The sequence below is a fragment of the Eretmochelys imbricata genome, chromosome 17 (genome assembly GCF_965152235.1).
Source record: "Eretmochelys imbricata isolate rEreImb1 chromosome 17, rEreImb1.hap1, whole genome shotgun sequence".
Lineage (NCBI taxonomy): Eukaryota > Metazoa > Chordata > Testudines > Cheloniidae > Eretmochelys > Eretmochelys imbricata.
Window position 1 is genome coordinate 12,353,507 of NC_135588.1, and position 71,882 is coordinate 12,425,388.

At 41.7% G+C, this 71,882-nt stretch overlaps 1 protein-coding gene, 1 long non-coding RNA gene and 3 other non-coding genes across 9 annotated transcripts; all 5 read left to right on the forward strand.

Moving 5' to 3' along the window:
• The first annotated feature begins 15,575 nt into the window (after window positions 1-15,575).
• On the forward strand, window positions 15,576-39,789 carry NCBP3 (nuclear cap binding subunit 3). Its single transcript, XM_077836447.1, has 13 exons — window positions 15,576-15,818; window positions 16,903-16,968; window positions 19,717-19,822; window positions 21,171-21,296; window positions 22,852-22,977; window positions 26,526-26,599; window positions 27,699-27,807; window positions 28,640-28,739; window positions 29,095-29,201; window positions 31,242-31,527; window positions 33,460-33,617; window positions 35,395-35,559; window positions 37,940-39,789. The coding sequence occupies exons 1-13, from the start codon at window positions 15,639-15,641 to the stop codon at window positions 38,173-38,175; spliced, it is 1,839 nt and encodes a 612-aa protein (XP_077692573.1). The 5' UTR covers window positions 15,576-15,638; the 3' UTR covers window positions 38,176-39,789.
• Window positions 39,790-45,445: 5,656 nt separating this feature from the next.
• LOC144276540 (uncharacterized) lies at window positions 45,446-49,519 on the forward strand. 5 transcript variants are annotated; one of them, XR_013348266.1, is made up of 5 exons: window positions 45,446-45,464; window positions 46,820-46,845; window positions 47,558-47,783; window positions 48,459-48,515; window positions 49,329-49,519. It is a non-coding gene; the product is annotated as an uncharacterized LOC144276540 (long non-coding RNA). The 5 variants fall into 5 exon arrangements; XR_013348268.1 differs by lacking the exon at window positions 45,446-45,464 and adding an exon at window positions 45,588-45,605; XR_013348265.1 differs by lacking the exon at window positions 45,446-45,464 and adding an exon at window positions 45,765-45,860.
• LOC144276742 (small nucleolar RNA SNORD65) lies at window positions 46,679-46,749 on the forward strand. The gene has a single exon (XR_013348320.1). It is a non-coding gene; the product is annotated as a small nucleolar RNA SNORD65 (small nucleolar RNA).
• On the forward strand, window positions 47,254-47,329 carry LOC144276735 (small nucleolar RNA SNORD49). The gene has a single exon (XR_013348313.1). It is a non-coding gene; the product is annotated as a small nucleolar RNA SNORD49 (small nucleolar RNA).
• Window positions 49,180-49,252, forward strand: LOC144276740 (small nucleolar RNA SNORD65). The gene has a single exon (XR_013348318.1). It is a non-coding gene; the product is annotated as a small nucleolar RNA SNORD65 (small nucleolar RNA).
• Window positions 49,520-71,882: the final 22,363 nt, after the last annotated feature.

Below are 71,882 nucleotides of genomic sequence, written 5' to 3' on the forward strand. Positions count from 1 at the left end.
TTCCCCAAGTGATTCCGACACCAGGTCCATAACTTCTGTGTGAGCTACAGCAGATCTTTTAGAAAGAGATCCAGTCTGGATTTTAAAAGTTCAAGAAATGGAGAAACCAGCCTCTCACTAGAAAAGTGCTTCCAATGATTAACTACCCTCACTGTAAAAAATATGTGACTGCCTTCTTTCTCGTCCGAAGTCCAGCCTCAGTCTCCAGCCATTGGATCTCGTTATGCCTTTGCCAGCTGGACTAAAGAGTCATCTGTGACAGACCGACAATCTCCCGAATGAACTTTCTTGAATTGTTAAGTTAAACCTTATTGAGTTAGGTTTAGTACCTAGGGGTCCATTGTGTTAAAAATGCAGTGGTGTATGGGTGGTTGTGGCAGTGTACGTACCTTCTCTAGATGGAGCGGGGGTGCTAACGTACTTCCTCCGTCATCAGCTCTTGGAAACCTCCCCCCCAGGAGAGGTGCACCTTTCCTAGCTCAACCTGGATTCTCCAGGAAGCAACAGACAAAGGATTTTTGGATAAATAGCCTGTTTTTAAAAAGGCTCAGCACCTTCCTCCTGATCCGGCAAATGGACAGGACCCCTGGTCCGTGGAGGGCCCCAGTGCTTAGGGACTGGGCCTACAGAGGCCCCATAAAACTATGTGCCGTTCTGAGCTGAAGTTGCGATGAACTTAAAACCAGAAGGAAACCCCTAGGATGGGGGGGTTGAAGGACTGCTCCTGCCACAGCCTGTGTTAGGGCTGGGCTGGCCTCGAGTAAGCTTGTGAGGGTGCATGGAGGTTTTTATTGCTTTTAATGTTTCTTCTCTCCTGCTCTTACCTTAGGAATAAAGCATGGGACGTGCTGTGTGGGTAACTTGTCCCTGTAGCAATTACACCTGTTAACCGTCTCTAAAGAGAAAGCCAGCAGGTGTCCTTGCGCACAGCCTGTCTGTGCTGGGAATAACACAGTGAAAGCAGGGACCTGTGCAGTCTGGAAATACACCACTCAGGAGGATGTGAGACACCCAAGAAAGGCTGCAGCTGGAGGCCTGAGAGATGGACCACTGAGGGGAAATACAGGCGCAGTTGCCCTGACTTGACACCATCATCTGTCAGAATTCTCTTTCCCTCCCATCGGTGCTTGTAGATGGTGCTCAGTAGCACTAACTTGCAATTGTTTCAGTGTGCCCCAGAACCCTCAGCACACAGCAAATGCACTCTTTCTACCCAATCCCATCTCATGTTACTGCTCAGTAAAACGGCACGAGCCACACTCCGTTCTTATCCAGCACACAGTGGGAAAACCCAGCACTTGACCGAACAGCCCCAGCACATAAGGTTCTTGGAGTTTATCACTTGGACGTTGATTTTGGCAATTGCTCACCCTTGCTCGTGGGAGCTGCTTTGCGATCCCACGGTCGCCTGTTAATACCAGCAGTGACGTTGTAATGGACCTGCTGGACTATCTGCAGCCGCACTGTTCCCTCTTTGCCTAGGGTACCAAATAGAGGAAACCAAAGGACCCAATTGCCTGTCATTCTCTCTGTCCCACTCTATGCCGCAAAGGGGATAACTTGTGTCACATAGTCTCCGGTCATACTTGTACTGCTGTGTAATTAACCTTGCACTCCCTTCAGTGCTGCACAAGGGCTAGCAAGATCAAGGCCTTTCTGGCCCACAGGAGATCTCTGCCTGATGCCGGCAAGTTCCCAGAAAACAGCGCTGCTAAGAATGGCGTCCTGAAGATGTTGATTTCAGTAACAGGACACAAGTGGAACCAAGTAGCCCAAATGTGGCAGTGGGGCATAGCAAGTCAATACCCCTTGCTTCCCACACTCTCTCAACCCCCTCCCTCCCACAAATCTGTACCCATTGGTCCTTCATAAGGGAAAACACTGCCCCATAATAAAGAAACAGAGCCTTATTTGTGATTTAAAAGCTGGCCCATCATATGTTTCTCCCAGATACCAATCTGCACAGTCAGCCACAACTGATAAGTAATTGAAACCATACGTGTTCCAGAAGATTTTTTTTTCCTTTCCCATGCTCTATATTTATGGCTTTGCTAACATTTACCGTATATGCAGCTAGGGCAAAGAGAGGGCTGAAACAATGACGAAGAACTCCTAGCATCTCTGGAGGAAAAGCAGACATTTTCAGGTAGGGTTGTTATTTATTCCTTCCTTTCTTTTAACCCACGTGTAGTTTGCATGTATGTAGCTCATCTCAGTTGCAGGTTTCAAAGAGCTTTAGAAAATGTGACTTAATTCTCCTATGCAGTGTAGTTGAAGCTGTAAGATGTCTAGTGTAGCCGTAGCCTAAGGTATAGGAAGGGCGTTTAAGAGTATGTCCACAGTGCAGCTGAGATAGGATTTCCAGCTTGGGTAGACATGCGCACACACTGGCTTTGAACAAGCTAAAATGCTGAAAACATCAGGGTAGCCACTGCGGCATAGACTAGCTGCCCAAGTACAGTACAGCTGGTCCTTAGGTAAACACTCGGGCAGCTAGCGCCCCGTGCCACTATGGCTACATTGCTAGATTTAGCATGCTGCCGCAGTCAAAGCTACCGTGTGTGTGTCTACCCAAGCTGGAAACGACACCTGCAATGTGGATATACCATAAGTGATGTACCCAAATCTATCCAGGGAGCCAGTGACAGGAATGGGGAGTCGAGCCTATGAGTTAGGGAGTCCCATCCTTCGCTCTAACCATTAGACAGCACATAATGTTGATGGGTCACTTCCTTTAATACCCTGCTCAGCATGTACTTGGGCAAAACTTCACTGGGTCAGACCCCTAGGGGCTGAATCCCTATGACTCCCAGTGAAATCAATAAGCTGGGTCTTATGACCCCTGAGCTTTGGGGAAGTTTGGATCTGGCTCTGAACTCTGCAGCTCGAGTGCTGGCAGCTACCGCCTCTCGCTAAATGCAGAGAGGAACAGGGGAGGGCTCCAGGAAGTCATGACAGCTTCTGGATTTTTTTTTCTTTATCTCAGCGCCTTTGTGACTTAATAGTGTGAGAGGTTTCCAGATAGTGAGGCCTGAAAGGGAGACTTCAAAGATACCGTGGGAATGTAATGGTGTGAGAAACTAGGGCCAGGCACCCAGGCCAACAACCGAAATGTAGCGGGCTAGCTCGGCAGCAGCAGATCATCTGCACGCACCCCAGTGTACAGTTCTCATTAACAGCCACTCACGTGAGATGTTTCTGCACTTTCTGTGAACGTGCCAGATTTTGGAGAGGGAGGTTGGCAGGCATGGAAGGGGCTGCTCCATTTCTGAAAGTGTGAGCATTGCACGCACAACCTAACGTGTGCAAGGGGGAGGCTCTGCCCTACAGTTTTGAAACCGATCGCCGAGACCGGAGCTGGAAGGTGCTTGCACTGGCATGTCTCCTGAAGAGTGAATTTACGCCTTCCTCCTCTAGTGTAGACATGTCCTGAGCCACGAAGCCATGTGAGCTTGTGCCTGGTGCAGGGAGAAGACCGAGAGCTTCAGATTCCCATTCTTTCAACCTACAGTTAAGATCCATAGGGTCTGTAGAAAGCCAGTGCCAAACTGAGGCACCATTTAGGTCCACTTAAACCCTGTTTTGAGGGCTAGTCACTACTGCACACCTAGCAACTGAGAAACGTCTCAAACAAAACAAAATCAAGTTGTTTGCTTCGGCCCAGAATGTTAGCAAGAGGCATGGGAACACCCTTGGTCTCCCTGCTGCTGGAACAGGTATGCTGCAGAGCAGATTTGGAAATGATTCCGGATCCACCTTTACTCTGAAACTTCAAGTCTGCCAGACAAAACGCTGATGATTTGAAGAACACAGGCAAATAGTTCTGCCTTGATGTAACTTTTAAATACCATCCTGGGAGAACTTTGTTTCCCTGGTCTGTTTTACCCTGTTTCAGTCCTCTCATTTCTTAATTTTTTTTCTTTTTTGCAACATTAATAAATAATACAGAATCAAAACTATAATTAGGCCAGTTCCTCAGTTGGTGTAAATAGGCATCAGTGGAATTAATGCAAAAAAAATCATTATAACCAATATCAGGTCAAAGGAAAGTAAACAAGTGCTTGATGCTTTAATCTTTCTTTCTTTTTTCACAAGCAGGCTCAGAGCCAGATCATGAGATCAGCGTATTGGGTGAAATCCTCAGCTGGTGTAAATAAGTAATTGTACCAGCTGGGGATCTGGCTACAAATTGATGTTTTTGGAACTGAGGTGATGCATGTAAGACACAGGGCATTTATAGCTGCCTTAATGCATCTAAATGACGCCAAATTTTAGAGTTCCCTCTTATGTTGTCACAGATTCAAAGTAGAAAGAAAAGGAGTACTTGTGGCACCTTAGAGACTAACCAATTTATTTGAGGATAAGCTTTCGTGAGCTACAGCTCACTTCATCGGATGCAACAAAGTATCCGATGAACAAAGATTCAAAGTAGCTTTCTCCAAGAGAGCAGTTAACCTGTGGAACAGGCTTCCAAGGCAGGTTGTGGACTCCCCATCATTCGAGGGTTTTAAGAACAAGTTGAACAAACACCTGCCAGGGATGGTCTAGGTTTACTTGGTCCTGCCCCAGCACAGGGTGTTGGATTTGATGACTTCTCGAGATCCCTTCCAGCTCTACATTTCTGTGATTCTATGTGATTCAGCCATTCTGAATACCCTGTCGGTGTGTTAGACGTCTGTTACCTGGGTATTACAAGTTTTCTACTAATCACTGTATTCAGAACTGTGGGGAAATCTTTGTATATATCGCTCTGATATTTTTAAAAAGAAAAGGAGGACTTGTGGCACCTTAGAGACTAACAAATTTATTTGAGCATAAGCTTTCATGAGCTACAGCTCACTTCATCGGATGCAACATGATATTTTTGTAATTGGTGGCAAGAAAAAATAGTGGGGACAGGTTAGCTATCGGTTGTGGCATCTCCCAGCATTTGCAGTGGGTAGCTAAAGTTGTCAGGGGTCTAGTGTCCAGAAAAATCTCTTTACGATTTAGTTCTGGAAAAATTGTAGACATCATCTGCCCGATTCTCCTCTACTATCCCCATTCCCCATTGTAGTTGTGACTTCAATGGGCAATGGATCAGCCTACTGTCCCCAAGCTGGTTGGTGGTCAGACATTCTTAGTGGAGGGTCCTGAAGAGTGGAATTCACTCCCTGATGCTGGTTTATTAGAGCCAGGCTCTGACTTAAGACCAAATCCTGGTCCCATTGCCATTGACTTCAGTAGGACTAAGGTCTGTCCCTCCAGCCTTTCCCAGAAGGGTTGGGTGAGTACTGAATTACGTAGGGGAGGGAATTCATCCAGTCCATAGGAACAGGATATTTAAATTTTTGTACCTGTGCTCGGGGCAATTCCTGCCACCCTTTAATTCTTGTGCGGAGGGCCCCACACACAGAAGGGATGCAGTTCTGTAGGACTGGGCAAAGCCCCACAGTGGGTGACTCTCCCCCGCACAGCACTGGACCCAGATCCCTACTGCATCCCCTGCATGCTGCTGCCCAGAGGATGCTCAAGACTGGGCAGGGAGATGAACTGCCATACACCTGGAGAAGGCGCTAGAGCCGTTGGAGACCACTGCAGGCCTTAGGCTTGCTCTTACACCTCCTCCTCCTCCTCTTTCGTGCCCAGATGAATGAGCAGGCTGGGCCCGGGCTCTGGGGCGGGTGGGTCAGGCCTTTAGAAATCCATCGGTCCGTTCATTAAGAATCAGGTGAGGAAGCAGAAGGATCCAGAGAACAGAGTAGTCCAGCCATCTTGCAGAACTGTGAATTGCAGAGCCCTAGATCAGTCCTGAAATGTCCCATATAACTCCGAAGCCTTTCAACCAGCTGTATTTCCCTGGAATACAATGTCAGCTGGTGACTGACTAGCTCCCCTCCTCTCCAAAAGCCTTGGCTTCATGCTGCAATCTGTACTGTCTGTCCAAGCATATGCTACTTTTCTCTTCAGACATCCCCTCAGCTTGGAGAAGGCTCAGGATCCACAGAGCCCTTTGGGTTCCCTTATCACGCATAGCTGTGATCACACAGCTCTCCCCCCTGCTTCAATATCATGCCCAATCAATGCTCGCCCAGAAGATGCAGCCTGAGGCTTGCCAGGAGACAGAACCCCGCACCACAGCCACCCTAGCTTGTCTTGGAGTGAGACGGGGGCTTCTCTATGCTCTGACGTCTGCGCTTCAAATATTTCCCTGTCCGCCCAGCCATTTGGTTCCGCCAGCCCCATCCATAAGGCCTCCTTAAGGAATTGCATCTCTAAGACAATCTGAGATCTCAATTCTGTGGCGTACATAAGTCCTACAAGCCCGTCTCTAAGTTCCAGAAGAGTCGCATTGGCTACTCACGTGCTTATAGTACCTTCCTGAATTGAGACCTGAGAGGGAACACTGTGCAATGAAGGAGAATGACAGCCTTCAGTAATGCTGGTACGGTTTGATCCTGCACAATGCTGCAAGTACAGGCACAAGATTGAAACTGCAAGTCGGGTTGTGTTGCAGCACTGTCTTCTATGTTAAGGAGAGCGCTGCTGCCTAGTAGCCGGAGTGAGGCCAAAGCGAGGAGTACATGAGCAACTTCTTTGGCACGCTGAGGATTGCTCTTACCTGCGACATTCCCCTTCTCTGTTCACGCCCTGTCTTTTTCCTCGTTTGAATTGTTGCCCTTCTGCCAACCAGGAAGCAAATGTCTGTGGCCTTACAGGTCAGCTTCCCAATGCATGAGAAATCAGCATTGTGGCTCTATAAACATGGCAATAACAGGAGTTACTCCTGTCCTGGAGCAGAGGTAGTCACAAACAGCATGCAGACAATCTCTTCTTTCAGGAATGCCAATGCCCAGTTCCTGGGGAGGACCTTTGCTTCAAGAATTGAATCCAATCAGAGAGCAAACTCTTTGGCTGTTCACACAGGTCTTACCACCCAGAACCCTTGCATGACAAAACCAACTGGATACCCAGCTCTTAAAATCTTTCCAATGTTGCCCTTGCACTTAGATAACATTTCCCTGGTATTTCAGATCCTGCCTAACTTCCCCAATCTTAGTACACTGAGACAAAAATACTCTGTTTTCTCAGGCAAATGAAGTTTTTATGGGTAGTCTCTAGAACTAACCTCTCTGAACTCATGCCAAGCAGGATAGGTATCCGTAAACTAATGCAAATCTTAGTACTTTTCACATTCTGCAAACATAATCTAATGAATCCCAAAATTGTGTCTACGTGAGAAGTATTATTCCCGTTTTACAGTTGGGGAAACTGAGGCACAGGGAAGTGATGTGACTTGCACAGCAGGTCACCCAGCAGGTCAGTGGCAAAGCCATGGCTAGAACTCAACAGTTTCTACATTTGATTTCCACTAGTCCATATTACGTCCTAGGTCTAAGGACCAAATCCAGCCTTGGGATAAAGTTGGGGTGTTTGGCTCTGAGTTTTCATTTTGATCCATCTCTACATACAAGTACAGTCAATTCCAGTGGTAAAATTCCCCCTCTGTGCAGAGCGCCAGTACAAGGTCTGTGCACCATTAGAGTCCCACTTCAGCCCTTAAATTACGCTTGAGACAATGCCTACGCTGTGTGCTGTCCCTTTCCACCAGGGTGAGTTTCATCCTTTGTAAACAAAGGAGTGGATTAGAGCTGGCTGATCTCTCTTTATAGGCTAATGAGACGGTAGTTTTCAAAGACAAATATGTTGCTTTGAAAGTAAACAAGGAAGTGTTATTTACTCCTTCTCATAACACAAGAACTAGGGGTCATCAAATGAAATTAATAGGCAGCAGGTTTAAAACAAACACAAGGAAGTATTTTTTCACACAAGGCACAATCACTCTGTGGAACTCCTTGCCAGAGGATGATGTGAAGGCCAAGACTATAATAGGGTTCAAAAAAGAACTAGATTAAATTCATGGAGAATAGGTCCATCAATGGCTATTAGCCAGGATGGGCAGAGATGGTGTCCCTAGCCTCTGTTTGCCAGAAGCTGGGAATGGGTGACAGGGGATGAATCACTTGATTACCTGTTCTGTTCATTCCCCCTGGGGCACCTGGCATTGGCCACTGTCAGAAGACAGGACACTGGGCTAGATGGACCTTTGGTCTGACCTAGTCTGGCCGTTCTTATGTTTGCTGATTTGGTAGAAAAGTCATGTGGTAGAGGAGAAATAAAGTCACTTGAAAGTGCAAATTGCCTCAGGAAGATGCCTGTCGTTCTCATTATCCTTAGATGGTCCATAAATGGCTTTGTCTAGTCTTGGCATTTCTCTGAAGGGGTAAATCATTGGACACACTAGGAACCACAGGCCTGAGCATGTTTGTAAAGGTCTGCAGGGCTGCTGTGACCTATGCAGGATAATAGAAAGGCCTATGGGAATGACTTGCACCAGCCACGTGACAGACTAGATGAACTAATAGATCGTCTCCCTCCCTAATTTCTACAATTCTTATTTCCTGTGTTGATCCTTACCGTAGAAAGAAAAATAATTTCACTATACTAAGCAAGGTTCATTGATATTTGCCAGTCCTAGTCAATGGGAAAAAAAACAGGGCCCAATCCTACTCCCAATTAATGTGAAGGCAAAACTCCCACTGAATTCAATGGGGGGCAGGATTGGGCTCTTCTATAGGTTTTATGATCTAGTGGTAAAAGAGATGACCAACAGAATTCCAGTTACACAGAGATCTCAGGCGACACGTGGGGGAGAGGGTTTTACAGAAATGAGAAGTAACCTCTAGTAAATCAGCATTCAGAAGAGTGTTAACACTCCTTGTACTGAAAGTGCAAGCATCCATTAGTGTAATTAACATCCTGCTGCAGACAAAATCTACAAATTAGAATCTTGACATTAAGATCTGACCGTGCCAGATGATCCAGTGGAGACTCATTGTCAGGCAAGGGGACACAAAGGCATTTTGAAAAGGGTGCTGGAACAATCTTTATAATGGGGGTGCTGAGAGCCACTGAACCAAATGGTAAAGCCTGTATATAATGTAAACCAATTCAAGTCACGGGGTGCTGCATCACCCCCTGCACTCCTACTTCCAGCACCTATGTTTTAAAAAGAGGAGAGTTTTTAGTAAATTTAAGCTTCATCCAATGTATTCATTTATTCATTATATTAATTTTTAAATGAGCCCACACATAACACACACAATAACATGGGGCACCTAACTACCCTTGTGGGTGCCTCGGAAAAATAAACACAATGCATCCAAAAAAGAAACAGCAAGCCCTGTCATACCCAGTACAACTAAATAATCAGCAATGTGAAAATTTACCTAATACACCATTTTCTCTATACTTTACCCCCCATCAATATTTGCTTTGTCAGCCGCTCTCCTAAGAAAATGTTGGAAAAGTTAGCCAATTCAGGCTATTTCACACAAGGTTTGGGGGTGGGGGTGAGGGTTCCACTTATTTTGGAAGTGGCTTCCTTAGGACAACCAGAATTGGATTCAGCCACTTTGACTGGGAATATGAATCCTACGAGGGATTGAATTTAAACTATAGTAAAAAAAACCCTCAGTTAAAAGAAGCATATCTAGGGTTTGGGGGGCTATTTGTTGGTGATCTATTATTTTTTGTTTCTATTGCAGTAGCACCAGTCAAGATCAGGTCCCCATAAAGCTGTACAAACACATAGGTATTATTTATGTATTTGTATCACCATAGCAGCCCCAGTCCACCATTGTGCCAGGCGCTGTACAAACACAGAACACAAAGATGGTCCCTGCCTCAAAGAGGTCACAAGTCTCATTACTTTCTACTGTCTTTATCTGTACTGTTGTGTTTTATTTCTTTCCTTTTCCTTTCCTTTTTATAATGCAGAACTTTTGATTTTGCACCAACAAATTCAGCAGAAACGAGTGGGAGATAATGACAAGCAAGCTCTGCTCCGAGGCAGTGGGTGAAGATTATAATTTATTGGATTTAAAACAGGATAAGCAAACCCTTTCTCTCCGGACCCTCAAGTGACAGAGGAGATTTATATATTAGTGAATGGTTCTTTCATGATTTCCCCCTCACACACAGACAGCAAATTCCGACCAGAGGGTGGATTAAGATGAAAGCTGTATGTGTGAAACCCCAGATTAAATTACTCTGACCATTAGCTCCACATTGGTCTAACAGGACTGTAAAAATATAAAACATTGGGCCTGATCCTGCTCCCACTGACATCAATGGGCAAAACTCCCTTGACTTCATTTGGAGCAGGACTCAGACAAATTTGTTCCTGGTGTAAAGTTATTGGCTTGAGTGGATACACACCAGGGATGAATTTGGATATTCATATTCTGAAAAACAAAAAGGTTTGCTCCAGCTGTAGCTTTTCGAGCCACTGGCAAGGCACACTGCTAATACACTGCCAGGCGTGAGACTCTAACCCATGTGATTTACAACAAGATAGAGCTTCAGATTCATTTAAACAAGATTTAATAATCAGATCATTTCAAAGCAAAAGTCAACCTGCTAAGGCTGAGATTTTCCACCTGCAAACACTGATTCCACTGCAAGAAACCAGACACTGCAGCAGGATTGTTTTAAATTGAAATATTAAAGGGCTAGGGAGTCTGTATTAAAGAATGGGAATTTAATCTCCATCTGTTTATATTGCCTTGGTGATTAAAACTTTGATGCTAGATCTGAGAGGAAAAGAAGCTGTCTGCATGCAAATACACATAGCTATTTTAATAGTCACATGGAAATAGCACGGACACAACAAGGATTTCAAAGCACTTTTGAAACGTTAATTAATTACCCTTAGGAATGGCCCTGTGAGGTAGGTAAGTGGGGTTTCAGCCACGGTATGTGTGGAAATTGAGACACAGAGATGAAGCAATTAGCCCCCCCACTCCCACTGAGGGCTGACCCTTCCCTACTGCGGGTAGCACCTATAGGAGGGGTGAATATCACTGTGAAGTTTCCCTTATAGAGTTCTTCCCCAAGCATCCCATTGCAGAGGGTTTACTACTCCCAGAATAAGCCATGGGACAGTCGCAGCTCCCAGTCTATAAACTCCCCCTAGATCAATGGAAAGACAGGACCACCCATGCTGGGCCCCTGTTCCTGGGCCCCAGTTTTGTGCCCCTGGCACCACTCTGCATCATGGCTTCACTGGAGTCTATTACAGTGGGAAATTCCACAGTACAGCCCCAGGCTGTTTCTTTTCCTGGAGACTTTAATCAGGGCCAAAGGTGAGACAATGAAAGTCTCACCGGGCTCCACCTCCATCCAAGGCGAGGCTGCTCACTCCTTGCCTTCAGTCTGCCAAGTCTTCTTACTTCATCCTGTAAGTGGCTTTCAACCCCCAGGACAGCCCTCTGTGGGGTCCTGGGAAGGGGGGGAGGGATTCTGGGCAGCAGGGATAGGATACACACACCAATAGTTTCCTCTCCATGCAAACCTGGGGGCATAATCTGGCTCCAGATCAGGAGCTGAATCAGAACTAGAACCCAGGTGTCCTGATTTCCTAGACCCTGAACAAACCACTAGGCAGCATTCTTTCGCTGTTTGCCATAAACATCAGTCAGTCTATCCCCACTGTGGTGATTGGTCAATATTTTGAAAGGAGAATGTGAATGCAGCTTTGAAAGAAAGGAATAGTGGCTGAATTGTGTCGTTTACAAAAAGCGCCATGTTCCTCCATGGAGGATGGTACAGCTGTTCTTTAATAACACCTTCCTCCAGAACCCTAAGAACAGCAGCCAATCAGATCTGCCTGTCTACTTGCTGGCTCCGTCTGCTCACATATGGAACTTATAGCTGCAAACTTGGATCCACACGGCTGTTATGAAAACCTTTCCAAATATCTCTCTCCTGCTGGCATTTCTGCAGAAGTTGTTTAAATTGAAAACTCTAGCTTCCAGCCACGGATTTATCCTTGATCTGAATGATAGAACTCAGTCTGAGCAACAAGGTACACCATCGTTAACAACGTGTGGAAGCCCTGCCATAACTGCATGGGGGATATTAAGGCACACACTGTGTGTGTGCGTGTGTGTGTGGTAAGGATGATACCTATAAACATTACTTTAGAGTTCATAATCTCTTTTTGCTGTGAACAGAAAGGGATTCATTTCCTTTTTGATGCTGCTTAGTATGCTGTGTTTTCAAACCACTGTCCATGGCAGTAAAATGTATGAAGGTGCGCTGCTCTGCCAACAGCTTCTACAGACATTGTACCTGCGCTCACCACCATCCTCGCTACTGAGGATCTGAGCCAATGAGTTCAAGGACCTGATTCTGCATCTTTGAAGTCCAGGGGATTTACGTCATTGGCTTCAGTGGAAGCCAGATCAGAGCCCAAGAAGGCTGGAGGAATGCACACAACAGCAGAGCCCATTACACCAGCTGTTCTCAACCGTTTCTTTCTGAGCCCCTCCTCCCCCAACATGCTATAAAAACTCCACAGCTCACCTGTGCCACAATAACTGGTTTTCTGCATATAAAACCTAGGGCCAGCATTAGGGGATAGTAAGCAGGGAAACTGCCCATCACATAACACCACAAGGAGCTCCGCGATGCTAAGTTGCTAGGGCTTCAGCCCCACCACAGCAGGGCTTGGGCTTTCTGCCCTGGGCCCCAGCGAGTTCAATGCCAGCTCTGCTTTGTGGACCTCCTGAAACCTGGTCATGACCCGCCCCTCCCCGGAGGGCACACAGACCTGGTTGAGAACCGATGAACTACGCCCTTTCAACCAGGGCAGGAGGAAGGCCTGCCCAGGCCTTGTTAAGTTTCTGACATTGATGTCAGGGAATGGTGCCATGGTTTAAACACAACTGTAGTTCACATGAATCGGATCCCAGGACCAGTCCAGAAACACAGCTTTGAAAACAAGGTGCTGCATATGGGCTTCCCTATACGATGGTATTGTTTTGGTAACTAAATCTCAGAACTGTCTTTACTGAGTCCAAGATGAAAGGAAACACAGTCATTAACAGACTTTTCCATCTCGTGTTTATTTGGCCAACTGACATCTCTTTCAGTGACCTTTTTCTGGTCATAAATCTAAAGTGTTTGTTGCTCATGTGGACAAGACTACACTGTTCTGTAACACAGCTCTTTTATCCATTAGGGAAGGGCCTTACCAAAATAAATAGACCTTTGTATAGGTTTTCCAAAGCAGCCTATAAAATTTATTGGAGAATTCTATAGGTTCAAAAACCCTGAAAGGAACTGATTTTTGATATTCCATAGGTTTTTAGAGGAATGTCTATAGATCCCTATTTACATTTCTGTGAAATTCTGTTTCAGCCCTGTTGAATTCTGTAAGACTTTTCCATAAGGTAAACCACATTTCAAACTGTGCCTCTTCTTAGCAGCAATAAAAAAATCACATTAGAACAGAGATGCCCCATCTGTGAGATAACTGCGGTAGCACCCAATCTCTCTCAGCCTGGGTACTTGTATGGTCACCATCTCTGTTACGCTGGAGGTTAAACTTGTAGCACATACAGGCACTGATTGTCTCATTCTTGCCATGTAACAGATAAATCTATCCAGTTGAGGGACATATATGGGCCTCTGTTACTGTAGTATCTGAGCACCTCACGATCCCCTGTGAGATAGAGCAGTATGATTATCCCCATTTTATGGGTTGGGGGAGGTAGCTGAGGCTCATTTAGATTAAATAATTTGACTAGGGTTACCCAGGAAATCTGTAGTAAAGCAAAAAGAAAAGGAGGACTTGTGGCACCTTAGAGACTAACCAATTTATTTGAGCATGAGCTTTCGTGATGCATCCAATGAAGTGAGCTGTAGCTCACGAAAGCTCATGCTCAAATAAATTGGTTAGTCTCTAAGGTGCCACAAGTACTCCTTTCCTTTTTGCGAATACAGACTAACACGGCTGTTACTCTGAAACCTGTAGTAAAGCAGGTTCCCCTGAGTGCTAAGGTAACACCACTGACCATCCATCATTTCATGGGCTTGTTACCCTTCCAGATTTGATCAGGATGTTTTCCTTTGGGTAATTAGATAGCCATCTATCAGTATCAGCTCTGCACTCCTTTCCCATTTTATCCTGGTGATTCTATGGGTTCACCAGTTGCAGAAATACCTGTCCTTGATCAGCTCCCACACTCGCTCATTGTGTGATTCACTGCGTTTTAAAGGGCTGCAGCTCTCAGGTCCCGCTCTGAGTCATAGTGGCCAGACAAGATAACAAAAAAATGCATTGTGGTGAGTAAAATGTCTCTGGTCTGTTCGAGAGGTCACGGGAACTTCGTTTACTGTCCCACAATAGCCAAATTTTCCATCTTTGAAACACATTGCAGATTGTTCCAAAAAAGACCCCTTTGATCCGGTGCCCTCAGAGTGCTCTTGCTCTCTACATCCCCCTATTTTTAGCTTACTCACAAAACTGACAGTGCAAACTTTAATTATACTCTATCCTTCATCCTACAGCAGTTAGGGAATCTTGTTGCAAGACCTCCCTCTGGTGGACAGTTATAACCCAAGCACTTTCATACAAAAGCACAGGAAAAAGCAAATACAGGGTAAAGCGTCTAGGACAAGGTTGTTGTTTTTCAAAGGTTATTTTAGGATCTAGGCTCCATTTGATCCAAATTTTCAAAGTTCAGGAGTGTCGGGGGGTGGGAGTATTGTTTCCAATTTAGGCCTGACTCTAAAAGTTTGGAGTTGGGAAGCTACCTGACCTGATACCGTTCAATGGGGCTTCATTCTCCAACACGAAGATCTCTTTTGGAAGCTCAGCAAAGTACATCCCATTAGGTGGATATACAGATACATATATACACTAATATATAGATACACTAATATATATGTATACACTATATATAGATACACTAATAAGTATTTGGCAGTCACAAATCCCCACAGATCCCAATAATATTGCAGCTAAAGACAAGCTAAATCAAAACCCTAGACCCAAGATTAACTGCATTAGGAGATGACCATGTTGTGACTGAGTCCCTGGACACTGTAGTTTTTTAGACTCGACCACAGAGTCTTTTCATGGAATTTATTACTTCCTCAGGGATATAAACATGCATTTAAAACAATGCTTCAGATTGGGCAAACGATCCCCATGTTATCCTTCTGAGGCCTACACTTAAAACGTAGGTCAACAGAGCTATGGTGCTCAAAAATTCACACTCCTGAGCACCACAGCTCTGCCAACCTAAGCCCCCGGGGCCGAATGTTGGCACTACGGTATCAGGAGGACGTGACTCGAAGCTCGATCTGATACAAGCGGACAGTGCTGTTGTGATGTGATGTTGCCAGGCCCTCTTGTGCTGTGCCATATCACGCCAGGCCCCCTCGTGCTAGGCTGTGGGGTGCCAGCGGGGTGACAAGCCAGGGGAGGCCCCTGCTCTGGGCCCAGGCTGTAGGGTTTTGTGAGGCGGGCGGAGCCAGGCTCCAAACAGGCAACTGGCCACTCTAGCCTCCTCTCCGAACTCCATGGCCCTGGAGGACTGAGCTGGTCGCGCTCCCTCCCTGTCTCTATGGTATTAAGAGCGCTCTGGCCGGCCAGCTGCCGTCTCTATGGCCCTGCCGGCGGCGCTCTATCCGCCACTCCGTCTCTGTGCTCGTGGAGGCCGGCTCGGCGGCGGCGCGGCGCTCAGTCCATCCGGCGGGCCGCTCTCGCTGGTTGTGTCCTGCGGGCGGGCGAGCCTGGCGGAGCGATGGCGGCCGTGCGGGGCCTGCGGATCTCGGTGAAGGCGGCGGCGGAGGAGGAGGAGCAGCAGCAGCAGCAGCCGCCGCCGCCGCCGCCGCCCCGCGGCCCCGAGCCCGAGCCCATGGAGGTGGAGGAGGGCGAGCTGGAGACCGTCCCCGTGCGGCGCTCGCTGCGGGAGCTGCTCCCGGTGCGGGCGGGCGGGCGAGGAGACAATGGGGGGAGGGGGCAGACAGTGGAGGCGGGAAGCTGCCGGGAGGGGGAGGTTGGGCAGTGGGAGATGGGGCGCACAGAGGGCGAGGCGGTGAATGTGCGGCAGTCCCTCTCCGGGAGGGGGGGCCTGTGTGGGGCGGGGGCCGAGGTAGCGGGGGCGAATCTCTGAGGCCGTGCGCTAGGGAGTAACTCGAGCGAGCTAACACGAGGTAGAACCCTAGTGAGGACGGGCCGCCGTGTCAGCCCTAACAGATCGGGGCGTGGGGGGGGGAGATGCCAGGGGAATGCTGAGGCCTCAAAGCCAGGACGAGATGGTCAATGGCCATTCAGCTAGAGGGTGGAGGAGAAGAAACTGGATTATTGGTGTACAGTCTACATGGGCTAGTGCAATCTGGTGAATTCAGCAGAACTAACTGACGACAAAGAAAAACCCTGGGTTTTTCCCCTCCACGTCACACTTCATTTTTATGACATTAATAAGGTGATTTAACAAAACAAAGGCAGTCATTTTGACTGCGATATTTTGGGAAATGGGACTAGAACCAATGACGCCAAGAGGCTTAAAAGTTACTTTTTTAATATGAAAGTTGAGTTTAATGTTATCTTGTGCTGAAAGGTTGCTTGATAACTTAATATTGGTACGTTGTAACTTTTAGAGAGTCTAATGTCTTAATATGATTATGTTAAACACACACATTTTTCTGTTGGAAGACAGTTATAGCTGCAACCATGGAAGTTAGAGTTGGTAAAGCTGTTTGATTATCACCTCCACTTCCTTCTGTGGCAGAATATATTTCCCCCTGTGATTGTGGATGTATTAGATTTTTAACTACTGCTAAAGATTACTTACACCAAAGGAAGCTGCATGTGTTTTGATCCATTCTGTTGGTACGTAATTCCACTGAGTGTTGTACACATCTGGGTCAAGAACATACTGGAGCTAAGAGTTAGGAGAGAGTAGAAAGGAATGGATTTATTTTAGAGCTGATTACCAGGCGAGATTTTATCAGTCTAATTGGTTTGTTGCATTTGGCCTTCATCACAGTTCTGCTTTTTTTCAGGACACTAGTAGAAGGTATGAAAACAAAGCTGGAAGTTTCATCACAGGAATAGATGTCACCTCCAAGGTAATATTGTGCTGTGGGTCTTTTTCAAGTTTTGTATTACTGTTGTTGGATAGGAAGCATTGTTAGCTGGTCTTCAGGAAATTCAGATAAATGGTCATTTTCAGGTACACTTAGACCAGTGATTGGCTCTTTAATGTGTCTCCTGCGGCTGTTTTGATGTTAAAACACTGTGTGATTTAATTATTAATAGGGCTACAATTATGTCATGGAATCTGTGACTTCCAGAGACCTCTGTGACATTTTCTGTCCCAGGGCTGGACTGCTGTCAGCAGGCAGCCCCAAAGCTTGTAGCTGCTGGGCAGCAGGGAGACCCCGGAGCTCTCTGGAGGGTCCCCTAGAGCTCCCACCTCCCATGGGAGGCAGGAGGCCCCCTGCAGCTGCCCAGCCGCGGGGGTAGGGGGAACCCCCCCAGCAGCCCAGCCGCAGTTGGGGAGAGCAGGGGAATCGCCCCCGTGCGCGCACACCCCAGCAGCCCAGCCGCTGTGGGTGCTGGACCCTCCTCCCTCCCCATTTTGTCAAGGATATTTTTAGTAAAAATCACGGACCGGCTTCCGTGAATTTTTGTTTATTGCCCACAACCTGTCCATGATTTTTACTAAACGTATCTGTGACAAAATATGAGCCTTAATTATTAATCAATCAGGATGCTTTTACTATGTTATTAACCAATTGTAGTTGATAAAATAATAATACTTGATCAGTCATTTTGCTGTGAGAATTGTATATAGTACAATAGTAAATGAAACAATGAATTCACACTACTGGAGCTCTTTTGGGCAATGCTGATCACTAATTTGGCTCCTGGACCACTAATTACTGACTTTAGACACTCTTTTGTAACTGGAGAGCTCTTGTTTTGACATTAGGTTGGTGAAATTTTGATGTCTGTCTCATGTAAATTATTAGAGTCATCAATTCGTAAGTCACAAAATACACAAAAATAAACAATCTCTATGAAAATGCTGAGCCAAACATCTTTTTCTATGATTTTATACTGAAAGATTTATTTGTAGACAAAGTTCTCATACCCCGACAAGAATTTGTAATACTGTTTCTAAATGTTCAGTGCGTTTGCCAAAAAACAAGGAGACTCTCTTGGAATTGCAGTGATGCTACTCTGTAGCGCAAAGCAAAGCCCTTCAGAGTCAGGTCAGCTGAATTTTTCTTATTGTGTGTGTGACAGAGAAGGAAAAACAAGCGTTTGGCAGGAAAATCTAGTTCCATTGTCTTGAGTCTTCAAAGGGCATCATTGTGTGTTTCCACACACTGGGCCTTAAATACATACATTAGCGGCCACTTCAAAACAAGGTTTGATCATTTTGTGGTTCTTTGGAAGCTTAAACTTGGAGCTGGTCTCCCTGACACACTGCAATTTTTAAATAATTGGCATCACTGTATGACAGATCACTGTACGTTGTATCAGGAAATTGAAAATAAAATTTATTGTTCCATGTTCTGTGTTAAGTGTTCGGTGGTATTATTAGGACTTTACATTTTCAGAACATGATAAAATATGAATCTTCACAACAGCACTGTGAGAGATGGTGCATGAGTTTTATTTCCATTTTGCCTAGAGAAAGCTTAGCCAGAGAACTTGTTACTTGCCCAAGAGCACAAATGGAGCTGGTGTTAGAGACGGAAAATCAGCATTCTTGGCTACAAATCTATAACTTCTGTATGTCAGAGACTTGTAGTTCAGGAAGCAATTAAAGTTATAGTATCAGTGAGAAAATCTCCGTCCTTTCTTACATTCCTTAATACAGCTTCAAAATGGCATACATAATTATGGATAAAGATATACAGGGCTGAATAATGAAAATGAGTTGGCTGGGAAATCTAATAAAACTGTGATTAAAAGGTCAAATTTATCTTGTAGTGATATCAGAGAGCAGTTCTTGCTTAAGGATATTTTTATGAGACAAGTTTCATTTTAGTTGATTGAGAGATATTTAAAACACTCTTATTATTTTTTTTAGACTTAGGCATTCTTAATCAGTCACAAGAAAGAAAATTACCATTTCTGGGGGCTTGCATAACATCTTTTGTATTACTGGCGTTTAGAGAATCTGTTGATGGGCTCCCTGGAAATAGTTTGGATTACCAATCCCAGCAAGATTTCTCTATGCAGGATTCCAGTTAGTACTAGTGAAGGGCAAACACAAAGGGATATTCCCACAGGCCACAGTGCAGACACAAAGGGATATTCCCAAGGGCCACAGATCTCCACATTATTTTTTGTAACTGTCTGGAAACTCTGCATGATCTGTGTCTTCTCAATGTGTTTTTCTCTTTTCCTCCAAGTAAACAAGCCAGCCTTCTCAAAATAAAAGATTAGTCTGCCTGGTAGAGGAAACATTTGTTTCAAGTAAAGGTTTGCTGAATTTTGCCTTTGATGTATACTCATTTTAAGGATAAGTTAATATGGTTATCCATCAGAAAGGTTAAGCACGTGTCCAAGGTCACACAGAGTCAGTGACAGACAACACATCATGATTCCCGTTATGCTGTTTGGGCCACAAGACAATAATCCTTTGACTCTTAGTCAAGCTGTGAAAGAGTTTTTAATTTTGTCCTTTTTAACATAATTTTCTTTTTTTGTTGACTCAGCCATGCCTATTGACAACTAATAGAAACTTTGTAATGATTAATTTCTGGCCATTTGTGTTTTATTAAATGTCTGGTATTACTATGAAACTTGTTTGGACCAAAGCACCAATTTCCTCTTCCATTGGACCTTGTTTCTTTCAGGAAGCAATTGAGAAAAAGGAGCAAAGAGCGAAGCGCTTTCATTTTCGAGCTGAAGTGAACCTTTCCCAGAGGAATGTGGCATTAGAGCGAGACATGATGAAGAAAGGTAGGGAAAGTACCATGAGTTTATCAAACTGAACGAAAGGCAGAATCTCTAGATTGCTTCCTTCCCGTTTCCTGCCTTGATGGCCATACTACCTCACTCCCTTCCAGATGCTCCTGAAAAAGCAAGCCTCCGTACAAGTAATATCTTGTATTTTTCACTTTCCTTTTTTTCTGTTCACTTTCCCATTTTAAAAAAAACTTGAAGACAATAAAAAAAAATAAATACAATTAAAATTATTGTGGGAGGATGATGACACTTAAAAGAAACAGAACCATTTTGGGCAGACATCATTTTTTTCCTGACGTGGCAGCAGTATTCACAGCTGCGGGTAGATTGGCTGTCCCAGGCTTTTCTGTCAGTTGACACAGCAGAAGCTGTCGGCACACACACGGTTACAAGGCTCCAGTAGGATGTCCATTCAATATTTAATGAAAGCGATGTTATCAACTTCAAATTCTTTTTTTTTAAGGGTTAAAAGTCGTCTGAAAACCGTTCGGCATCTGCCTCTGAATCCCTTGCCAATTTTTGTGGTTTTACGACCACGTTTTCCCATATTATTTAAAATATTTCTCTTTGTTGCTATGTGAAGAACATACAAAAAAGAAACTAAAGCCCCAGTCATGCAACTGCATTAGTGCAGGTTGGATCCATGTGCATGTTATCCTATTGAAGTTAGTGGTGCTCAGTGTGGTCATAGAGGTCCACCCATGTGGATGCAGTTGCAGGACCTAGGCCCTAACGGTCCTTCTGTGCAGATACATTTGCAGGATCAAGACCTAGGCCATTGATTATACAGAGGAAACTTGAAACTGACTGTACAGATGGTTGTGAAATACATGAAGACACTGAAAACAGAGGAAAAATAATATAATTAATTTTCAGTTATGGATAACCTTATTACTGCTTGTAACAATACTAGGTAAAAAAACTTTCAGAATGGCATGATTTGTTTTTTTTATTTGATCATGTACCTTTAAATTAAGCTGAAGATTTTACATTCTTATTGAAAAGTTAATAACCACTTGCATGCTGTCTTTAAAATTAAATTATAATCAGTGATTGGCAGTAGAATTTCTATAGCAATACATTTTAATATTCCTAATGATTTTATGTTTATAGTATCCAATTTTTATTTTCAACTAGAAAGGTCAAAACATTCTGAAATTATAAGTTAAGTTCCAGACCATTAGACTTGAAGATCATGCCTTTAAATTGGTATAGGATGTACCTGTCTTTAATAAACTATTCTCCATTTTTTAAAAATGATTTTGATTTTTAATTGAACATGTTTCTAAGACATAAAACTCATTTTGTAAAAATGAGCAGTGGTTTTGTTTCTTGTTTACAGCAATCCCTAAAGTGAGGCTGGATACAGTCCACATTTGCGGGGTAGATGAGATGAGTACCCAGGACATCTTTGCCTATTTTAAAGAGTATCCTCCTGCTCATATTGAGTGGCTAGATGACACTTCATGTAAGTAAACTAAGTTTTTAGCCTATAGTTCTTAATATTTTTCATATTCCAGAGCTCTTGGATTCTATTACTAGTTCTGCCACTAGTAGTGGCTTTGTGGCTTTTGGGCAAGTCGCTGACCCTTCTGTGGGTTAGCTTCCCCATCTGTAAACTTACTACCTCAAAGGGGTGTTTGAAAGAACTAGTTAATAAAGAACTGTGAATATCAAAAGCAATATATAGCTAAGTTATTGGTTAGTGAGAAAAATTACCCCAGCTCTAGCAGGTTAGGTTGGCTACACCCTGCTGCAATATAGAATGTTGTGAAAGAGGCTAACGCTGGTGAAAATGACAAGCTGCAGCAGTGTGTCTTAAATTGGTGCAACAGTATTGTAGCATTTTTAAAGGTCCGAGACATACTGAGGTAATGTCCTTGTTCTTCAGAGTGAGAAACAAAGAAAAGGTGTAGTCTTCAAAAATCCAAATGTTGAAGGGCACTTTAGGTATTTGGTTTATATGTAGTTTTTCTTTCTTCAGCCTGCCTTTACATTTAGAATATGAGTGTTTTCCCTTACAGTGAATCTTATCTGTTCAGGCTTCTTAATATAAAACAAGATAAAATTTATTGCTCTGGTTTTTCCAGAATCATTAAACAGCAGAGCAGCATATAACGCTTGTGGCTGTATCTGGACTGAATGCATCTCAATAAAAGGACTTTTGCTCAATACTTATTTTTAAGAAGCACCTCTGAAATCTTCTTTTTCCTGTCTGTCATCATCACATTTCTAACAGCACTATCATCGACCTGACATATGATCAGTTTTACTGCATATAATTTTAATTCTGTCTCTTCTTACAGGCATTGTTCTTATATGTAACAAATCTGCATTGTATTTTCTTCAGTGCATGAGAACCTTGCTAATCCTTGCATCACTAATCTATAAATTTGATAATCCGTACAAAAAACCCTTAACAGTCTCTCCTTTCTTCTCAGCAAAGATTAACAGCAGAGTTCTGCAATGAGGTCTCTAGTTACTTAAACTTAATTATTTTTACAAAATATATTTCAGTCATACTTCTAGAATACTGTCAAGAGTTTTACACAGTGAAACTAAACAACACTCTTCAAAATAAATGAACAGATCATTTTATGAGCCAGTATCCTTGATTTGATCATAGTTGCTCACTAGCATATTCAGAAAGTGCAATACTCTTGAGTGGGTCTTCTAGTTATTGGTACAAATAAATGAGCCCCTATTATTTATGTAGACCATAATCATTTCAGCGTTCTTTTAGTTTTGACCAGAAAATAATGTGGTTTATGGTCTTTGTAGTGCTGTGTGAAAAGAGTTGTCTCTTGCTGATCAAACATGCTAAAGGATTTGTTTTCCCTTTATGAAACACATCTGATAATCTCTCTTCCTACTGGTGCATATAACTTATTATGTGACTGAAGTTTTATACTAGTAATTTGTCTTCTACATAAAGGACTGTAAGATAAAGGATATAATCTTAAGAGCCTGTGTGGAAAATTTCAGCTAACTAGAACTATTTTTGTGTGGGTTTTTTGTTTTAGGTAATGTGGTCTGGCTTGATGAAGTGACAGCAACACGAGCTCTTATAAATATGAGCTCTATGCCTGATCAGGATAAACTCAAAAACAGAGAAAACGAGGAGAAAGCAACTGAAAAAAACAAGAAAGGTAGATGCACAGAAGATACAGGTCATGCAGTGAAAAATCTGCATTCTTTAAAATATATTTTCTTGGCTTGGGTGCTGCATAATTTGAGTTACTGAAGGAGGTTCTGTCATGTAGTTTCAGGTAATGGTATTCTGCCACTTTAAAAAAGGCTTTCATCTTGGAAACCTTTTGAAGGAGCTGCTTCCTAAAAGGTGGGTTGGAGAGATACCAAAATCAGTAATGAGGTCTGTACTGAACAGTCTAAACATAAGGACAAATTCAGAGGCGTTGTGAGTAGTGGGGAAAGTTACACAGTACTTGTAACTCACAAGCTGAGTGGGTGGAAGGGTGGGGTGGTAACAATGAGAAACAAACAAGTGGGTGTAAGAAGGTGCTTTATCTTCTTAAACCCTCCCGTTGGTTGTTTTTTCTTGTTACTACACCGTCCTTTCTGCAAATGACATTGATTTACCAATGTGTAACTTCCATCACTATTTATATTATCTCTGAATTTGACCCTGTTAAAACCTGACCCAGTACCCCACTGGGTGTTCACAAATCTATTGCAAATGGACCCAATTGCTGGGTCCCATGTGCTTCCAAGCCAACTGCGTCTGGCTAGAGTCTAGCCACTGTTTCTAGCTTTGAGACCCTAGGGCACATTCCTAGGCTCTGACCTCTTGTCTAATGCCCTTCCTTGGGATGTGGGATGCTGCCATCCAGGACTTTGAAATCAGTGTCAGAGACCTCCTGAATCCCGCAGTCACATACACTCCCCAGAGTTCCACCTGGGCTGTGAGCACTCTGGGCTTGTAGCTTTACCCCGTTGGGGACAGCATGGCAGGAAAGCAAGTAACACAGGAATTGTTTAACCACAGTGACCTTATTCTTAAAACATTTGAGTTAGATCTTTGAAAACAAAAATCCTGAGACCTAGTATGAGCTCACCCCTTGTGTGAGTCTAAGGTTTTATCAAAAAGAAAAGGAGTACTTGTGGCATCTTAGAGACTAACCAATTTATTTGAGCATAGTGGTTAGTCTCTAAGGTGCCACAAGTACTCCTTTTCTTTTTGTGAATACAGACTAACACGGCTGTTACTCTGAAACCTAAGGTTTTATCAGTATTTTAAGCTGGACAGAGTCCGTCCTGTGCGTGTCTCTGCGTGTACTAGTCTCTCTCTCTTCTCTCCCCCCCTCTCCCCCCGCCAGACCTTCAATGTAGCCAGTGGTCACTCTCCCCACGCCCCCCCACCCCGCTCAGCAGAACCTTGCCCTTAAATAGGGTTTCTTCTCTGAGCCATGTGCTCAGATTGAAATGCTAGTGACCCCTCAGTCATGCTTGCCCCTTCCCCACTGCAGGAGCCTGTGTAGAAAACCCATTGTTCCATGGGGATGGGCCAGTAGTGGAAAGGCAATCAAAATTGTTAACCCCAGATTTCAGTCTTGATGGCTCTTAGTGTTAGTCCTTTAAGGAGTCTTTGTGCATGTCCAGGCTTGTGCAGTCACAGTGTCCAACATTTTCACACATAGAACAAGATAATGTTCATAATTTGACTCGGACATATTCCACTCTGTCACAGTGCCCATAGTCTCCTTTTCCAGTCAGAGCATACTGCCAGGGAAGTTGTATAAACTGAAGCGGCTAAGGTGTACCTTCAAATTGTGATAACCGTGGAATCTACTTGCTGACAACATCCCCTTCATCATAACCCCATTATACTTCCACAGACAGGAATTTGTGGCTTTATTACTTTGACTATATCCAACTGTTTCGCTGCTAGGTGATGTGTTAACTTCCTGTGATGTGGTTCAAACCAAGATATTGAATTCCACATTATCAACCAATAGTGACAATGCAGTTCATAAAAACATTTGGTTTAACTGAGACACTAAATTTTGCTGAGGTATGAGTTGCATGAACAAAATCCAGATTACCAATCTTCACTTTCTGTACGTTATGCACTAGTAGAAGCCATCATATGTAGTTTGTTTTCACAACTCTGTTATGCTTCCAGATGCCTTCATAGCAGATTTCTCCTTGCAGCTTTCCACTCCAACTCAGGGGCTTTCTAGCAACCCCCTTCCTGCCTTGGGAAAACTAAGTCTATACAAAAATAGGTATTGTGAGGAAGATAAGAGTGCTTTTTATACCATTTTACCAGCCTCCTTTATACTATGTCTTATTTCTTTGTACTGAAAACTTTTTTGTGCAGTTTTAAAACACAACATAACGTTTGATTTCTGGCAAATACCAAGATGCTACAAAATGTAACTTTCTTAAAATACATCTTGTGTTATTTTTGGAGACTAGGGAAAGACCTTATTTATATTGAGGACATATATTTTCACATTGATCCTGTCAGGTACAAAGTAATTATTATGTATATCAACAGTAGTAAAATATGTATTGATCTAAACTCCCACATACATTTCTGCATCTGGAAAAGCAGGATACTGGGCGAAGTTCAGACTTCTTCAGTTGGGAAGAATTTATGAAGTAAATTAAGGTATGAGGAATCTGATAAATCCAAACGATTAGGGAGGCTTTGGCTCAGATATATTCCTTTTTTAAAATAATTTTGGAATTTTGTCATTAAAAACCCTTGCAGTAATTAAAGATCCTGGGGCCCTTTTTGTAAGAGGCGGGATGCTAGCCCTGATAACTTGGCCAAATTCCACCGCAGTAATTACATTCTGCTGTCTGAATATCCTCCAGGGTTTCATTTGGGTTCAGTATTCCTTGGTTCCTGCCCATAACTTTTGTGTAGTTGCTGTGTGCTGTAACCAGCTGTTGTATGCACCCTGACAGTTGCTGCATTTAGTTGCTAGGTGAAGAATCTCTATATTTCCTTACTAAACAGGGCTGCTGAGACGCTTACCCAGTGTTGGTAAAGTGCTTTGAGATATCTGAGCGAGAGGCACCGTTAAAGGACTGTTAAGTTGTCTTTCAGAAATATTTGAAACAAGATTCTGCTGACAATATAAACAAAATCTTTTTCTTATCCCCAAAAAATAAACTGAAAATATCTGCCATCAACTAGTAATGCACAGTGTATACAGCCAATAGACTAGTGTAATCAGTTATTACTGGTTAAAAGGTTGCTTCCAAAATTACTTACGTTAGATTCTTGAAATGAAATGACTCATAATTTTTTAGCTGCAGAGATTATCTCCGTAACTTTCTAACTATTGAACATTAACTCAAATATTTTTAAGTGGCAGCTAAATTAAGGCATTTAATGACCTCTCTGCTATTGATAAACTGAAACACAGTGTGTCTTCTTATATTAACAGAGAATTAAACTGGTAATCCATCCCTACTGCTTCAACCACGTACATTAATAGAGAGCGCCAGCATGAAGGAAGCTCTCTGATTAGTTACAGTTATCTTGTGTACACACCTGTTTAAAGTTTTTGCAGACGTTTACTATCTTAATTATTCTCCAGGCTACACAGGAACAATTGATAATTTACTCCAGTTTGATTTCGGAAAATATAAGGAAATGAAAACCAAATGCTGGCGACATCATAAAATCAGGAAGAATATCCTAAAATTTGTTTATCCTTAGACCAACAGGAGGAAAGCTCGGATGATGAGACCGAGGAAGGAGAGGTTGAGGATGACAATCCAAGTGATGTTGAGGTCAGTACAGAAAGAAAAACATTAACATGAGAGATTCAGTTTTGGGTAGTGAGCTCGTTCCGATATTCTACTCCTAATGCAAAAATATTATACAGAATCTAGACTATTGTATCATAAATTAAATTGCTAAATCAGATTTAGTACGTATGAAAACATTTAAGGCAAGGGGAAGTCAAGAGACTTTGTCAGTGGGGATATCAGCCTAGGATGGCTTTGTGAAAGTGGGTTTTTAGGAGAGGGAGGGCATTTGGCATGTGAGAAGTTTGAAGCTGCTCCGCCCAAGTGAGGACAGTATGACAGCAGGTATGGAAAAGACTGGAAGGAGGAGATAAGGGGAGTAATTAGGAGGAAGGATGAAGAGGAGTCAAGCTATTCGGTTTTGGCAAACTGTACATAAAGGTATGCATCAGGGGAGTGTATCTATTTAAGTCATACACTTATTTGTTTCACTCTTACAACAGTAGCACATCTGGAATAATGCTGCTTTTCAAAAGAAACGAGCTGAAATATTTCTAGAGGTGCAAGAAATTTTTAAAAAGCCTTTTATTTTAAGATGACCTGCTTAATAGAATACTGTCAGGTCAGTATAGGCCCAAATTTCAGTTTGTGTAAAACAAATTTAATATTAATAAATTTAATGGAAACTTTTCTAAACATTTTTGTGTGTTTTTGCAGTCCAGACATTGCAGCGTTGTGCTAGTGTGTGACAAGCTGATAAACAGGCTAGAAACTGACTGTAAGCAAAAATAAAACTGACTAGTTGCCTTTCATTGTCCAGGTTTAATGCAACATAGATGGAGTCAGAAGTAGTGGAAAGTAAATTAGATGTTAAAAAGCTTAGTTTTAGTAACTTAGGGTTTTAATAAGACAGGGAGGGAAATCTTTTTGTTTTAAAAAAAAAATTAATTTTAACCTGCCAGTGTTCCTTTAATAAATCAATCTGTTAAAGAAGTGAAAAACCGCTGAGTTCACAAATCTGCTGGAAAGCTCCTAACACAAAAATAAACTTTCTAGTAAATCATTTGTTAGCTTTACTGTTGAATGTAATCTGTGCTGAAAAACATTTTATTTTTGTATCTAAAATATTTTGTTTCCAAAGTTGGATGCGCTCTCCCAGGTAGAGGAAGATTCTCTCCTACGTAATGATCTTCGCCCAGCCAACAAGCTGGCTAAAGGAAACAAACTGTTCATGAGATTTGCTACTAAAGGTAAAAGACCCGCTGCACAGGCACTATACAGTGTTTGAAGGTGACTGATGACTAAATGACGTCTTTACAACACAGATAAAAATAAAATTATTAAAGTGTTATATTGTTTGTCTAGCATTATATGTTAAGATCTCATAGTACTTATGTGTATTTTTAATGTGCGAAGAACGTATATGTAGAACTTTATTCTGGGTGAAGTTCAGCCTGATGCAAAGATTCAGCAAAAGATCTATCTACCACTTCAGTTCCACTGAAGCCCACAAAATAGGCTCTGCGTAAGGGTGAATTTTGCCTTTTCTGAGCATCAAGAATTATTTGCCATTCTTATGGTGTTGGAATTCTTTATGTGGTGTTGGTGGAAGCTGTTACTGGCTACAGTCATGTCAATAGATAATATTAATGCATTTAAGGTAAACAAACTCAAGTCCCGACTTTTTTCCAATTTGACTATGTCCTTTTTCATACAGTTCTGACAGGGACATGTCTAAGTAGATAGTCTCCACATTCCAGGTCTTAAAGTGATACATAATACAACAGGAAGGTGATAAATGGAAACTCCTATCTCCATGGAATGAAATTAGTGGAAGCCAGTGTCATTTTTACTGTTAGTTTTATTTCAGAGGAATTATCAGCAAGCATTGTAATCCATTTTGTTCCTAGTAAGTACACAGATCTTTTACTCACATGAAGGAGATTGGATATTTTATAGCTCAACAATAGTTGAGACTGCCTATTACTATATATGCTTCATATCTTTGATTGGGCACTCTTTATTTTTGCTCCAGTGTGGTTAGGGAAAAAGTATTCCTTTAACTTAATTACACATTTTCAGATGATAAAAAAGAGCTTGGAGCTGCAAGAAGAAGTCAATACTACATGAAATATGGCAACCCTAATTATGGTGGCATGAAAGGAATTCTTAGCAACTCTTGGTGAGTACATGATAAAGGGAAGTAGAACCTTGCATGTGTCCAGCCATGCTTACAAGGCTATTTACTTTGTGAGTGTCATCCCTCAAAGTTCTGTAGACTTGGGAGTGGGGAGCATTGATTTGTATTTTAGCAAAGTTGACCTGTTGACTTTATATTTATAAAAATTTTAATTCAAAATTAACTAGTGCTTATAGTTGAGATATTGATACTGGGCAAAATAGATCCATAGAGTAAATGCGTTCAACTGCCATTGAAGTCAATGGAAATTACAGCTGTTACTCCGAGGCTGAATTTACCTCACTTTCTTTTGGCCTTTTACGTGGCAGAAATGCGTTTGCTTTTGTTGGCATTCCAGGAAACGAAGATATCATTCACGTCGAATCCATCGTGATGTGATAAAGAAAAGGACACTCATTGGGGATGATGTTGGGTTGACACCTCCTTATAAACACCGGCATTCAGGTAATTAATGACAGTACTGGGAACATATATAGTGCTTTACATCTTCAAACCAGTTGCGTTGCAGCTGTTGTGAAACTGCAGAATGAAATAAAATATAGGTCTTTGTGCTTCACAGGTCTGCCTTTTCTGTCCACTCCGCCTCATTAAATAATTAACCAAAGCAGAGTTTAGTCCAGGAGAAAATGGTGGTTGCCACATGCTAGTTTTGGGTGGAGGCATTTCTAATAGTTAAAACATGGAGTTGAGTCAAGATACTAGGGTTCTTAGCCTTGCTTAGCCACTGATTTACTTGTTACATGACCTCGTTTTTCCTATCTGTCTAGCCACTTTATATGACTCATAGTATACGAACAAATCATTCTTACAATACCTCTGTATGACAGGACAACATTACTCCCACTTTGCAGGTGAGGAACTGAGGCACAGAAATGAAGTCAGTTGTCCAAGATCCCTTAGGAAATCTGTGACAAAGATAGGACTCAAGTCCAGATGTTGGTCCAGTGCTTTAAACACTGTTCTTAACCTTTACTTGATAACTATTTTTCAAGGATGTTGTGAGAAATCAGAGTGGCAGAGTCCTTGTGAAAGGTGCTATGCAAATGCAAAATATAACCTAAGCATCAATATACATAATGTAAATTCTAAAATAATACATTTCATTAAATAAAAGCATCTTTCAAGTAAAGCAATAATTGAAATACTTATTAATGGAATACCTGCCAAAATATAATTCTTACTGTCTTTGGGTTTGTCAGCTTGACATAGATTATGCATAATTAATTTGATAAATAGAACAGTGTCAGATAAGTGAAAGAGTTCTATGCTTTTTCCCCAGCACTTAGATTTCGTCCTATGGTTTTGCAAGCAACCGTTCAGATACAAAACATCAAATCACTTAGCTAGCTTAATTCAGTAGGTACTTCATTTTACTTGATGGTTTTCTTTTAGAGATTTAGGAAATGGGGCCTGGAACATAAAAGACAAAAATCTCTAATGGTTTGTTTACACTTCATCTTAAACTGTCATATTTGCCATTTCAACTCTTGTCTTACAGTACATGACAAAAATAAAGTAGTTGGGTGGTGTATATTCCAGGGGCATATAGTCCAGAAAACCCTATCAATGAGCTTCTAATTGGTATTTTAGCCTTTACAGTGGTCACGTGATTTATGGGTGTGTGTATTAGGGAGATAATATGGGAAGAAATATGTAAAGTGCTAAGGAAAAGCTGTACAGGAGGCTGCATGTCTGACTGCTTTGTAAAAAAAGAGACTGATACAAATGCATTCAATACATTTTCTAGAATATATTCCTGTATATGTCCATGAATATGAAGTCACATGAAGATTGGAAGAGGGTGCTGAAACTGTGCACAATCATCCATTTAACTGTGTATGATTAACACTGTTTTACTTGATGGGGCGGTGTTTGCCTCCTGTTGCATCTGACACAAGATTAAAACACTGTTTTATTTCTGAGTATGTGTTATAGATTTAGAACTTGGGCAATACATGATGCACTTTTTCTGTTGCCCAGTGCTGAATATGGGATCCGGGAGAAATCTTTCTCTCTTTCACCAGCAGTGATCACCTTAAGGCACTATACAAGCATTAGAATTAATTATCTTTATTTTAGCAGATATCACTTCATATTGATCATACCCTTATTCAGACATTTTTAAAAATCCAGCTTTCCTTCTGAGACAGTGAATGGTACAGATTATGGCATGTTTTATAGCAGTTTTATTTTTTCCTGTATTTACTTGCCATTTTTTCTAGATCTTGATTTTTAATTAACTTTATGAAAAAGAGACAAGATAGGTGAGATAATATTTTTTATTGGACCAACTTTTGCTGATGAAAGAGACAAGCTTTTGAGCTCCACAGGTCTCTTCTTCAGGTCTTAAAGTTGGTCCAGTGGAAGAGATCACCTGACCCATCTTGTGTGTTGTATCCTGGGGCCAATATGAATTCAAAAAACCTGCAAATATTTATGAAAAAGATAAGCTGCAATCTCTCAGAAGTAATTGTTGTGCTTCAGGCCTAGTGAATGTTCCTGAGGAGCCTATTGAGGAAGAAGAGGAGGAGGAGGAAGATGAGGATATGGATGAGGATGACAGGGTTGTGGTAGAGTACCGGGATGAACTACAAGCTTTCAAACAGTCTCGAGATCGCAGTGCAGCAAGACGATCAAGTGCCAGTGCGTCTGATTCTGACGAAATGGACTATGACCTTGAACTGAAAATGATATCCACTCCATCTCCCAAAAAGAGCATGAAAATGACAATGTATGCTGATGAGGTGGAATCTCAATTGAAAACTATTAGGTAAAAATTTTAATTTGTTGCATTTTATTACTTAAAAACCCCAGTCACAAAGTGTTGCATTATATTATATTTATATTTATTTTGATTTGGTTAAAATTATTTTTTTAAAGCTTGAAAGCTATTGAAAATAATTAATGTAATCACTTACATGAATTGACAAAGTCAACTGACCTGCTCTTTTAAATTTAAAAAAAAAAAAGTACAATAACTGTTCAGGATCTCAACTCATTAACTTAAGTGTTTTGAGTCACCCTTTAATGGTTAAAACCCATGTAGTACAGGCGTTTGATCCTGCGCATATGTACGTAGTAATTTTATGTATCTGAGTTATCCTGTTGCATTCAGTGGGGCTACTCAAGTTTAAATTTACTCATGTGCACAAGTGTCTGCAAGACTGGGACTGTAATTTTTTAAGTATATACTGATAATGTAAAATCTGTGAAATAACTGTTTATTAAATAGTAAATATAAAAGAATTGTCCAAAAACATGTTCAATAGCTACTTACTTTTCTGTGCCCTGAACAATATTAACATCTTGTATATTAAGATCATTCCAGTTAGACCATGTATTTCAAAAGAAATGACTCAGTAGTATACATGAAGATCTTAACAACAATTGCAGTATTCTGCTTTGACTTGTTACAATACGGAGCCCTTCTGAAGCTACTATAGCATATCTCAATGTGCAGTATATTTAATGCTGAAAATCCTTAGCACTGAGTAACAACTCTCCTTGAAAACTTATCCCATTTGACTCTTGTTAAGATCAATCACTTGTCATTTCAGTGGCAGAGCTGTAATGACTTAAATGAAGTGGCAGCATCAGCATGCCCTCTTTAGCTCTGACATGATTTAGTGGAAGATATTTAAGAGAAGAAATACAGAAAACTCACTGAAATTGACCCTTAATCCAAACGTAAAATTGTTAAATAAATATTCCCTTGCAATGTTTGTAATCTGACATTGCAGCATTGTGTTAATGCATGAGAATCTGATTAAAATAAATAGAACTGACTGGTGTGTTTCCATTTCTGAATCTAGGAGAAATGTGCATAAAACTGACACCAACCACAAACCAACAACAACCCTTTAATGGTAAAAAGTAAAAGTAGGTTTTAATATTTTCAGTATTAATAATCTAATAAAAATCTGCATGTCCTGTAAATAATATGATAGAACATGATGGAACCATTATAACGTGAATTAAATCAGTCTAGTAATTCTGAGACTGTTCATTTACTCTGAATTACTTTGACCGCAGTGGAACAGCTGTGTTGACATTAACCTGGTGTATTTCTGTTTGAAACAGATACTGATTGAGCTTGTTCACATCACTATTTTTAGTTTTCAGAGTACCTCATAGTGGTCAGAATAGTGCTGATCACACTTATTACTAGAGACTGTAGCAGATATCTTTAAAGAATATACATTTTCTCTGTAGCGAAAGGGATTGCAAACTCTGTACTATCATAGCCTACAAATGTATCCCTTATCTGCATTATCCCTGAGAGGTAAGATGTTTACAAGCAGCCCCTGTGCACATTGCTTATAGTCTTGAGTAACAAACGATGATGAACCTAAACTTAGAGAAGCATTGGTACTCTCTCTATTGTTGTTTTGACAAGATATGCTTAAATTTTGGTTTAAAACTGGAAAAACATTGCTACCTATTTTTTACAGGATATGCAGCATATAATGCTCTGAACATATTGATAATTGGTTTGAAGAAGAGCTAAGACTGATTCTGGAATGCAGACCTTTTTTTTAAGTGGTAGATTTTGTGTTTTCTCCCCCATTTCTTAATAGGGGAAATCTTGATATCACTAACTTCCAAAATGTGTTTACGCACAGGGGGCCTTCCTGAAGACTCTGTTGGGCTTCATTCATGGGAATTTATTTGCTGATTAGAAATACATTATGTCTTTATTTAGGAACTCTATGAGAGCGGATAGTATAGCATCCAGTAATGTCAAAAACCGGATTGGCAGCAAAGGGTCGTCAGAAAAAGTTGCAGATGTAAGACTACTGTTAGAGGAAAAACGTCAGAATAACACAGGGCAGCGTCAGCCAGTCAGCACTACAAAATCAGGTAATGGAAAACTAATGTAACACATTTTTAAATGGGTATGTTCAGTACTGAAATTTATAAACTTGTAGGAATTATGTTCAACTGTTGGTTCTGCAGATATGCAATTCCATATTCTCTCACATGTTTCACACCTCATAAGGAATATAAAGAATCTTACGTTACCAGGCTTTGACAGTTCATGTATTAGTGGAATTGCAGGTGGCTTGTATTCAGATATTAGGAGCTTGTGGAGATAAATGTATAATGCCTACTTTGTTTTTTATCTGATGAACGAACTACTCTCTTATGCAGAGGGCAGATTACGGACATAAGAAAATTAGGGACAAAACTGGGGCTTGCTACAGGGAAAAATGAATAGTTGGATGGAGATGAAGAGTTTACTCTTGCCTGAATTACTTTGTTTATATCCGTTCTACCCACATTTCTTTGTATTTGTCTTTTTAGGTTGCTGGCTCTCTAAGGCAGAGATTCTGTATTTCTGTGCGAAAATACCTAGCACGTTGTGGGGCTAACATGATACAAATAACAAATGTGAATTGCTTTGAATGTCTTGAATGAGAGATCCTGTTTAAGAGCAGAATATTTAGGTTGCTTCTGACTGGCAGGTTTTGAGTTTTAATCTTAGTTGATTGGTCCTTTTTTTTATTATTTTTTTAAACTTGAGCATGTGTAACTTCCGTTACTCTCTTATGTGCGTAATGCCTAGAGGTTACTCTTGTCACTTGGAAGGAATACTTTCTTTGTATAAAGTTTACTAAATGATCCAGTTGTTTAATACCTTTCTCTAATCTTTCATGTCCTTCAGATTGACAGCTTTCTAAATATCTCTTCCTGTTCCATTTGCTTTCATGTTTTTTTCTGAGTCCTATGGCAGAAGCAGGGATCCAAATCTTAGGGCACGTCTACGCTTACAGGAGATCAGCAGCGAGTGTGGATTTTAGTGGGTCTGCTGAAGACACGCTAAATCGATGGGAGAGCACTCTCCCATCGATTTGTGCACTCTGCCTCCCTGAGAAGCATAAGGGAAGTAAACGGGAGACGCTCTCCCCTCGACACAGTGTAGTGTAGCCACCGCAGTAAGTGGATCTAACTATGTAGACTTCAGTTACGTTATTCATGTAACTGAAGTTGCATAACGTAGATCGATTTAGCGCGGTAGAGTAGACCAGCCCTTACAGTTTTCAATATGGTATGGTTCACGTCATGGGTTAAGTATCTTTACAATAAGATTCTTTTGCTCTGATTTTCAGTTCTGCTCTCAAAGTTAGAGGACACAATACTGTAGTTTTAAAGCAGATTTTTAATGTATTCTAAAAAGTAATTAATGAAGGAGTCATACTTTTCATATAAACTGCCTCACGCTGGACAGAGACCCTTTTCTCTTGCTTCAGTATTTATATTCCTAAAATAGAAATGTAATCCAAAACAAAGATAGCTTTTGGCGATCTTTAGAACAGTTGTTACTTTTTAATCTTTGGGACAAAGCCCAGCCGCTTGAGCATAAACATCCCAAAAGGGGTGCCTTGCAAAGATGCCGTGTGACAAATCTGTCATAGAAATAATTCAAGCCTGGATTAACTGTAATATAGGAATTCAGAATATTTCAAAGACAGTGAGCTATGTTAAGATTTAATGAAAAGACTTCAGAAAAAACAGCCATAGATAACCTCTCTAATTCCAAATTCTGCAAATGGATAAAGGACATGGGATCAGCTGGAAGAGTTAAAAATGTAGTACATGATTATTCAGTTTAATCACTGTGACATGTTATTTCCAGATGTACGGCAGAGACTAGGAAAGAGACCTCACTCTCCAGAAGTCAAGCCCCCAAGTAGCTCCTCCACCCCTCGTCGAGAATCGGTATCAGATGTACATAGCCGGTTAGGGATACCCAAACAAGATGTGAAAGGCCTGTACTCTGACACCAGAGAGAAGAAAGCAGGTTTGTTTTACAGAGAGAAAATGTGACTTTACTTTAGGGGTGCATATGTAGCTTGTAACTACAGATGACAATGATGTCTTGATGCTTTTAGTGACATTTGACTAGAAAATAACCGAAGGATATTAACTTAGAAACAGAATATTATTCCTAAACATTAAAGCTTTCCCATTCATGTGGATAAAATTCTAGACTTTATAATTTTGCATAGAGATTGCATCTCATGAGCTTTATTACAAAATCCTCATGTGAATAACTTGTAATAGCTAAAGCAGTTTTTGTAATGAAGATCACAAATGTTGGCTTATTCCCTTTAAGATACTTTACTGCTTTGATTCTAGGGAACAAGAGGAACCTCAAATGAAAACCTGGAGGAATAATATTCTGGTGACTGAAGTTAGAAATCAAGTAGTGAATGTTGGTGGAATGTTTTGAAATTGTAAAGCAGTATATTAATGGTTATTAGAAGTCACAAGTGCCAAATTCTGCCCTGAGAGATGTATGCAATTCCCATAAAAGATAATGGGACTTATGCACGTTTTTGAGGGCAGAATTTGGTTGACATGTCTTCAAAATCTGGTCTTGGAGAATATCATAGAATGATGGCTGAATTATCATCAGGGCTTTGGAGCGGAGCCTGGAGCCGGAGCTCGGAGCAGTGGAGCTGCAGGTTTTTGCCTAGAGCTGGAGCGGAGCCGGAGCACAGCTCCAAAGCCCTGATTATTATATAATTTATTGCATTTAATTTCTACTTGTCTCTCAAAATATAGACTAAAGGAACTTTTAAGACAGATTTTCCCTGAATGTTATTTTCTATCCTCAGTGCTGAACTTTTCCTGATTTTTATTTTTTATTCTTTTGCTCAGCTTGTCTGAACAGAGCAGTTGTTAAAGATATCTCAAACTCTGAGGTGTAATAATGTGCTAATAAAAAGTGCAAAACTATAGTAACCAAGGAATTTGCATTTCAAACTGTTCATTAGCGTTCCTCACCTTTACTCATTTCGATTGTGAATTGCAATTCAATTATTTATGTTCGCTGTCGTTCTCTTTAAAGTGTGGCTCTACTTTCAGAAGAGACTTCGTGGAAATAGTTTGATACAGTTCTGTAATTTTCTTAGTGAAGCTAGGTCACATTTTCTCAGTTTACAGAAAGAAAGCTTTTCTTGGTGACAGCCCTGAAAACTTAACCTGGGAATTGTACGGTCTTTTTTTCATACTTGTAAATCACCAGTAATAAAGCGTCTATAGGCCACATAGAGGCTGCATAGATATAAGGGAAGTATTAGGGGAAGACTGTATTTGCTTTTGATGATGCATTTGAATCCTGCTCTCTTACAAAATCTGTGTGTAGACCAGGTCTATCAATATAACTGTGTTGTTAAGGGGTGTGTGGGGTTTTTTTGTTGTTGTTTTTTTTTTTTTTAAACCAATGTACATTTACTAGTACAGCTCCTAGCATGGACACAACATAAAGGTGTCTTCTGTGGGTTGCTATTCCCATACTGGAAGGAGAATAAGTTATATCTCAGTACAAAGCACCTTTATACTGATATAACTGCCCACATTGGGTGGTTGCACCAGTTTAACTATACTCGTATAGTTAAAGTGGTACCACTTTCTAGTGTAGACAAAGCCTTATTCAAAGATGTGTGATTCTACAGTTCTAACAGAAGTAAAATTAGTTAAAATGTACTATCACTCAGGCTACAATTTAATCATGGGTATTTTTAGCAAAAGTCATGGATAGGTCATGGGCAAGAAACAAAAAATCATGGTCCGTGACCTGTCCAATATCCCTGATTGAATCTTGGAGGGGAGGAATCTGGGGGCCTGCACCACCAGCTGCTGCTCTGGCCACCGTGGGGAAGGAAGCCCCGGAGGGCCAGCTGCTGCTCCGGCCACCCTGGGACCGCTGCTCATGCAGTCTCTGGGGCCAGCTGCACCGGCCGCTGCTCGGGTGGTCCCGAGGACCAGCTCCCTGGGGCCATCAGAGCAGCAGCCGGCTGCAGGGCTCCTCCAGCAGCTGGCTCTGGAGTCAGCCACACTGTCTGCTGCAGAAATCACAGAATCTATGACTTCCACGACCTTTGTGAGAAACACAGAGCCCTAACTATCACTGCTATAAGCAAGGATTGCTCTGGATACATACAGTAGCAGAACTGAATAAAAGCGCCATTTTACATAGTTACTTTTAAGAGTAGACCCCCACTTTAAAATATATTAAATTCTACTTAAAAAAATGTTCAGAACATTAAGGTTGCATAGTTGAAGTGTTCAAAATTTAGGAAATGCAATGGTTAAAATTGAAAGTTTTTCCAGTGTTTTTCATTAGTATCCATTTCTGTGTTTTTCAAACATGTTGTTGTTTTTATTCCAATTAGGTAATTTATGGACCCGCTTAGGATCAGCACCTAAGACACAAGAAAAGACTCCAGATAAATCAGAAAACTCAGTAACATCTCCAGAGGAGGATGATTCAGAGCTCCAGCGGGCATGGGGTGCTCTAATAAAAGAAAAAGAACAATCTCGCCAGAAGAAAAGCCGATTAGATAACTTGCCATCTCTACAAATTGAAATTAGCCGGGAGAGTAGTTCTGGGTCAGATACTGAATCATGATGCCCTTTAGACCCTGATCCTCAGGATTTGAACTCTGCAGCATGGCAAGATTTCCATTGCCCAAAGGCTGAACATTATGGAAGCGTGGCAGGACTCTGATTGAGGTTCCAGGAGCCTCTCCATTCTGTTTACACAGAAGTAAAGACCTGTATACCACTTGACATTTAAAGCAATCAATCACATTTGTCTTCAGTATGTGTGGCCCTGTGTTGTGTAGGGCATTGTCATATACATTTATTACAGCAAACCTGTAGTTATTGCAAAACCATTTTTTCCCCAAGCTTCAAACTTTAAAGAAGGGGCAGAACTACTCCTGGATTTTGTAGAAGACTTTTTGTTCTTAATCTTTTTAACATGGAGTCTTTTAAGAAAATGTTTTACACAGTTCATCCAAAGAACAGGGAACTTCAGAATAATCACTATTGCCTTGCCCTTATAGCTGTTACCAGCACCTTTATTCTCCTCATGGGGTAATAACAATGATGCTTCCTGGGTGGGCAGCCAGTAAAGGGTAAAGCTTATAAAGGGATTGCTGTCTCCCACTCCTCCAAAATACTGAATGTAAATCTAAACTACACCTCCTAGTACAGTAAGACTTCAAAATAACATCAGAGCAGCACCACTATACTAGTCTCAGAAAGGATTCTGCTTCATTCGTTTTGGTGATAACTTTTTGCTTTAAGTGAAGATTGACAAGTTCAAGACTGCAGAGTTGGATTGTTGACAGAATTGTGCAAATTTCCTGAGATGATTAATTTTTTGGAGTTTAAATGTTGAAACAATTTTAAAAAATTATTTCAATATAGCTGTATTATGTTTGAAGAAATCTAACAATTTAAAAGCTTAAAATAATTTTTATATTTGTGAAAATTCTGTTGGCTACAGTGAAAGCTTATAGTGGTGTTTTCATATGTGCTGTTAAAAGAGAAAAGGAAAATATAGGATCAGTGTTTCATGTCAATATTTTTTGAATGTCCTAATTGTATAGTACATGTGGACGTGCACATGGCTGATGAGTTACATTCACTTCACTTTCCTTACCCTTGTCCTCTTCCTTAGTAGGTAAAAAGGTTAATGAATGTGTAACTGGATTTTTTTTAATTGTGGCATTTATTTTGATTGCCCACAACTCCGGGAAAAGGAATAATGTATATCACATTCTGGTAAATAGAACATGTAGCAAAATATTACCTGCCAAGATTTGACAGCCTGCAAATCTGTTTGCATTGTATCTAATTCATAGGTTCTGTTAGCTCAAAATGTCAGTGTCCCTTTCCCTTCTTCCTTTTTAACATACATTTTCTTCCCTTTTCTAATTTTTTCATACTATATTGAAATAGGTTTGGGGTTTTGCAAAAGCAAGGAATCTGCAGTTAACCTCCATTATGTCTGTGTGTCTGTATAAGAATAGCAGTGTATAAAACTGAAGATAAGCTACAGTGACTAAATACAACAGGGTAAGCTGGGGACTGACTGGGCTTCTAGCCTTAACTATTTCCTTGCTTTTGTGACATTCACCCTTTTTTATATATTTAATATTGAATATTGTCTGGTAAACATGGCTGCCTAAAATACTGTTCATGACAAGAGTAAATGACTGCAATATCACTGTAATGGATTATTTTGATGTGTACTTTCATTTAATATATTTCCCCTTATAAAGCTTTAAAACAGAATCATATCTAACAATACATTTGACACCTTATCAATATAAGATCCTGATAAAAGTTCCCTTAACTGCTGTGTTTCTGTCAGTAAATTACTTGGGTTGTATTGCTGGCTTGACTCCCATACCACATCTTACTCTTTCTGGAAGTAGAGATGGTGTAGGCCCCCGATCACGTAAGATGCACTGCTCTGGAGCCCTTGCAGGTTTCTGCCTAGGCCGAGTAACTAACTGGGCCTTTAATCTGCTTTTAGTGTTGCTGATGGGCATGTCTGCTGTGTCTTCCTTCTCAGCCAGAAAGTGGCTATGCCTTTCACGCATTTCACAGTAGGAGGGTCCAATATCTTTAAAATCTTTAGGACTGAGTCCTCATAGCCCTAATTGTGAGTGTAATGTAAGTGTATTATTAAAGGGACCATACAAAAGACTCCTCTAGAATTGACCTTGTGCCCATTTTTGCTTCTTTATGAAGTACAAAGAGGGTTTGAAAGGTATTTGCCAGTATCACATGCGTCAAGTCTGGTTTGGTTAGAGGACCCTGTCCGTTGTCTCAGATGGGGTGTGTATTGTTTTCTCTCACGTTCATTAAAAGTGGGTAATGAGTCTTTTTAACAAAGATATATCCTTTTTCCAAAATGTTAATTACTCAATGAAATTAAGCAGATGTTAACAAAAGACACAGGAAAAAGTATTAAGCAGATTTACTAAAAATCCTTCCTCTTCCCCTCCACCCCCCATTTTGCTTGGTTTTTTGCACTCTCTTGATTCTTGTTTGGTTGGCATTTCACTAGTTCTCAAGTCATTACTGTGTCGTCTGTGCAAGACAAATTAAATTAGTAACGTAAAAGGCAAGCTGGAGGGGAAAAAAATTAAGCCTGCAACATAATGAAGCAAAAAGCACATAACCAAAAAAGGAAAGGAAAAATGGGCACCTTTAAGTGATTAATGTTGATGATAAATGTTCAGATAGTGAATGTGAGAAATTTGACCTGTGTATGCCATTAGAATAAATGAAGTCTGTTCAAAGTCTCTCAGATTTGGGAATGAATATTCTGGTTTTGCCGTAGGACCTACACCAAGGAAGGGAAATGAGTATTCCTCAATTCTAAGTGAACTGTTATAGAAACACCTTAAGACTTTCTTTAGATCATTTCTTATGAAAGGAAAAAAACCTCTTAGTGAGTGGTTCAGGTGACTTGCATTCTGTTTCTCAAAAGAAATGGGCATGTGGCATTTTAGGCCTCAATTCTCCAAGCTGTCTGCATGGGCAAAACCAGGCCTTAGGACTTTAAAATCAAGATTTCCTTTCAGGTAAGTACATCCAATAACAGACAAGAGGAAGAAGAGAGCAACATTACATTATATTCTTTGCCTTGAATTGGAAAAAAAAAAAGTGAAAATATTTAAACCTTTATTTAAGCAGATATTGCTGATGTCTGTTGGCTTGGTCTTCTTCCAAATAAAAACTGCTAGAAATTACATTAACGTCCAATTTTACTGAAATTCTGTTGGGTAGTCATATTAAATCAGTTCCTGAAAAGGGCTTATTGCGGTACAGTCAGGACCCTAGCAATTACATAAATTAAGAGAAATATGTGATTATTTTAATATAGAGGCTGTGGGTGCATCAGTTAGTCCTTCATTGTCCTCTCTATATGGAGGTGAAAAACAAGTTAATCTGGATTAAACAACCTTTAGTTTTATTTCATGGTCCTGTAATTCAAACTCAAACTAATCATATGGTGTTTCAGTGCAAACTGGTATTCCCTTATGTCAAGGTTAAAGGAGACTTACTAGTTTCTGAGGCTTGGGTAAAGGGGTCTTGCAAATGATTTAAAATATTTGGGTTTGTAACCCTTTTTTTCTTTGGTGATGTATTTAAGAGGGCAGGAACTGTTGTCATGTTTGTACAGTGCCTAGTGCAATAAGGTTCAACCGGGTTGTGGCTTTTAAGACACTACCCTCAATATAAATGTTTTATAATACTAATTTGGGTTAGATGGTCAATGGTGGACGGTAGGAGGGGAGTTTAAGGTTCAATCAGCTAATGTGTTTTAAAATACTTTGTGTTTTGCTGGCATGTAGGAGCCTCACGCACACAGGGATCTCGTTTTGCTCTACATTGTACAAATACTTAACAAAAAGGCAGTCTGCTCCAAGGGGCCTACTACCTAAAGCTTGTTTACGCAGGGATGTTATGGAATAGCTCCCCATGTGGACACTGTTCTGGAATAAAAAAGTCACCTTATGCTGGAATAATTAGTGTGTGTCCAGAGGGGAATAATGCAGAATAGTGTCCCCATGGACAGCTATTCTAGAATAGCTTTTGCAGAATAAGTTATTCTGCAATAATTATTTCAGTCAATTTTCCTGTGTAGACAAGCCCTAAGTTAAAAATAGATCTGATCAGAAAAAGGTAAAATGTTTTGCAAAAAATGTTGAAAAATATTCAATTAGTTTAGTTTTTGAAAATTGAAATGATTTTTTTCATTTTGCTTTGTGAAAAAGTTCACTTTCTTTCCCCCATAAATGGTAGAGAAAGTAGGGGAAACTACTTTCTTTCATTTTACTTCTTCCTCACAATCCAAAAAAAGGGTGGGAGGAGTTGAGTAAAGTTTTTAAAACAAAAAAAAAAAGTGAGTGGATTCCCCACCCCCAAAAATCAAGATTTTTGTCAATTTTTCACGTAGAAATGTCATTGAAATATGAGGAAATTCAATTAAAATTTGTCCACAAAAAATGTTATCACAACCCCATTTTTCAATGAAAAAAATTCAACCCAGCTCATGTTAAAATATATTAATGTACTAAAAATGCACATTTTGTATTGCAGTCTAGATAAGCTTTTGAGTGAGGCTCATGAGAGACCTTAATGATTCACTGAAGCTGTGTCCTTTTTCTTTGCCAAGTAGAATCTGAAGATTTAGGTCTGCTCTACACAACAGTGTTAGGTCGACGCAAGGTAGCTTACATCAATCTAACTGGAAGTGTCTACGTAAATTTCACTTCGACTGATGTTGTTTCCCTGCTAGGCTGACTTAATAACTCCACCTATACAAGCAGCATAGAGTCAAGGTCAATGTAGTTAGGTTGACCCAGCATCAGTGTAGACACTGCGTTGTTTGTCAAGTGTTACTGGCTTTCAGGAGCCATCTCACAATGCCCCACGCTGACAGGACAATCGATACAATTGCTCCCGGTGAGGATGTGTACTGCCAACATAAGGAGCAAAGTGTAGACACATACAAGCAATGTAATTACTGTGGTGGCTGTATGCCAATGTAAGATAGGTTGACTTAATTTTTAGTGCAGACGTATTGCAAAACTTCAGCAGAGATGTGTGTGTGTGTGAGGAAAAGCCCTTCAAGCAACGGGTGAATAAAAACCAACTGGTTCATAGCCTGAATGATTGCAGTGGAGAAAAGCACACACTGGTAGATTGTAGGATGCCTCAGGTCAGCAGCTGTGTTCTGTACAGATCACGATATTCTGATATTACCTAATAAAACACTGTGCAGAAAATTAGCCCAGGGTCTAGCAGGCTCATCTCAAACTCTATATGCAGTGTGGATGCCAGGGGAGGGGGACAGTGCCACAGTGAGTTGGTTATGCCATGTCTGGGAGAACCTGCGGGGCGTACATTGTGGGACTTTAGGTAGGTAAAGGGATAGAAAGTCTTTCATCTGACTGCTGGTTTGAATACAGCCTAGGTCATAGTGACTGATTTAGTTGTTACAATTTAATGGGTGTTCAATGGTCTCGGTACAGTTCTCAATACAGGGCCCTGTATGTCACAAAAACTCTTGAAGCTGGGTTACTCTTGGTTCTAGGAGTCTGACAGAAATGGGTGTAAGGCCTGATGATGGGTCATGTAAGTATTCACCTTTTATCAAAGGTGAATTCCAGGAACTGTGTGCCCTGCTACATATTGTTATGAAGAGGATGGTGATTAATTGTAATGGGCTTAATTCTGTAGCTACGGAGATTTAGGCTGATAGATAACAAGGAGAACTTTCTACCTACAAGGGTTGTTAAGATCTGACATAGGCTTCCAAGGAAATTGTGAAGGATTTTAAGGACATGTTGAACAGGTACCTGACATTTATGGTCTGGGTTTACTTAGTCCTGCGTCAGTTCAGAGGCCTAGACTTCATGTAATTTTGGGGTCCCTTCCAGCCCAATGTTTCTATGTGATCAATCAGATTTCTAGACTTTTAACACTAAAAATAATTACATCCATCCCTCTATCTTATAGCCGCAGGTTGCCTATACCCTACAAAGTATAAATAGCCCCATGATCCCCTTCTCCCTGTAGATAGCCCTAGGGAACTGTGACGTTTTCTTGGCACCCAGGTTTGTAAATCACCTTGGTATCTCCCCTACCCCTACCCTGCCTCAGCAAGAGAAAGATTTGCTGGTTATAAACTGGATGTCTGCTCCCTGTCACTCCAGTCTGTTAGCTACCCCAAACAATGTTCTCAGATGCAGTCAGCATTTACTTTGCCTTGCAGTTTAACTAGGTCTATACTGGTCCCCAAGCCATGTTGAAAAGCATTCCCCTGTAGCATCCACCTCCTGTCACTAGCCGCTCACAGAAAATACCATGTATGCTACCTCCAAGGAGAGAGTGTACACACCTGCTTTCTTGATTCGACCAAGAAGACGCATCCTATGTAACATCACAGCACTGAGATGATTTTATAGTAAAAACAGAATATGTCTTAGCAAAGACCAGAGATTCTCAGATTCAAGTAATAACTGAGTGTGAATAATGGAAACAGTGCTGGTCACAAATAAGACAAAACACAATAATATGCTTACAAGAGACTGAACATAACTTTAGCAGGCTACAAGCCCTGTCTAAAGAAAGTTGCTCAGGGTTACTAACCTTCCCCCTTTCCCCTCCCCACTGGGTTCAGGATTCAACTTTCATGGGGGGTAAAAAATGTTGTCCTTTTCGCTCCCTTAGCCATTGACAACTGAATGTTTCTTTTTCCTTCTTCTCACAGACCAGTAAACCTTTGAAATGTATCCTTTTGATGTGTACACTCTGACAAGATTCTCCGGCCTGCTGCTTTCTCGTTTACCTCAGGTGCAAATGAACTCCTATTGTATTTGACGTATCCTACTTAATTTATGTCCGAGATCTAGGTAGAGAGGGAAATTAACATTTCTGTTGTTTGGGGAAAACATTTATCAACAGCTGCCTGGTTGCATGATTTAAAGATATTTTTAGCACATGCTGGTACATCAAGGCTCAGGATGGTCAGGATGCTATATGCTTTCCTCTGATATCCCCCAGGACAGTCTTGGTAGATCATTCTAGGTCAGCACTGTGAGAGGTGCAGTGAGTGTGTCAGGCCTGAAGAGGGTTGCTGACAGAATCGTGAGCCGCCAGGGGGCCTCCTGAGCTCTGCAACTGTCCGCTCTGCAGAGTGAGACCCTCGGTCCCTTCCAAGGGCAAGGCAGACGAGCTCATGTTTGCTCCCCCCGTATCCTGCGAGCGCGATGGTACGTTCCACTAGCGCTTGACGGCCTACGATGAGCCTCCCCTCCCCCGCAGGATGGTACATTCCAACCCCTTAAAAGCCGCCGCCCGGTCGCTTCTCGCTCTCTCTCGCCGGTACGTTGCGCGGGAAGGGGACCGGCTGAGGGGGGCAGCGGCTCGGGGGCGGGCCCGCGCCGGGAAAGCGGGGCGTGGGGCTGGGACCCTCGTGCACTACCCTGGGGGCAGCGGGGTGCCTGTCTCCTCGCCTCGTGCTCGGTGCGGGCGGATGGGCTCGCGGCAGCCGGGCCTGAGGGGAGCCCGTTGGGGACGGAGCGCGCGTGCGGCGGGCGGGAGCCGCTGGCTCCAGCGGGGAGGGGGCGAGGCTGCGCGCGCTGCGGGGAGGGGGCAGGGCCCGGGCCCGGGCCCGGGGCTGCTGCTGGGGACTGACGGGGCCGCCGTGTGTTTGTCTCGCAAGCTGGGTGACCTGCGTGGCCCCGAGGCGCCGGGGGGAAGAGGGCAGCGGCGGCCGAGGTAAGATGGCGCTTGCCCCTTGCAGCCGGGCTGGGGAGGCGCCCTGCCCGGGGGCCTGGCGGCGTCCATGGGGTTGTGCCCGCCCTGCTTCGCTGTGGGGCTCGGGACCCCCTTGTCCCTTAACACGGGGTCACAAGGGGGGGGAGAGACTGAGACTCGCTGCCGCAGTGTGACTCCCTTGTGTAAGGGGCCGGCTCGGGAATGAACCGCAGAGGGAGGGGAACGAGAGGTGTCTTCGAAAGACGGGCTCACGATTTCTAAATTCAGCTCTGGTCTCTACCCCTTTTTCCTTCAGCAGGCCTCATAGGTGACCGAAACAAAATGTTCTCGTCGGCATCAAGCGTAGAACCTGAGCAGGGAGTGGAAGGGATGATCAGACTCAGCCAGTGGCGTTTGTGCCCCACATTGTTTAAAACTTTTTTTGTGAAAGACACCCATGCTGGATATTAAGGGCTGAGAAGTTGGAGTAAGATCTGCAGCTCTGCGCTCCTCCAATCAGAAATAGGAATACAAGATTTAATTTCCTTAATAGTTCTCAGGCTAAAAAAAAGTTTGCCTAGTGAGCAGACTACAAAACTTCTCAATCATTGTAGCAGTGGTTATAGTTCTGGATTCTGCAGTGCAGCTAAATTCAGAAACTGAAGTTATGGCTAACGGATAGCAAGCTGTAATAAGGGAATTACTGAACTTTAGAGACAGTGGATTCATGATTGGGCAATTTTTTTGCAGATAATTACGTGCAAAAATCTAGAGTCTTAAAGCTCATTTTGAAAGCCGTATTTTAATAATCCTATAGAATTGGACAAATCAAAGGTGCATAATGATGAAATAAACCGAAAATAGCTGGAATTACCGACAGATTGTTGGTGGTGAGAAGGTTTTTCTGAATAAACCTACAAAATATCCTTTGTATAAAACTGTAATATTGTCATATAATAATTGATATTTCCTCTTTTTAGGGAAAAATGGTGTCTTGAAGTATAAGGTAAGCTTTATTTTTGCACTAACTTGTATAAATTCTTAAGCCATTTTACTTACATATTGACAAACTCTAAAGTTGAAATATGGCAGTCCCATTCATTCACTTCTGGATGTGGGGGGGACAGACTCTGGTTAGGCGTTTGACTAGTAGTGCACCATTTGGACCTGGATTAATGCAAAAGGAAAAGCTGATAAAGATTTTTTTGGAGCTGCTCCATGAGGGTTGAAATAGAAGCACTTTGGTAATTTACAGGTGAATACTCCAATCTAATGCTGATCCTTGGATTTGATTAAGTTACTGATTTGATCAGCTAATGCCTTGCAACTTACTCCTAGTCAAGGGGAAAGTTAGAGCAAAATTTGCAAGTTTTGGGCTTGTGTTAATTGCTTATCTAAACCAACAAAAAGCTGTTGATATGATGATACCCTTGAATAGGAAGTGCCGTCAGATGCGAGAACTGACGATAACCTTCTCAACTTGTCTGAAATACAGCTATATGTATATTGAATTAAAGTTGTCTGGAGGCCTGTATGCTAGAACTTGGCTGTTTGTGATATGCTAAAATGACATTAGTACTAGGAGCCAAAAGACAATCAGGCATGCAGTTTATCTGAAGACTGGCTCTTCCATGCTTGCTGTTGTCACTCCAGCCTCGATCTACTCAGGGCATCATGTAATGTCCATTTTTGTTCTCTTGTTTCCATTTACTCTGCAGAATCTGTAGACTTCGATATTTCAGAGGAGTGAGATGCCTACGGGAGAGGTGGAAAGCAGCTCCCTTGAGCTGTGGTGGGCCTTGGACCAGACCTAATCTGGGTGGAAAGGAGAACTTGGGTCATGGCTTACCAAGACTTGGTGGAAAAGTGGAGCCTTCTATTCTTCAGACCCTCTTAATGCACAGATTCAAGGTCAAGAGCTGAAACTGGATATTGCATAATTATGTACGTTGTGACAGACCATCCTGTCCCCACAATACCTGGGCATCCACCACAGGAGGCAGATTTCTCCTGCTCTCTCCCCTCGCACTTGCTTATAGCTTAAAGTGTGCAAGGTGTCTGTAATATTTCACTAGCTTAATAGAAGACATGTAAGGGTTCTGTTCTACATAAGAATAGCTTCTAGTGAAATTCAGCTGTACAGTTCTCTACCAGTCCACTGCTGCCATATATTAATGTAGTCATTCAGGAATCTGGACAGAAAAATTGCCTCTCCCACCATCTGTTGTCATTCCAGATCACTTGTCTGTGGGTACTTTTTTTCCTTTTACAGTAGCATCACATTTCAGCAGGAAAGATTGAATCCTGTATATAGTTTCTAAACTGTTTACACATGTACATCCTTAGAAATCAGAAAATAAAATTAGGTCAGGCAACTCTTAATCACATCCCTTGTGAGTTTAGACCTTCAGTTTTGTAACTAATCTGCTTCCCTCCCCTCTGAGTGAACTCTCAATTTTCCCTTCTTTACTAAACCTCTACCCCATAATGAGTCTTAGTTCACAGAACCAATGTGTTTAGACATCACTAGCAGCTTCCTCTGCAACCTGTCCTTTATCCTTTTAATGTTGGTTCGGAAACTTGTGTGTTACAGCATTTTTTTTTTCCAAAAAATATCAGGGAAGTTAAATGAGATTCCTGCAGTAAAGAAAATACAGCACTAGAAAGTCTTTTTGGGTGAGTTTGAATACAAATATATTTTGCTTTCCACCAACTCTGTAAAACTTTTTTCATGAGTAATGTACCTGAATGTATGGATGCTAGATATCTAAACTGTATTAAATTCATTCACCTAAATTTTAACATTAGCTTTAATATCTTACATGTTGTGTTCATAAACTTTAAATGAGAAATTGTCAGCTACACTTTCTATTCAATTTAGATTCTAGGGGGCATAGTTGATTAGCAGACTCAGTGTGATACCACCTTTTCTAAAAACATACTGATGCAGTGCTAGGTTAAACTTTAATGGCTAAAAAAGTTAACCACTGATATGCTTGATGATGTACAAGAGAGTTGTCCCTGCATCATAATATTTGTTCACTGAAATCTTATCAAGTGCAAATGAGTGAATAATACTGAGGCATTGGTGAACTGGAGGTGAAAGCCCATGTGGTTAAGTGTGGGGGGGGGGAAAAAAGGGCCAAAAATGTCTTACCACTTAATTTAAATTCTCAGCCATCAAATCCCAATGGTGATTGAACCTGATGATACTCTAAACAAAAAACCTTAGAGCCATGTTTGTAACTTTTTTCATCACTTCAAACATTGTAGGTTTCAGTGATAATCCTGGAATTTTGTATAGATATTTACAAATGTGTACCATTCAGTACAAGATATCAAATGATGAAATTCACCAAAAATAGCTGGAATTACCGGCAGATTGACTAGTGGTGAGCAAAGGTTTTCTGAAGACATCTTGTATACTAATGAATTGGTTGGGTAGAAGTTCACATTGCACTGTAACCTATTTGTCATATTGTGTTGCAGGTGTCCATATTGCAGACCCAACAGGCTTGCAATAGAAGAACATCCAAATGAGCCTGAGAATTAGCAACTCTTCTTTTTTTTTTTTTTTTTTTTTTTTTTTTGTGAGCACTACCAAATGTGTCTGCTCACTCTTTTACAAGTAAAAGATGCGTACTGTTGAGTGCACAAATTAAAATGTTCAAATCATTGTACTCTTGGTCTTTATTTCAAATAACTTGCATAACCGAAACTCATTGTTTATAATAGAAAATACCCCTTTATATACTTTAAAATACAGCATTGTTTACACAAACAGATTGGGGAAAAAAAACAGCACTAAACATAAGGCAGGGGTTCTCAAACTGGGGGTTGGGACCCCTCGGGGTTGCGAGGTTATTACAGCGGGGGGGGGGTCATGACCTGTCACCTCCACCCCAAACTCTGCTTCGCCTCCAACATTTACAATGCTGTTAAATTAAAAACCCTTTTTAATAGATTTATAAAGGGGGTTGCACTCAGAGATTTGCTATGTGAAAGGGGTCACTAGTACAAAAGTTTGAGAATCACCGCTCTAAGGTAATACAAATAAACTTTGTAACTAGAACATACTGGATTTTTGACTCTTTGCTTAGTTTAAACACAATTACTTTTTTAAAACACTACTTGTAGCTGGACTGTTTCCTTTAAAGAGTGCTCATCCTTTAAGCTAAAGTAGTGTTAATGAAACATTCCTCAAATATAGTCCAGGGAGTTGGGAAGGGGACACTTCACTTGTTCTCAGTTACAGAATCTGAATTTTCTGATCATGTGATGTAATTCTAACTTTAAAGGAGAGAATGTCTTGTTGACCCAGCTTCTGTTGGAGAAAGACAGGTAGTTGTGAAGAGCTCTGTAAACTTGAAAATTTGTCTCCCAACAGAAGCTGGTCCAATTAGGGATGTTACTTCACCCGCCTCTTTAACACCCACAACTGCAACACTGCATATAACTTTAAATGACTGATTGTTCCTGCAATGACCCTTTAGTTAGAGCAAGTAAGATGTAAAATGTGCTGAATGCACAACAGTCTCTTCATACCTAGCTGCTGCCCTTCATTTTTTACTGATTTCTTTAAATATTTAAAAGAGGAAATCTTCCTATGTGTTATAGATGTATATCTCAATCTTTGATGTGGGCAGCTCATTGAATGATTGATACATTGCTCAATCATCCAAAACACCAGGTGATTAACAAGGTTTTGTAGACAGGTGTAAAAGTTTGAGCTCCAATAGGACTTTCAAGCAAGTAATTCTACAGCAAACAAAATTGAAAGAAGTGTTTCTGTATCACCACCCTCTTTGGCCTTAAACTGCAGGGTCTCTGGAAAAAATAGATGCTGAAGATCTCCTGTATACAGTAGGATTTGCAGAAGTAGCAGGGGCAGGGTAGCATTCCAGTCAGAATTGTGTATATTGCAGACAAATACTAATTTTGAACAACTGGTTAACAAATTTTGAAAGCTGTAAAGGAAATGCCCGCAAGATGTGAGGCCTGTGAAGTAGCATGCTTGGATGTAATGAAAATGGCATAGGAAGAAGCCACATCTCTTCACCTGTTAAGGAGACTGTTTTCTAGTGAGATGTGCACAGCACTTGGAATCCAGGGGGCTGAGCTCTGACATTTAGCCACTCTTTGTAGGGTAAGGCAACATTTCAGGTTTAATATTTGGCATCAAAGTTCCTTTCCTATAAGTTTGAAGTACCGGTTTCCTCCTTGTGTCCAATAGTTGTCAATGTCTACGTGTTAATAGGTTTTTATAAGCAAATAGCTTATATTTGTATTTTTTACTATCTCAGTTCATTTATGGGGTTTGGAATGAAAGGGTTCATAAGCTTAAATTTCAGCTATAACTGGTGTGCCTGTTTAGGAACTTGGGGCCAGACAGGCCTGCTCATTAATGAGATGCAGCTGAGGGGGCAGGAGCAGGTGTTCCCTATAAGGAGTCAGGTTGTCATTAAGGAAGGGGAAGCAAGAGTCATGGAAGGGGAGACAGTGGGAAACTGCTGTGGAAAAAGGAACCTTGTGGGAGACAGTACTCAGCTAAAACTGCAAGCACCCTGCAGAGCCCAGGAACACCAAGCATGCAGAAGGGGTGCCTAAGAAAGGGGCTGAATTTAAGTTTGTTTACTAAAGACATGGTGAGACTATTGTTGAAGGTCAGCATGATGGTGGCAGAAGATTCCCTGTTTATGATTCCTAGTCTGTTGGACATTTTCAGATTTGGACTATGAGGAGTTTATCTTTGGGTTTGGAAGACTTAAGTGGGTCTTAATAGCCCAAAGACATGTTACCAAAATGCAGAATCTGTGAAGTTCCCTGCTCAAGAGCCTGAGGGAGAAACTGAGGCAGAGCACTGCAGTGCCTGATCTTGCTCTAAGGAGCTGATATGTGATGGTGTCATGTTCTGTCAGCAAACAGTGGTCAATGATCCTACTAACTGAAAGACAATCTACTTCAGGCCACCTGTCCTAGCTCTGACTGAGATGGATACAACTGCCTAGGTAGAAAATGGGTAACATTCACTTCCAGTCAGTGGACAACCTAGAGGAGACTCTGTCCAACTTACCCATGTTCTTTATTATTGGTAAGCATTTATATATTACACTTGTTCAGTTCTGTGTGAACATAACTAATCCCTGCCCTGGACTGCAAACTAAAATGCAAAAAGTGAAGGGGTAGCACCTGTGGATTTAGTATAAAAGTGAACCGTATGATGAATTGGCACAATTTTGTTCATTTTGACTTTGTTACAACCCTTGTGCAGGGAAAGTAAATAGAGTATCTGAGTCTGAGATCAACTTTGCTAATGGCTAAAAAGCCAGGATTCTAGTAATAGAGAAACTTCATGTCTGCTGTCAGAGGGGTAGCCATGTTAGTCTGTATCCACAAAAACAACGAGGAATCTGGTGGCACTCATGTCTGCTATTCGATATGCTACCACACCAGTATCTGGTTTTACTGTATAAAGGTGGGGTATTAAAGATTACTTCATTATAATCTCTTTTGGTTTTGAACATGTTTGCTGAGGCTTTGGAACTAGCCACTTAACACCACTGAAAAATTACTGAAGAAGTTTGCCCACTTGGTGTCACTATGGGAGAGATTTTAAATTTAGTTTGCTTTTGCTAATATTGGCCTCCTGTAGTGCTGATTTTTTTTTATCAAAAAAAAAAAATTGTTAAAGATACTTTGCAAGAATTTGGACCTTGTTACTAGCAATATAGAAACCAAGCTGACTGTAGATATATTCAGCTAATTTAAGGAGATGCTCATGTATTCATAGACCAGAGACTCCAGCTGGTAGGGGCAGAAGCAGTCACAGTGGGACGCACTCTGGGGAAGGGAGAAAATTGGGCCCAGCCAGAGCTCCCCTCCCTTTAGCATCCCCTGGACCCAGAACTGTTCAGGGGAGACCCCCAAACTTGGAAGGCACTGGAACCTGGGTGGTTCCCAAAATCAACATGGGGCAGGGATGAAAACTGTAGAGGAGCCAGCCACAGACACTAGTTGGTAGTGGCAAAAATAGCCAAATCAAGGACTGCTGCACTGAGGGGACAGAGGTAAAATGGAGCCTAGCTGGGGCCACTCCTCTCCCTTCCCTGTGAGCTTAGGAGAAAACTGCAGAAAGGAGCCCGCCAGAGTCTCTAGCTGGTAGGGGCAGAAGCAGCCAAAGCACAGAGCTCTGGACATTGAGAACTTTCTGCAGTTCTGACTGGCCTTTCTCTGCTCTGTGCTGTGTGCTCCAAGCCTCTCCCTCCCTCCCAATCTCTTCACTCCACCCTGGCCCCCTCACCCTCTCTTCCCTTTTCCTTACATATAGCTGATCCCCCGCCTCCTAACTAGCAAAACCCATTTAGAAAAAAAAATTAGAACTAACCTGCCATTTGCTGCCATCATATTGTTAACTCTGTTGTTATGTTCTATCCCTTTCCCCATCCCCTGGGTTTTGTCTATTTAGATTGTAAGCTCTTTGGGGCAGGGCCATCTGCTAGTCTGTTTGTACAGCACCTAGCACAATGGCGCCCCACTCTTGGTTGATGCTTATGCACTACTATAAAAAACACGATTAATAATAACAGCATGGGGTCACTGCCTGTGAAAGGACTTCAAACTACACGCAGCAGTCCATTCCAGTGGTGTCGTCGCAGCTCCTACCTTGAAGTAGTATTAACAAACACCAAATATACGGTTTCCATGGTTTCCAACATCCGCACCCCCTCATAAAAATAGTTCCAGCACCCCTGACTCACTTCGCCTATCTCTGAAATGGGGATACCGCCGGCCTGTAAAATGACAACACTTGTCTACTTGGTTGTGGTGTACAATTTTTGTAAAAGAATTATTTTTGGTGATAGTGCCTATAGGCCCTAATGAAGATCAAGGCCTCCTGCTAGGCACTGTATAACACAGAATAAGAGTCCCTACCCGAAAAAGCTTGTACTGTATTTTAAATAGACAAGTGGGAGGGGAAAGAAGATGTAAACATGAAGTGCCTTTTGTCAGAACGCTTACAACCCCAAATCATACCTAGAAAATCAAAATGGGCTGAGATGCAGATAAAATTGTTGCTTGAGAGAATTTTTATAACAATACGATCTTCATCTGATCACTTCCATGATTTGTTTTATAGCAAAGGAGGTGGATCTGTAGGAGTGATTTGAATGACAATCACTTAGACCAGGATTTGAAGGAAATCCATATTCGAAAGAAACTACTGAGGCCATCTGGGAGGTAGGTTGTAATTCCCTAAACAACCAGTTTTTGTACAGCGTGAGGAACAGTTAATATAAAAAATAATCTTTGTTTTTTTCTAACCCCTGTTCAGCCAAAACTTTTATCTGAATCATGAGTTTCTTGTGCATCACAAGCTGGTTGGCCCCCTACCTTTCACGTTAACCTGTTTTGCTAAATGTTTTTGATGTCCCTAAAACATTGTAGTTGTACTCTTTTTTAAATGGTCATTTAAATGATTTTTTTACGTAGATCTTTGTTCTTTGTTATCCCATTTCTTATTTTCTCAAATGGACAGAATAAGTATAAAGCTCCAATGTTGTGAAAGCTTTCGTCCATTGGAACTACTCACATAATTAAAGTTCACCACATACCTAAATCTTTGCAGGATTGGGGCTTACATTTTTAAATCTTATTTGTAATCCAGCGAGGGTACAGAACGTAGTCTGTGCTGAAAAAATATATCAATATTGTATGTGAACCCAGGAAGCACATATACAAATATTTTGAAAAGTCAGCATGTTTCTGTAAGCTACAATAAATAACAAAGTGAAACTATATTCTTGCTGGTACAAAAGAAGTGGCATAGCTATGCAACAGTTACCCAAAACGTTTGGTTTAACGAGAACATAGAGCACTATATATCACAGTAAGTTTCTGACCTGTTCAATGGAGCATGCAAACTGCATGTTGTTACTAATTAGATTCTTCTTTTTGGAATGCGGGAGCAGAGCGCTAGGAAACACTGATGGTTCAAACACAGTTTAATTAAAATCCTTAATAGAATCACAGTCTATTCTGCTGTGTTGTGAAATGCAAATGTAATCAAAAGCACTTTTTGTATTACAACAAATGTGAGGTGGGTTTTTTTTTTCTTGGCATGGTTTTAGTATATTGTAAACTTGTTCAGAGTTTTTGTTGAGACAAAACAAAATACATTTCTCAGATGATGTGTTATACAGAGAACGTTTATTTATTTTAAAGGTTTAAAAACATCATCTGGAAAGAGTGCAAATTTGGGCTGCAAGGGAATCTGACCTCTGATTAAATAAGACTACAAACGCCGCTGATGTTAATAGCCATTATATACTCTCACAGACCTTGGGTAGAGTGAAGCAACTGAGCAAATGTTTACTTGATGGTTTAGCTTGCTGGGGTTTTTATTTTTATGTCGTCTGTGGATAAATTAGCTGCAGTCTACTGGCTAGTGTTTTGTTTAAAGCCTTTGTTTTTGTTAACATGGGACTCTTTTCTAATATATGTTAGTTTATTGAGCTTGCGAATTGGAAGTGCTCCTGCTGAATAAACTGTAAGGTGTTGATTTGGGAATATTTGTCTACATTCAGAAGACACTTTATTAGCTGGAATTTGGCTGAAGTTATAAGACAATGGTATCTATCATAAATAGCTATTTTAGATTAACTATCTTCACCATTAATGACCTTCAATTTGTTGGTGGTTTGTTGAGTTTCTCCTCCCTTGGTGTTCACACCTCACTGCTAGAAGAGGGCCTCATCCTCCCTGATTGAACTAACCTTGTTATCCCTAGCCTGATTCTTGACTGCATATTTATACCTGCCTCTGGAAATTTCCACTACATGCATCTGATGAAGTGGGTATTCATCCACGAAAGCTTATGCTCCGATATGTCTGTTAGTCTATAAGGTGCCACAGGACTCTTTGCCGCTTTTACAGATCCAGGCTAACGTGGCTACCCCTCTGATAATAAACAATATAGTTTCCCAGTAGGATGTGTAGCAAAGGCTCATCCCTATTAAAATTGTGCATTGATTGAACCAACTTCTGTTTCATAAACATGAAATATATAACTGTCAGTCCTTCTCTGGGGAAAATAAAATGGATTCATTTGCACTGCATTTGCGGTGTATTTGGTTCTGCAGGGTTATTAGGAAGTAAGCAATGGAAAGGTCTTGAAATAAAAATTATTTTGAGTAGCAAAAGCTTGAGAGAAAGTGGGGGCTTGCGCCCCCAGAGCTTAACGAGAGCTAAACTCAAGTCCATGAATAAATTTAAAACCTATCACAAGATTAAGGCAGCAAGAAAATAATGATCCACATTAGATGCTGAAAGCAAGAATGGCTCTCAGACAGAGATGGGAACGTCATGTTGCAATTCATTTTTGAGAGTATTCAGTGCTGATGTAAGGTGCCCTGATACACCAAACACATACTATAGGTTAGCAAAAAGAAAAGGAGTACTTGTGGCACCTTAGGGACTCTCTAAGGTGCCACAAGTACTCCTTTTCTTTTTGCGAATACAGACTAACACGGCTGTTACTCTGAATACTATAGGTTATGACTGGAAGTTTCTATCCTGAGCCGGAGTGGCCACTGCCATGGTGAGAAGGTGATGATGCTTTTTTATGCTGGATGCCTTTTGTGGCTGTTTTTTGTGTTGCAGGTACTTGGTTAGTAGAAACATCACTGAGACCCCTGAGCTCATTTTCACATAGGCCAACAAGCAGCCATCAGATGGTAGTGTCCTTTGATCTCTGCCCGTAGAGTTTGTGAGGTGCCTGCAGTCGTGAAGGAGAGTCACATGCAGGCATCTGAAGGCTGAATTAGACCTGTAGTGAAGTGGAAAAGAACGGTCTCATGTGGAGGTTCCGTTTCCAATCTGGGTGCAGGTGCGTAACTACCCAGTGTGCCTGTAAAAACTTGCACAGCAAATGTAAGAGTAAAAGCTGGCGTGCTCTCAGGGAGGTAACAACTGGAGTTCCACCTGATACTTCTGTTTCCTTCTGTTACTGCAGGAAGAAACGGTAAATCCTCTATTTCACTGTCCCTCTGAGCTCTTGCTTTCAATCTCCCGCTCTCACTGCAGCACAAAGTCAATGGTACTTAGGCTTCTAAGTCACTTAGGTTAAAGTTTGCAAAGGTACCTACGTGAACTTCAGGACTGAACTGAAATTCCAGAAATAGCAAAGTTCTGGCACTTACCACTTCCATCAAGGGTAGGCTTGGTTGGTGGTTAAAGCAACCTGAGTTCAGTTCCCGGTTCCGCGCAGGCTTGCTGCGTGACCCAGGACAGGTTGTGGCATTAGCCTCTGCCTTTGTCTCCTCGTCTGTCAGATAGAGAGGATTCTTGTCAGCCCGGGGTGGTTCTACTACTTCATTAATATCGTTAAAGGTCAGTGAGATCCTCAGATGGTGACACTGAAGCATAAATTGTTATTACTAATAGGTTTTTTCCCTTCTCTCTGAGTGGTACCACTCTAAAAATTGCCACAATTTCTGATTCAATGAGCCATATCAGAAGGATCCCTACTTTGAAATGAACTACTAATTATCTTAGTCAAGTGTAAAATCTGCACTTTTTATCCTTTGTAGTTTCGGTATTAGAAGCAGTCGGACTAAAAATGTGACACATCTCCTCTTGTCTTGTATTTGACAATAGGCTGTGTTCTTAAATATGAGATATTTCATGATTAATTTATCCTGTGTAACAATTTTGTTTTAGAATTTAGTTTTTCATATTAAAGTTTATCTCGCCATCAGCAAGACTAGATCCTGCCTGTGGGAAGTGCCGCAGATAATTATGGATGGTTACTAAGACACGACCTTTAAAAATTGAACACAAAGACGAAATCCTACATTTGGGTGTGCTCATATGTTGTTGCTTTTTACTCTGTGACTGAAGGGGACTACTTCCATTATTTTAGATGAGCCATTTTGGCAAGTCAGGCTGCCTGCAAGCAACACACTCTGGCTCCATCCCTGCCATGAGATCTGCATGGGCACAGGGGTCTGCTCTCATAAGTCTCATTGCAGAATCAGGGCCTCTGAATTCAAGATACAGCAATGGAATCCCCTGATTTGTATATGAATCATTAGCCTTCAGGTGCACTGAACAAATAACTTTTGTCCTTCATAAAATAAATACAGGTTCTCCCTCTCCCTATCCACATAGTTGTCCAAATTTTTCTGCCTGCCTTCTATTCTAGATTAATGCTGCAATGTATTTACCAAGAGTATGTAGGCATTTTTTTGAATTAATCTTCATCTGATAAAATGAATTCCAGTTTTTGCTCATAGAGAGTTGAGATGTCAAGATGTTTTCTGTGTTTCTTATTTTTTTAACATCTTTCCTAAGGAGACCTACATTAATATTCTTCTGAAAGCCCTTTTTTTACAGGCAGTGCATTCGTAACCATAATGCACCAGCCCTTGGACAAGTTAAAACAGCATCAGTCCCTCAACACTGACAATTGTGAGCTACTTCAATTGAATAAATTAGGAACAACTAACTATTAAACGCCAACTCCCAAAAGTCACATTTCAAATGCTAAATGAGATGCAAGCATATCTATGCTAGCGCTAGGTTCACTATGTTTTAGTGGATGCTACCAAACTCTGGCTCTGAACTTAGTCATTGAAATAGGTTTGGAGCAAACATTTGTCCTTATATGGGGGAGGGGGAAAAAGTGACACTTTTGTTTCCTTATAAAGTCAGTTAATAAACAAATCTTGTAGGCTTAAAGACATGTCCTCTTGGTGCACACGATAAGGATTCATTTATTTGCATTGGAAATTTTAGTTGCAAAACACAGAGTGACCTAAGCCAAAGGGATACCTTGGAAACACAAGTTCAGATCCCAGCTTGGGCACTGCAACCCTTTGGCGATAAATTGAGTTTGATGAAAGGCCTCTTGGAAAACGTAAGTCTTCTATTTCTAGGATAGCTGTCATAATATTTGAGGCCTTGTGCTCTGGGTGACCAATAATGAACCCACAGTAATTTCAAAGAGGTGGGGGGTTTATTCTAAGTTTCTTCTCTCCCTGGTTGTTGCCTTCCATCTCAAAGGCAACTGTATTTCAGAGGTGCTGTATGTATGTAAGTCCCATCTATCAATACTGCTAAGCATAGTGCTTACAGTCTTGACTACTGGGATTACTCAAGAGTAAGCACTGCACTCATTAGTAAATTCTGGCAGGGTTAGGCCACTAGTTTGTAAGGTGCTTTGGGAAGAAAGCCTCTGTGTTGCATTGAGTTCATATTATAGCAATTATTGTGGAGTCAAGGAAGGGCTTTGTAGTACTAACAATAATAATACCTAGTTCTTACATAGTGCTTTTCATCAGTAGATCTCAAACCATACAGGTGTCTATTTTACATATTATGTTTTATTCTTTCTTAAGCTCTGACATGTGGTCAGCTGTTTATGGCAGTTATAGGAGGTCTTTGCCCCAAGGAGCTTATAGTCAAAACAAAGAAAGATCAGACAAAACCTCTGCATCCCTTTTGGGGTTCTTCATAGGTGGGATTGGTGATGGCACTGGATTGACGTGGGTTAGTGTTTGTAAGCCTTGTGGAACAAGTGGGTTTTCAGGAGGGATTTAAATGAATAGAGGGTGGGAGCCTGGTGTGCTGACCTAGCAGGAGTCATCCCAGCCATAGAGAGTAGTGTGGAAGAGGACTAGGAATGGAAACAGGAGACAAAGGGAGTGGTGTGGTTGGTATCATTTGGAGGAGCAAAGCTGGTGAGGTAGGACATGATAAGAAACAAGAACAGAGACGTAGGGCAGGGTGGAAGTATGGAGAGCCAAGGGCGATCATATGAAACTTGATTCACTAGGGCTCCAGTCCTTCATGGTGCTCCGCACTCTGGGCTTGATCCAGCAAAGCACTTACGCGTATGCTCAACTTGAGATCTCATGTAACTTAGTGGGACTAGTCACATACCTAAAGTGAAGCAGGTGCCTAAGGGCTTTGCTGGAGCCAGGCTGTAGTTCCAGACACTTTGCAGGAACAAGCCCCAAGAAATGGGAGGGTAGAGGATTATGGGAAGGAGTTGAATAGAGTAGGGATGTGGTCTGAGTGACCTAAATGTCCTAAAAGTCATATAACAGTGTAGATAACGGTATACATCTGGAATAGAAAAAGGTCTTCAAGGAAAGTGGCTGAATTTTAAATATTCTAGTTCTTTTGGCTGTTTAATCTGCAATAAATGACAAAGTGTTTTCTTTTAGTGCTGGTTAAAGGCTCGCAATTTCGTTGTTGTTGTAAAGTAATCAGACAGACATGCATATGAATGTTACCATTGTTGAAGAAACAACAATTTCAGTATTTAATAAATTCCTGCTACTAACGCAAACAAATCCCACTTCAAATCTACAACGTGTGAGCCAAGCTCCATTTCTTGCCGAGCTGGCTGCTCTTACGATGAAATCTCAATGCACTCTTATTTAGGAAATGGGAGGTGGGGGGGAAGAAATTACTTAACATATGTTAATGTTTGAGGCTTAGTCAGTTTCCGCTGGTCTCAGGAAAATGAGATTAATCATCTTAGTTAGAGAGAGCTGATTTCAGAATGAAATAGGAGCTCAGCTGTGCGACTTCATTCCTTTGCTTTGAAGGGGGGGAGGGTACTTATTTTTTCCAGCCTTCCCTCCCCCACCCTATCCCCAAGTAGGGGCAAAGGGAAAGTGAGGAACTCCCAAAGGGACACATGCTGCTGACAAACTATAATTATCCTGTTATTAGTGTGAGGCAAAAAAAAGTTTGTTTCCTCTGAGCCCTACCTGCTAGCAAACACTTCCCCCTTCTGTAGCCTATAAAAATGCCTTGGTCAGAGATGTAAAACCTGAATCTTCCTCAGCAGAGCTAAGGGTGGGTGCCTAAGCCTTGGCCACTAGGTATGGGTACTGAAATCAGTAATAGCCAAGTTCTCTTCTCCACTCATGCCCAGAGGCTGAGATCATTGCTTCTGTAATTTTCCCAGGATCTGACGGCCAGATGCTCTCCATTTAGATAGTACATCAGTGCCAAATATGTGTGGGGGAAAAAAATTACCTGCCCTGAAAACCTAACAGGAATAGTTATCTGGGCTCAAACGATAGTGTCATGGGCAGCTACCGAGAAAGCCAAGGTGATGCATTAGCAAATATGGTAAAATCACTAATATCGCCATCCTTCATCTTCCCTGTCTTCAGTTCATGTGTTTTTGTCTTTTTCAATTTTCCACTTATAAAAGAATTTTAAGCCTGCTCTGATAGATTGTGCCAAACTCTGCTCTGGGTTACACCCATGCAACCCCTCTCGTTTCAGTGAACTGGGCACAATTATAATTGAGAGCAGAATTTGACTCAATAGGTGCAAGAAGGAATGTTTTAAAGCAGGGATCTCAAACTCAATTTACCTTAGGGCCAGGGCCAGTCCTCAAATCCTCCCAGCGGGCCAATAATGTCACTGAAGATGGTGTTCAGAAAAGAAAACGGAAAGAGAGAATAAGCTTCAGATGCAGGGATACGGTCAGTGCAATAGTATTTCACCACAAGGTGGTGCAGTGATCAAGTTAAGAGGATTTATTGTTAACCTCAAGAAGAAAAATGGATTTGTAACCTTTAAAGATAGTAAAAGTGCTGGTTTGGGAAACAATTGTCCAGTTTCTGGCTATTAGATCAGATATGCGGCTTAGATTAACTTATAGACAAACCCTCACACAATGAAATGTCACTCTTCGATTTATTGTAGCTGTATTGCACAGTTATTTGACATTGCATTAGTCTTAGGCCGTTCATTTCCATTGAAAGCAATAGAATGAGATTGCCAAAGATGGCTAAAGATTTTGTTTTCTTTTTTTCCAGTCCTTGAAAACAAAAAATAAGGAAGCTACCTGCCCTCTATCCCTCCTCACACCATTTCAGCACCGTCCAGCAGGGAGCTAAGCGGAGTGTTTGGTATAGCCTACTTGGCAAGGGCTAATCCCTCAAATACATCCCCAGGGTACTGTGTGAGCTTGTGCTATCATAGTGCCGCAGCTTCACTGCTATTGTTATTTGAGCTAGGTTGATCAAAACTAGCTTGGGTGTGTGTACAAGCGCTGAAGTCACGCAATGATTGCAGAGCAGGTGTACCCTGTGGCTCCGATTCAGCAGAGCAGTTAAGCACATGCTTAACCTTTGAGCAATGAGTAGACTCCCTGAGGTCAATACTTCAGTACTGAAAGCCAAAAAGTAACTGAGCAGACAGGTTTTGCTATCAAAACTGAGCAAAATGCAAAAAATGCTTTGCAAGAGAAATGAAAACAGAGAGGAAAGCCATCTTGATTTCAGTGGGACATACAGATCCAGGCATAAGGAGGCAGTGCAGATCACAGGACCGCACTGTGAGGTATGAAAGAAGGTCGTAAGCAATTGGAGGGAAGGAAAAGAGATGCCAGGAGCTGTTAGAAGGGAGATCTGTATGGACAATGTGGAGGTAGGAGGCAGTGAGAGCAGAGATGTAGGCAGAGGTGCCGTTGTACTGCCCTGGGGAAATCTCTTCCAGATTCCCGAACACCCAAAGAAGAGATGGCCTCAAGGAGACTATGACCAGGAACCTCTTAGTGACAACTGACAAGTGCCCAGAGGGTACATAGTGTTTTACTGGGATCCTTTGGGTCAGATGTATGCATTCACTAAAGCATGGCATGTGTGGTCTCTACTGCAAGCCAGTAGCTCACTGGTCATCATCACTGCAAAATGTAGGTATGGATAATATTTGAAGAGTTTTGTGTCCCTATATTGAAAATTATGTTCTTAAGACAGGTAACTGAGAGGTGATGTGTCTTGGATCGGTTTCTTTCAAGCAAGAGGTAATGGATGCTTATCTCTCTTTTTGGTCTCGTGTGTACTGGGCATTGTATGTCTCACAATGGATGACTGTTTGCATTCTGAGTCAAAGGCCCATAAAGAGATTGTGAAATCTTCAAGAGAGGAACTTTAGAGGATGAAACAAGCAGGAGAGGATCCTCTTTACAAGTGTAGACAATGGATTCTTGGGTATTTCTGGGGGTGCAGAGCCAGGTGTACCCCTTTCTCCGAGGAGGCAAGCTGGGAGTGTGATTTGTCTCCTGGACTGAAGATCACAGCCAAGCCTGGCTGTAAAATGCGGGGAGGACTTTGGGTGAACCTTCCTCGGTAAGAGATGTAGGTATCTAGTTAAATCAGGCTAGGTACTAGGATGCACGTTATGATTTTGTTACCCTTGGTTTCCAGTGCTGCTGCTCGCTATCACTTGAATCGCTGTACTTTGTTAAAGGCTTGTTTTCATTCAAAACAATTCTAAGTGCTGTGTGCAAAGCAGGGCAGTGCTCTGAGGTGTGATGGGTGAACTGTGCCTTCCGGCTTCTTTGGGAGCAGCGAATCTGTGAACGCTGCAAGCGTCCGATGGAACAGGGGCTGGACACTCCAGGGAGATGTTCTCGGGGGCTAAAGTGTGACCTGTCAAGTGACTGGGGCCTGGGTAGGCCTAGAGGGGAGGGCTTGTGTTGCCCATGCAGTTGGGGAGCTGAGACGAGGGTTCTTCATGCTAAGGGTAGGTGGTAGCAAGGTGCCTCACAACCCTGGGTACCCCCAGGAAGTGTCACAAGAATCCACTCCAGGTTTTACACTAGGCCCAGTGCATGTTGGGTCAGACTCAGGACTCAGTTCAGCAAGGATACTCATGGTGTAGAGCACTGGTCCCCAAACTTTTGAGGGTCATGCTCCTCTCTTATGCCTGTCCACACCCCTTGAAGCCAGGCCGAGGGTGGGGCTGGGGAAGGAGCCGCTGCCAGGAGCTGAGGCCAGGGGCAGGGGCAGGAGCGGAGCCATAGCTGGGCCCCCCGCCAGATCCGGAGCCTCGTTGGGGCTGAGGCCAGGTGCAAGGCCGGAAACTGGTGCTGCAGCTGGGGGTGGGGCAGGGCTGGGTGGCACTCCCTCCCCACCCCTGTGGGGGCTGGCCTGAGCCTGTTACCCCCCCCCCAAATGTTCCTCCATGCCCCCCTAGGGTTTGGGGACCTCTGGTGTAGAGCCTGGAGCAGGCAGATAGATGCAGTGCACGATTAGCCAAGCCCATAATATCCTTCACTGTTGGGTCTCATTTCCTGTCAAGAACTCTGTTACCCAGGACATAACAATTGTGTGTCATCTCTCTCTCTGTCTGTCACTTTCTCTAGTGCCTTATGCCGCCCTTGAAGGTTATGCCTGGAATTTTTATCAAATTATAAACATTAGTTCTTTTCAGGCAATAGTTTAACCCTGAGGGCCAGACACTGCCATTTGTATTGGTGATGTGTATTGACTTAGTTCTAGATCAGTCCGGATTAAAATCACTGGGGCTACTCCTGGAGTAAGGTATGAGGAAGGGCAGTGCAATCTGACCCTTAAGGCTGAAATAGCTAATGATCATTCTGGGCCTCTCCTAAGGCTGCTCACCTCTTCCTCTCCCTTTTCACATTCACATATTCAGTTCTATTTCATGCAACGTTAGCTCCGGCTCAGTGCGAATCCTCTGCTTCTTTCAACGCTTTTTTGATGAAATCTCTGTATTCTTTAAAAAAACGAAAGCAGCCTTTTTTATCTCCTGTTTCTTCGAACTCTCCTCTCATGCAGCCTCCTGCTGCTTGTGCAGTGCCCCGCTCAGGGCTTCAAGACGTACAGTATAAACACTTTTAAGTGACGGGAGGGGTTCTCTGTCAGTGTCGTTTATCTAGGTCAGTGGAAGTATTCTTCCATCAACATAGTGCTGTCGATGCCAATGGTCAAGGCGGTTTAACTGTATTTCTCAGGGGTGTGGATTTTCCCAACCTTTTAGAGATGTAGCTATGCCATCGTACCTGTTCAGTCTAGGCCAGCCCTGAGTCCTGGAACTTTAATTGGAGTAGTTGGGACTAGCCAGACAAAAGGTCACAAGGCAACTGTGAGGCTGGTAGTTCTGAGCTGAAGTTATCCACCTCCATTAATAAGACAGAGTGGGAGAGGGGAAAAACATGCAAGAGAAAATGCTTAATTTCAGTCTCCCACTGAAGCTGGGGTCTGCTCACAATCTTTAGATCTCCCTAAAAGGTGGGGTGGAGAAATTGTGAAGTGGACCAAAGTAATTTTGAGAGGGAATTGTTGGTAAGATGTTGGCAGAGCTGAATTTCGGATGGGTCCCAATGAGCCAGTACCAAGGCCTAGGGTCTCTGCATGTACTGGGGTATGAATTGTTTGGGAAGCTGAATCCCCTGTTGAAGGGGCATACTTACCCCTTCCCTGACAGAAGAATGAGGAAGAAATTTATGATTGAGACCGTAGTGTTTATTGTTCTCAATACAGGAGAAGCATATGTAGGGATTAAAATATGGAAAGGGTGATGGTAAACCTTGGAAACTGGAAAAAAAAATGAGCAAAATTGTTGGAAACTTTATAACAATTTGCTGTATTCCTAAGGACTAACACAGCACTGCACTGACGTTTGCACACATACCCTGAAGAAAAGCATTGTGCCAAAAACGGATCCTGTGGGAGTCTACTAGAAACTAGGGATGTAACCGGTTAACCGATAAGCATCAGTCTTACTGGTAATGTATTCAGTTTAACCTTTAAATGCCTGATGTGTGGGGTGGCAGCTGGGACCCTGCTTAAAATGTGGGGGGGCAACAGCACCCCCCGCATCTCAAGTTCCCTCCCTATGTTGTGAACTCGTTAACGGTTAAATGTTTAACCGATACAATTTTAATAGTTTAAACGGTTACTATTTAAACTACTATTTACATCCCTACTAGAAACTTACCTCTATTTGCTGATGTCTCTTGATTAGTAATTACACTTTGAGAACCAATTGTTAATCCATTTAATATGGGCCATATTAAGTTTTAAAAGTCGACAGTTACATGCCTTACAGAAATCCGAGTATAGAACACCAACACAACTGCCTTTATCAACCGGACCTGTACCCTTGCTAAACAACATCACATTTGTTCGACAAGACCTCTTTGAGATATATTTGGCATGAGAAACGCTACACAAATGAATATTGCATTTGCATTATATGGGAGGTTTTCAGTGTCAGAAAAACCAGCTCTTGCTGGATCGTTTCTTCATAATAAATAACGTCACTTAAGCCAACAGTCTCCTCTCAGCTAAAGTATGTGATTTATTAGCTGGAAACAGATCAGTTTCGAAAGTGAGGGTGACATTTTAAGGAGCACATTTTACCACCTCAGCAATAAATAGTAGAGAAAACACAGGCTTTTCCCTCAGTCCACTTTTACAGAAGTTATTCCATGCAAAGTACAAATGTGTTGCAGCTATTCTTGCCGTATAACGAAGAAAGACGCAAACGAAACTAGGGGGTGCACTGGCTGTGTGCAGCAGGTGTCCACATCCGCAACCTGAGCCTCTAAGTCACTTGCATGAGGATTCAGGTCATTAGCAGACGGGCTGACTCCAAGCACCTCCACGTTCCCCACTCAGCACAGCCAAAGAACCAGTGGCTGAGGGAGCCAGAAGTGCTAGAGACAGCGAGGTGCAGAGGGTCCCTGTGAATGAAATCCTGCCAGATTCTGCTGAACACACACAATTTTCCCGTGGGCTAGTTAACGTGTGAGGGCTCAATCCTGCAACCCTGATTCACTCAAGTGACTTGAATGGCACGACTTGCATTAGTAATTCCGACAGGATCAGGCCCTAAATGTGCATATACCACCACCCTCTTCTCCGCCCACCCCCAAATCATGCATTTTATGTTTAAATCTCATTGCAAACCCAAGTCCCTTGGTGTGTTTTTGAAGCCCCCCGGAGCTGCAAGCTGGTTGCGTTATTTCCTACTGTTTTCCTCTTCCTTGTTAATTCTGTAGATATGTGGTTTGTGATTGTTATGGGGCTGATGCTGCAGCTGCTCTGAGTGAAATTCACTTAGAAGTCTGTGGAAATTTGGCATGGGCAGCATTATCAGGTTTTATGGGTGGTGAGCCAGAGCGGCCCCCTCCAGGGTGCCAACTTTGGTGGTTGGTTGTGTGATGTGGGCACCTGTGCACAGAGGCCTGGCTTGAGGACAAGCTGCACGTGAAGGTGTGATTGCAGCATGGGTAGGCATGAAGTTTTAATCTGGCTAGCACAGGTAACGGTAGTGTAGATGTCATGGTGTAGGTTTCAACATGCCCAGTGTCCCTGGGAGGGTCGTACTCTGGTTGGTGGCCCATGCCATCACATCTTCATTATTATTGTTATCTGCGCTAGCTAGATTAAAGCTGGCATGAGTGCTACAATCACACCTTCCCTTGCAGTGTAGACGTACCCTGGCTAAACAGCCATGTGGGGGATGAGGGGGGTGGGCTTGAGTCATCACTGATATGAGCTGAGGTTTAAACCTACAGCCTACTAGTGAATTCTATGAATACGTGATTGAGCCCTCACACGTCTATCTCCTGAGTCGTTTGGTCCCCTTATAAAATGTTCTGTTGCATGTTTCTCCTGAGTGGGGGGAAAATGGATCTATTCCCTAGTAATGTTAGGTCCAATTTTTAGAAAGTGCTCCTCACCTGTTGAGGACTTGCAGTCGAGTTTTCTTGAAAATCTGATCACTTATTTGGGTGCCTAAATGGGGGCTTCTCTGAGATCTTATGAAAATCTGACCCCTTAAATTTTTGGTTGTTTTTTCTCTTAGTCTCCTCCATAAAGAACCTAAACATAATCTGACTCTGTTCCACAATTTTTGCATTACCCTCCTACTCCTCTTCCCATGAAATCCTGCCAATTAAATTTTGCATTTTAGCCTACAACCCTCTGAAAACCTGCTTCTATGACATGTGGCAGGATGAGCTCTCATCTTGCAAGAAATTATAGCTTTCCCTTCAGCAGTCTAAAAATGTTTTGGTCTTAAATCCATAATTTAGCATTCAAGTGTGTAAGGAAAAAGAGAGGAAAATAAAACAGTTATTGTCATGTGAAATAGTGAATAGTAATATCAAGGATCTCTGCAGATCAGAGAGTGATGTGTGGAGGTAGCTATGAAGTGGAAGTCTTTTGTTTTCCTTTTATTTTAAGGCTGAGATTTTCAACTCTGCCTTAAGGGATCTTGCAACCTTTGAAAATCTCTGCCTAAATTTCTATGCATAGTGTTCAACAGCCATTTTATTCTTGGGTTGATGTAGCAAGTTACAAAGGAGTCATAACCACTGTGCTCTCTTATGATACTTCTGTTCTTTCTTTCCTATTGTTTCTTAATATAAATAAGCCAATTTAGACTGGAAGTACAGGTTTTGCCATTTGTGGATGGAAACGTGACAAGGAGGATGGCTGGAAGGGGAAAGTGGGGCTTATTCCCACCCTGATTCACTTGGTGTTATTTTCCAACTGGATTCTGCTCCCACAAGGCCCGCTCTTAGTGCATTGCCTCCTTTTCCTTCCCTGTCTAGCATTTCTTAAAGACAACCAGCCCTAAATCTCCATAGACCAGTAATTCTAATAGTTTCTTCTTATAATGCAGACTGACCTTTGTAAAGCACTTGGAGACCTAAGCATGAGATGTGCTGAGTCTGATCTCTCTCGCACCAGTCCTGATTTACATGGGAACACCACTGACTTCAGTGAAGTTACATTGTGTAAAATTGGTATAAGCGAGATCGGAACTGAGACTCCTACTGACCCTGCACACATAGATTGTCAGTTCTTCAGGGTAAGGACTGTTGTGATGTTTGTATTACACCCATCACAGTGGGGCCCTGATCCTGGTGGGGGCCTAAGGACACTATCACGATACAATAAAATGAATAATAATAGACATCAACACATGTCACTCAGGTGGGTGGTATTACAGTCCTTGCTTTGCAGGTGTGGAAAGATGCAGTACTGAGAGGATAAGTGATTTACTGAAGGTAACACAGTGAGTCAGTGGCAGGGTGAGGAACAGAACTCAGGACTCCCAGCCCAACTGTAAACATTCAAATTCAAACCAAAGCAAATACGCTAGGCCAGATGTTCAGCTGGTGTAAACTGGTGCAACTCCATTGACTTCATACCCCCACATAAGGCCCCACGTTGGTGGTGTTTTTTAGATCTTAAATACTGCATGTTTCCACTAATAATTCACCAAGGATGCAGTAGATACAGATTTACCAAAGAGAGAGGTTGCAAATTGAATTCTTTAGCCAAATCCTTCCAGCACTTGCAGAATATTCTTGCTTAAACCATTACTGGATGCTGCTGTATGGATTCAACTGGTTTATTTTCCCCTCAGATTGAATTAATAAAGGAGGAAAGAAGAGTAAATTACGGTGCACAAGTTACAGAATCAATAAGCTATTAGCAGTCAGCAAACCTAGGCAATTAATTTAGAATAATGTGCAAATCAAAGACGGTGGTGAACAGATTGAAACCCTAAGGTAATAGGCAGAAAAGATGCAATGTAGGATTTTAAAAGTAAGCAGCTCTCTTTTCTACATAGGAAGTTAGAGAATGGGAAAGACCAAGCTTGAAATTCTGTCTCTCATTTAGTCTCTATGTGATTTGTGCAGTTTGCAAGTAAAAAGATTACGGTATATTTTGTTCCCAACTGCCTGCCCTGTGATCTCCCCCAACAACCTGAGAGCCCAGCTGGGTTATTTCTGGCTTGTGCATCGCCATCACTAATCAAGTTCCTGCAGTTGGAACTTGTTTTACAGTTTTGTTACAACATTTTTTAACGATAATGCACAATCAGAATAGAACCTGGCTCACTTTCCATAGCTGAGTAAATTCTGCAGTGCCCATAGGTATTAATATCTTGCATTAGGTCAAATGCTGTTATTTACATCAGTGGGGCTTATTGATCCTGGCTATGCTGTAGGCATATCGACACAGTACTAACTAAACTCCCACAGTCTACACCCAAACAGCTGGATCAATGTAAAACTTGGTATCGATTTTCCTGGAGTTGGCCTTTTTGATTCTTCTGAGGTCCTGGTCAGGGAAAGTATAGGATATCGTAGCATACTAGAGTATGTAATTTTTTTTATTACAAATATCAGAAACTATTAGTGTAAAATGTTCACTGATCTCTACAGCTAATGAAGGAGCAGTGGCTGATATCACTTGCTGCTCCTGCTGTTACCTGCTTTCTCTAGAATATAGCTCCTCAAAAATAATCTATAGCAAGTTAATGGGTTATTTATATCTCTCTGTTTTCAGTTGTGCTGGCAATGAATAGAATAGTAGATCCACTCAACTCAGCTTAGACCACTGAATGCTGCACCACTGACATTCTCTGACTACTACTGTGATTGTAAGTGCAAGAATATAAAATAAATGAGTTTGAGGCCTTCTCCCATTACAGACCACATTAAAAGCATAGGACAAATCCTTTGATTTCAACGGTAATTCCATAGATATTATTTAATTCTGAAAAGTCAGGAGAACTGTTCAACAAATGCATCTTGCCACAGGTGTCCTCTTTCAAAGGTCATTAGCTTTGACTAAATGGTGAAAAATGCTAAATTTAACATTTTACCCAAATATTAGCAAGCCATGTAGGATGTTGGGGATTAGACTTGCTCTTACATTCTTATCCCTTTGCTTTTATATAGCTTCATACATCCCAATATCTCAACAAATGTAACTAACTGGAACATCTCTGTGAGTAGTATTCTCATTTTACAGATGAGAAAATTGTAGTAGTGAGTTTAAATGGCTTGCCCAAGTCCTACAGGAGATCAAGGCCAGAGTAGGAACTAGAGCTGGTATACTGATAAGGAGGTGTATCTCAGGCCCAGCATGGATAGGGCATTCTAAAACTCTTTAGTTGTGCTGGTACAACACCATTAATTGTGGTTCAAGGCTTCACCTCAAGTTGTCATTGGCTTCCTTCTATTGTAACAATCGCCATAAACACCTTTTTCTCAATCATTCAGTAAAAAGTAGAAGCAATAGTTAAAGCATTTGAAACTTAAGTCAAAGTTTCCAAATTTTAACAATTTCCCTCCTTTTTCCGTTTAGTTGTACAGTGTGTTTTATAGGGTAAGATTACCTTTTTGAAAGTCCTTTAGATGGTATTCAGATATGGTATTAAATCTTTTATTAATTGTAATAACACAACTATTTGATTTGTGGGGGGGAAAAGTTAGCTGAAGACCAATCCTGTTACTTTTTAAAGATAAGACAAAACAGCTGCATCCACAAGGAGAGAGAAGAAAAGTGAAAATAGAAAATGTAACTTCTGGCTGTGTCTTTCTTGCTTGCAGCATAGGTGCTGGAAAACCAGTGGCAAGGCACATTACTCCGTTAGACCCTCTGAGGGCTGGCAAACTTTTACCAAACTTGGGCTAAAACATTGTACAGAGCTTTCCTTTTTAATTGCAACAGTGTTGCAAAAGGGGTCTTGGCTGGCTAACCCAAACTCTTATTAGACAAAAGAGGAAGAAGGGCAAGAGGACAAATAAGATGGGGTAGGAAAGTTGACATGCTCTGGTGATGTTGATAGCAAGAACCTCAACCTCAAGCTCACATCCCAGGTGCTGCTCAGCATTCAGCCGAACACATTGGAAGCAGTGATGTTTGGTACCCTCGCCTCACTTGATCAGGATGACTTCAGGATCAGAAAAGCAAAGACCCAATGGTCGGAAGGTAGATGAGTGAGTTGGGGCTGGTGTCACCTATGACCACGAAGCAGAGCTTAGCACAAGCTGTTCAGTCCCAACCTGTCAAACTAGCTTATCTGGAACGAGTTTCTCAGTGACTTCCAGAAAAGCAGTGGGCAAAAATGGATGGCAACCTTGTCCCATTAAAATTATGCAATCAAACCAGTTATCCAGTGATTTTTATATGTGGATGCTTATTTCCAGTTCTAGCACTAGCTTGATGTGTTGCTATACCAATGTGGTGACCCCTCCAGGAACCTTGGAGACCCATAATTGGTGATTCTTATCATAAACACATCCAGTTTGCACCAGTTTTGCTGTCTCCAACGCATATTAAATTGCTTATAAAAATAACCTTAACAGGCCAAGCTGGATTTTTATTACCTTTCACCACTTTGGGCAATTCAGGAAAAGAACTCAAGAGTCCTAGTTCCCAGTCCCTAGCT

What these genes read in the sequence shown, in the direction of transcription:
- NCBP3 (XM_077836447.1), top strand. Translation starts at nt 15,639, where the DNA reads ATGGCGGCCGTGCGGGGCCTGCGGATCTCGGTGAAGGCGGCGGCGGAG. An exon ending in AACTGAAAAAAACAAGAAAG is followed by an intron (nt 22,978 to 26,525) that starts GTAGATGCACAG and finishes GTTTATCCTTAG; the next exon opens with ACCAACAGGAGGAAAGCTCG. An exon ending in CATGAGATTTGCTACTAAAG is followed by an intron (nt 27,808 to 28,639) that starts GTAAAAGACCCG and finishes ACACATTTTCAG; the next exon opens with ATGATAAAAAAGAGCTTGGA.